This window comes from Neolamprologus brichardi, chromosome 9 (genome assembly GCF_056152115.1).
Source record: "Neolamprologus brichardi isolate AB-2024 chromosome 9, ASM5615211v1, whole genome shotgun sequence".
Lineage (NCBI taxonomy): Eukaryota > Metazoa > Chordata > Actinopteri > Cichliformes > Cichlidae > Neolamprologus > Neolamprologus brichardi.
In genome coordinates, this window is record NC_142112.1 from 33,604,533 (window position 1) to 33,671,931 (window position 67,399).

The 67,399-nt window shown below is 41.7% G+C and overlaps 5 protein-coding genes across 5 annotated transcripts; 2 read left to right on the plus strand and 3 right to left on the minus strand.

Moving 5' to 3' along the window:
* The first annotated feature begins 300 nt into the window (after nt 1–300).
* Nucleotides 301–16,288, plus strand: irf9 (interferon regulatory factor 9). The gene is made up of 10 exons (XM_087846323.1): nt 301–365; nt 807–882; nt 2,407–2,529; nt 2,619–2,799; nt 9,476–9,606; nt 9,902–9,968; nt 11,030–11,089; nt 11,230–11,619; nt 12,844–12,959; nt 13,626–16,288. The coding sequence occupies exons 2-10, from the start codon at nt 826–828 to the stop codon at nt 13,791–13,793; spliced, it is 1,293 nt and encodes a 430-aa protein (XP_087702449.1). The 5' UTR covers nt 301–365; nt 807–825; the 3' UTR covers nt 13,794–16,288.
* On the minus strand, nt 15,101–18,352 carry emc9 (ER membrane protein complex subunit 9). Its single transcript, XM_087846324.1, has 6 exons — nt 18,182–18,352; nt 17,744–17,946; nt 17,433–17,509; nt 16,914–16,983; nt 16,657–16,751; nt 15,101–16,533 (listed from the first exon to the last, which is right to left on the minus strand). Exons 2-6 carry the CDS (start codon nt 17,936–17,938, stop codon nt 16,353–16,355), a joined length of 618 nt encoding a protein of 205 aa, XP_087702450.1. The 5' UTR covers nt 17,939–17,946; nt 18,182–18,352; the 3' UTR covers nt 15,101–16,352.
* Nucleotides 18,353–31,286: 12,934 nt separating this feature from the next.
* LOC148101496 (uncharacterized) lies at nt 31,287–32,699 on the minus strand. Its single transcript, XM_087845517.1, has 4 exons — nt 32,686–32,699; nt 32,278–32,327; nt 32,106–32,188; nt 31,287–32,020 (listed from the first exon to the last, which is right to left on the minus strand). Exons 1-4 carry the CDS (start codon nt 32,697–32,699, stop codon nt 31,508–31,510), a joined length of 660 nt encoding a protein of 219 aa, XP_087701643.1. The 3' UTR covers nt 31,287–31,507.
* A 2,198-nt stretch (nt 32,700–34,897) lies between these two features.
* LOC148101497 (uncharacterized) lies at nt 34,898–35,919 on the minus strand. The gene is made up of 2 exons (XM_087845668.1): nt 35,862–35,919; nt 34,898–35,790 (listed from the first exon to the last, which is right to left on the minus strand). Exons 1-2 carry the CDS (start codon nt 35,914–35,916, stop codon nt 34,898–34,900), a joined length of 948 nt encoding a protein of 315 aa, XP_087701794.1. The 5' UTR covers nt 35,917–35,919.
* Nucleotides 35,920–37,212: 1,293 nt separating this feature from the next.
* LOC102778073 (neutral cholesterol ester hydrolase 1-like) lies at nt 37,213–47,865 on the plus strand. Its single transcript, XM_087846325.1, has 5 exons — nt 37,213–37,396; nt 39,845–40,067; nt 40,645–40,714; nt 42,493–42,664; nt 43,447–47,865. Exons 1-5 carry the CDS (start codon nt 37,262–37,264, stop codon nt 44,065–44,067), a joined length of 1,221 nt encoding a protein of 406 aa, XP_087702451.1. The 5' UTR covers nt 37,213–37,261; the 3' UTR covers nt 44,068–47,865.
* The last annotated feature ends 19,534 nt before the right edge of the window (nt 47,866–67,399 follow it).

A 67,399-nucleotide genomic window follows, 5' to 3' on the forward strand; every position in this document is an offset into this window, starting at 1 on the left:
TATCATGCAGCAATGAGGAACAAGGCCTTACCTGGCCATGAATCTGCTTCGTACTTATCGTCCAATTATTTTAGAGCCTTTGAATGTCATTCCTAAACAGGTAATGGAATATTTATTCCAATCCCCTTGAATGAAAGGTGAAAGTCTGCACTTCGGTCACATCTCCACTCTCCACTGTGCACATACTCATGGACCTGACTGTGTCTCTGTGTGTGCTCACTTTCGCCCCCTGGTGTCAGGCTAGCAGAGCTTTTCTCTAAAACCACGTGACTTCGGGGAAAAGGAGCGCCTTCATAGACTGAGCCGCAGAACTGAGGAGGAGAAGACAGTCAGTCCGCAGGCACCGCGGAGGAAACACAACCGAGGTAAACGAAACTCAAATCAACTTCCTTAATTTAACACCTTAGCGTCTATATTTGATTTTTTATAAATATAACATGCGGCGGTGGGAGGATGTTTGCAGCTGCTTTGTTGTTTCCAGACCAGACTCCATTTAAAAAAGACCTAATTTTAGAAAGTCATTGTCTTTCTTTTCTTTTTTAATGTGTGTCGGCTCTGTTTAAAGACCCGGCTTGAACACGAGGCTTGAACTTGGCTTTTTACGCGAAAGCAAATCGACGTTTATTCATATTTTTACACATTTCTTATGTCTAATATTGGATGTTTTTGATGTGCCCAGAGTGAAGCTGTGCTATTATTAAAAAATGTGAGTCGGGGTGGGTGTAAGAGGGCATGTCGGGGCAGTTGATCGAAGTTGTTTGTGTTGATGTTTTGCCGCTGGCCCTGAAACTTTGCGGTGTTTACAGCATTTTTAAAGAAGCAGCGATGGCAGCTGGGAGAATGCGCTCCACCCGCAGACTGCGCTCCTGGATCGTCGAGCAGGTGTGTGTGGCTGTGTATGTGTGTGTGTGCATGAGTGTGAGAGGGAGACAGGGAGAGGGTAAGGACAAATGAAAGAGTGGGGTGGGAGGAAAGGGAAACAGGAAGAGGAAAAGGGTGATTGGGAGGTCACTAACAAACATATATTCATAACTATGGGGCTGAAAATGACACCAGCAAAAGTTTAACTTTTCTCTTGTTAGAAAATCAGCTGCAGTTGCATAATCTGCTTAAGCAAATTGTAGGTCAGCTGTGGAAAAATGCACTTTTCTGTTTCTACTATCATATAAATGTGTTATAGGTGCTTATTGCTACTTTTTATTTTTATAAAACAGTTTAAACCCTTAAAAATGAACTAAAGTCATAAACTGAATATCAGGAAATAGCTGATTTTGACTTTAGGCCACAAAATTCTGTGTATTGTTTAGAAGTGATATCAGCTGAAGTTGAGCTCAGCTGCACTTTCATCAAGTTTATATTTTTTAGATTAGTTGGTTAAGAAATAAACAGATATTGCTCCGATTATGTGAATGTGTTCTGCTTTTTCTTGTTTTCTGACATATATAAGTGAAATCAGTGCAAGTGCAAACTTCACTGTAGCTTTAAACACTCAGCTTCAGGCAGTTCCTTCCACTCTTGGAGCTTTATGAGGTCACAGAGAGCAAATCAGAAGAGAGTTAGCCTGGAGAGAGCTAAAATGGCTAGTTACAGATAGGATGAATTAATGGGGCGCATCAAGGCCCGATATGAGATATGGATTATTCTGAACTGTTAATGCAAAGCTACTTTAGTAGAGTCCACTAATAAAAATGCTCAGTTCAATTTTATTTTTATATATATATATATATATATATATATATATATATATATATATATATATATATATACGTATATATATATATATATATATACGTATATATATATATATATATATATATATATATATATATATATATATATATATATATACGTATATATATATATATATATATATATATATATATATATATATATATATATATATATATATATATATATAGATAGATAGATATATAGTGCCAAATCACAACATCAGTCGCCTCATGTTGGTTTATATTGTAAACAATAATACAGAGACAACCACAACAAACAAATGACCCCCTTTGAGCAAGCACTTGGCAACAGTGGGAAGAAAAAACTCCCTTTTAACAGGAAGAACACCCCCATCAGAACCAGGAGAGACAGGTCAAATTCCCCCAAAGTAAAGATATAAATAATTTACGGTGACACAAAAAAATAAAAAAAACAACACAATTGTCAGATTTGATCATTTCAGAACACTAAAGTTTGCATATTTTTGCTTTAAAGGTGGATGATGTTGTGTTTTCTGCAGTATTAGTGAATCTAAAAGTGTTTTTTCTACAAAGACATGCAGAAGAGGTGGCTGGTTAGCAGCCCTGATTTATGTCTGCAGTTATTCAGCTTTAGGTGAAATTCAGGAAAACTATAAGCTTCTCTAACTTTGCTGTGTTTTTTGGTTTGTTTCAGGTCAGCAGTGGCAAATATCCGGGGCTGGTGTGGGATGACGAGGCCAAAACCATGTTCCGCATCCCCTGGAAGCACGCGGGGAAACAGGACTTCCGCAAAGACGAAGACGCCGCGATCTTCAAGGTAGCTCTTGAAATTCTCAAGATTTGCTTTAAATGCCACAAATCCTGTGTGCTTTAAATCTCTGAGATCGCCATCGTTGTCCTCCCCAGGCGTGGGCAGAGTTCAAGGGGAAGCTGACAGACGGGGGCCAGGACAACCCGGCCGCTTGGAAGACCCGTCTGCGCTGCGCCCTCAACAAGAGTCCTGAGTTTAAGGAAGTGATGGACCGAGCCCAGCTGGACATCTCAGAACCGTACAAGGTGTACCGCCTGGTCCCCATCAGCGAGCAAGGTGAGGCTTGACGTACCTACTCGGCATGCTCTGGCTAGGTCGTAGTACGACTTAGTTATACCTCAGCAGCAAAGCATTTGACTTACCTCAGACCTGATAACCTCAATGACAAAATCAGTCTCGTGGTCACACGAAGTGGTTAAGTCAACCCAAAACTTCCCAGTGGGTCACATGAGGGCACAGGAGGCAGGAAGATCATGTGAAGATCAGGCGAGGCCCGAATATGCAGTGTAAAGACGCTGAATTCATTAATGTAACCATGATATCTTCTGCCAGGGTAGAAATGGGATGTTTTTCCGTAAGAGCTCTGATAGTTGGTGTTCACACTTCACTGGCTCGGATGTCTTCCATCTCAGACATCTGTATTTCATTAAAAATAACTGCTGTTTAAGATTTATTAGCTCACAGTCGAACACGAACAGCCCGGTTTCAGTCCTGATGGCACAAGGACCTGTTGTGGCGGGAATTCAAAGCAGCACCCCTGCCTTGTTTTACGAAACCAAGGACAAAGTACAATATTTGAAAACTCTCAGTAGGTTTAAGACACAATACAGCCCGAAAGCAATGAGGCAGGCTGGGAGTGTGTGTGAGAGAAAGAGTGTAGTGTTAAAAAGTCTTGTATATGTGCTTTAAAAGGTCAGTAAGACTGGAAAAGCTGGCAAAAATGTTGAATGTCAAAGTTCTTGGTATCCCTGCTCAATGATGAAGAATAGATCTAAACCAGCGGTCCCCAACCCCCGGGTCTCGGACCGGTACGGGTCCGTGAGTCGTTTGGTACCGGGCCGCGAGAGTTGAGGCTCAGGTGTGAAATGTATAGTTTTCAGGGTTTTTATCGGTTTTCAGGGTTATTTTGTTATCGTTTTTATCGTTTTTATCGTTTACTCGGTTTTCCTGGGTCTTTTCACGTGTGTTATGAATACATTTTCTTTTTTTCTGTACCGGTACTAGTTTGATTTTGTTGTATGTATCCGCGACACCTTAAAGGCCGGTCCATGAAAATATTGTCGGGCATAAACCGGTCCGTGGCGCAAAAAAGGTTGATCTAAACTACTCCTAAATCAATGTGAAGGTTTGGTGAAGGTATTTCTGTAGAGCATGTAAGATAGTTTTATAGTTTTTTCAGAATTGTTGAAAATTTTATACAAGATCAGCTAGCATGCAGCTCAGGCTCCCTGATTTAGTATAAACTTTGCGTATTTGATATAATCTCTGAGCCATCAGAGTCTTAAGAGGGTCTCTAAGACTACAGACTCTCTACCTACACACAGGAAGTGCTGACCCCTTTTTCGGAGAATTGTTAGGTCACTAAGTGGTGGGCGTTGATCTCTTATGTGGAGCAGGTGTGGTTTGCAGCATATGTTAGCATGGCACTGTGGCCCGGTGATGCTGGAGTCCCACAAATAAGAAGGTTGCAGTGAGATTGCAGATATGCAGATGTGCAATCTCACTGCTTTGAAGTATCTGCAACCACTTGAGTCAGTGGGTGATGAAGTCAGTCTGCAATCAGTTTACAACTGAATGGGGTCAAGTTGGCATTTACACACAATATCTGTGTTATTGTGTGCAATCATTTCCTCTCTTGCAAAGAGTCATGTAACAAATAATTTGCCCTCATTGGTCCAGACTGACTCAGTCTGATTGCAGCACGTTGGCAGTCTGTCTGTGGTTATACATTAATACGGTGATCACATGGAAAACTGTTTGTTTGACTGTTTGTTTGGAGACAGGTTGCCTCCCACCAGGTGATCTGTGCAATCGCCTTGTTATTACAGTTATTAAAATCCCAGAGGTTAAGCTTATTGGAACCTCTGGTGAGCAGATGCAAAAAAATTCAGTGCAATCGCCTGGCAACCACCGATTTTTCCCACCCACGATGTTCATGTCCTATTTTCACTTAATGTAACTGAGCCAGAAAGACGTGACCCACCCTTATAAGAATGTACATCCAGGGTTAAACACAAAGTTAGCACGATAAGCCTCAAATCCTGCTGCATAGTACCAGCCTGTGATGATCGTGGCAGGTAAACTGATATGTCAGTTGTAATGTAGGGCAGACCTGCACTCACTCACACAGTCACATGGTCAGCTTCCCTCCTCCAGGTTGGATTTTTATCTCAAGATAATGAGCCACAGTCTTTGCGTCACTTTAAAAGCCAAAAAATAAACTGACTTAATCCTGACCTCTCTGAGTCAGACTGGTGAACTCATTTACAGCAGGTGGTATGGGAATACTTGTAGCTCCTCGGGGTTCGTATTTAGTCATGATGGGGGTGAACCTACAAACCCATTCTGTTTGCAATACACTTTCACAACAGTCGTGGATGTTTGTCTGGCTGCCACTTAAACCTGTTCCAGTTATCGATTCAGAAGCAAAAACAGTTCACGTGCTTTGCCACGCCTGTGCATGCTCATTAAAGTGTAGGGTGAGATGAGCAACCGCAGGCCGGCGATGTCTCAAAATGCAGCAGCTCTTTTTCTAAGAAACAGAAACCTCAGGAAGCACGTGACGACTGCGTCTGTCTCTTCAGGCTGCAGGCGCACAGATCCAGCGCGTCGATTGGTTGGTTACATCTCAGAGATCGTGTGAAGATTAAGGAAAGATGAACTAAAACTAGTTTCCTCTCACTTTTAGTAAATGCAGTTAGTCAGTTTCTTCTGCTCTTAATGTGGAGGAGCTTTGTAGCTTTTATTCTGAAAGCTACAGTAACCAAGCACTTGACTAACAGCTCTGCCATCAGTTCTGCTTTTACAAAGACTTATTTTTTTCAGCTTTTCTTTATCATCATGACACCTCATAAATACTATCATACATGAACCGGTCAGAATATTAGGAACACCCAGAAGCCCACCATCACTAACTACAAACTCCATAATTAACGTGAACGAACTGAAAAATTGGATCTAAAAGTTTCCCACGGCTGATGGTAACGTGTTTACAGTTTTGCCCGCCTGTTAGCAGGGCTGGCATCGCCGCTGCTGAAAGCTGATGCCGGGTTTATAGCTTAATAGCTCCTCTGTTTGAGAGAGTTGAATATTTAATCTGTCAGCAGGACGTCACAGACCATCAGAAATACTCTGATAAGTTTATCAGCGGCACCCAGCGAACTTAATGTTAAATGTGCTGCAAAAACAGCCTTTAGTTTTCAGCTGGTTTTAGTTGCTCGTCCCTGCAAGACTTTTTAAAACTAGCAGAAAATTTTTAATATAATATAATTTGAAATGTCAGAATGAGTGACGCCGAAGCAAACCTAAGCAAGAACTGAAGGAAGGTAATCAAATGTTCAGATTTGAGGTTTTCTTTGTTGTTGTGGTCGACATTGTTCTCCATTTTTAAAGGTTTGATTCACTAAAATAATTAGAGTAACCTTTATTTACATCATGTAAACATATTACATATAAACGTGTGTGTTCATCTGCTGTGGGTGCTGGCCACTCACAGGATTTCTGTTTGATTTCAGATTAACAGTAGATGAGAAAATGGAGGTTTAGCTGCGTTGGGTGTTGCAAAGTAAATGTTGCACAATGTGCCTGCAGAAACTGCTGAACTTTCATCTCTATTAGCGCACGGTTAGTCTGATCACCACTTCCACCTTTTCTGCAGCGTTAAGCCCTCTCGCTGTTTATTTCTCTCACACCTTTTTTTTTAAGTGGCCGTGCTTTTGGACCCGCTGACTCTTGACCTATTTTCTGCTGCTTTGCTGGTTTAATGTCATAAAAGTGCCAAACAAATATGTTAAATGTAGGTCGAAGGGTATTTAAAGCTGTGCTGTGCCCTCTGCTCTCATTGTGTTGCTGATATTTGTCTGTTTCCAGGGAGAAATACCTGGATTCTTTTCTTCTGATAATCTCCTGCACTTTGGTCTTTGCGTGAACTTTATCTGTTTTTAAGTTACTTTTTTTCAACTTTTCTTTATTTTGGATTTTATTTTAATCACTGGAAAGTCTTAAAAAGTAAACAAGACATGCAACACAATCAGTCACATGTTAAAACAGAGAAACAGACATTATTAAACACACGTTCATAAAAGCCTATAAATCATGACAGAGATGGAGATGGATGGAGAAGGAAAATACTTAGAAAGAAGTTCCTCTTTTAATCATTGGGTCTGTGAAGGTTCTCAGTCATCCAGGTCATCGTAGTCCATCTGCATCTAAAGGTCAAAGGTCACTCTTTCGAGGATGCCAATGTTCACATTTTGGACAGAGAGGACAGATGGTTTGAAACAGGAGTGAAAGAAGCATCTATGTCCACTGTGAGCGACCATCTTTGAACAGAGGCGGTGGTTTACGACACCAACTCTCTGCCATCTATAATCCAGTTTGAGTTCCCTCCCCAGACGCCTTAACGCCCACTCACATCCTGGGCCATCTGACCTCAGGAATTCGCATGATAAGGTGGGGCCAGGTTTCACAATGAACTCACCTGAAACCCTGGCTGATTGGGACCCACACCCAGTTCCACACCTTGGCTCAGGCGATTAGAGGATCATCAGGGGGTCCTTTTGTCCCTCTGTGGGGGGAAACTCCCACCAGGTTTAAATCTGGGACTCCCCACCATTTGACCTTAGAACTGAAGAAGCTTCTCGGATGAGACGTGAAACGTCTTCAAGTAACTTAAAGAAGTCCAGACGCTTTTCTTTGCAAGCTCCTTTGACTCTTTTAATCATTGTGTGTAGTTCTGCTGTGTCTTATCGTTTCTTTAAAAAAATTATAATCAAAAATAAATATATTTTAAAACATCTGCTTTTGATTTTAAGCCAAAAAAAATTATCAGTAACTTTCTTTCCAGATGTCTGACTTCTTTTATAAAATTCACACTTGACCTTAAAGTTATTAGTTGTATATTTTAACTGTTTAAACAGTTCCTCTGCTGCTTAACCAGGTTCAGATTATTTTTACTTTCTTTAACCTTCATTTAATCAGCAAGTTAAAACACTTTGAATTTACATCTGTTTTGTAAAATTGCTTCAGGTCACGATAAGGTGCATTAACTTTGCATATTTCATTTTGATAGCAGGAGAAACTGGAGCGTCGCTGTCAGAAACATGCAAATTCTGCCCAGTATCCGGCCACCGCGCTGCTAAATACTGATTTAGTTACTGCTATCAGAGCTGCTGCTCACAGATGTTTTTCGATAAACGCTCAGTTTGTCAGTCGATAAACTGGTCGGTCCCCGAAATTCACAAAAAGAGACACGAGCAGCTGGGGCTCAGCAGGCACAGTGGGTATCTCTGTTATTTGGGCGGTCTGCAATGTGATGCCTGGGTCTTCCAGGCTGCATGTTAAAGTCATCTGGGGTGATACACTGACACTTGATTCCTGAATTAGGCTTCAGCGGGCAATCTACGCGTAACCTGATGCACACTTTGATAGGAATGTACCCACGTGTCGGGTCGATGCAGCGAAAGATTAAGAGGCGTCTGAGGCATCAAAAAAAACACTTGTGTGAAACGATGTAGTAGAAAGTTCTTCAGGCAGAACGGCACCAATCAGTATACCGCACAGTCCTCAGGAAATATGTGAGATTCACAAAATAAAAGCCCCCAGTTATTTATAGAGATTTATCATCATGCTTTAGGGCTGAGGTGTCAAACTCCAGCCCTCGAGAGCTACTGTCCTGCAGCTTTTAGATGCATCCCTACTCCAACACAGCTGAATCAATTGGCTGGATTACCATCTTATCAAGGCCTGATAACAAGCCATTCGTTTGATTGTGTCGGAACAAGGATGTGTCTGAAAGCTGCAGGACAGTAGCTCTCAAGGGCTGGAGTTGGTGACCCCTGCTGTAGGGTGCCAACCACATGTGGCAGCGCTCTCACATAAAGTATCAATCACAGCCTTGCAGGATTTAGGCTAAATAACATTTTATGTTAAATGTGCATCCTGGCATTTAAGGAGGTGTACATTTTTTCTTCGTTTTCATCTACAGAGCTACTAAAATAAGGCTTCTCCCCTGAATTGGCTCTTCCTGCAGCCTGTTGTAGCCACAGTTATGTACATGCTCATGCATGCAATGACCGGAGCCAGTGATTCATCACTTAAGAGTAATCATGTGATCGTTACACTTTTTCACTTATAAAATCTCTAAATATTCACTTCATGGCACTAGGACCAGTGGAAAAACAAAGCCTGACATTTGGGAAGCTCAAACCATCGAATGCTTCCCCATCAATTAAGGCGGCACTCTGGTGAGATAGCATGGGGAAGTACTGACAAAAACACATGTAACTGATTTAAATGTCAGTAAATCCATCTGTTCTGTGTCTTTTCTTCATTTTCTCAGCATGAGACTTTGTAAAACTAATTTCGTGGTGCGCTTAAAGGGCTGCAGAAGAACAGTGCGACTCACTTTGCATTATTGTCGTATTTTAAAGCTGCTATAAAAATAAACTGTCTGTGCATCACCATTCAGAGGTCAAAGTACAAACATGACGGAGCCTGACGGAGTTAATCTTTGGCTATTGTTTTGGTAATTACATGGAAAATAAAATAAACATATGCAGAGCTGTTTGTTTGCTAGTTCCTGTGAGGACGTTTAATCAAAGACTTTTTATTTTGCCAAATGAGTAAAATTCTCGTGGAAGCAATGAGACCGAAGAGCTTTAAAACGACTCAAAAGTAAAAACAGCCGATTGTTTTCAGCTGCTTGACGAGTGTTTCCTCTGTGTGCGTTTAGGTGTGGTGGTGCCTGTAAAGAAGAGCAGAGAAAAAGCCTCCAGGAGGTCGAAAAGGAGGAGAAGCGATTCAGACAGCGACGACGCCAGTGATGACAAACAGATAAAGAGGGAAGAAGCCACGTCTCAGCTGGTGGGTTTACAGGCTGTGGGGCGTATGCCGAGTCATTTTAGCCTCAATGTTTGCTCCGAGAGCATCTGATAGCATCTCGAAGTCCTGCAGTATCAAACGCTGTTTGCCATTTCTGTGTAGTTTGAATTATAGATGTTGGTGTAATGATTCCTTCCTGCCTGCTGGAGCTCAGCTAATCTGAGCATCTGAGAGGCAAATTAACAGTGACTTAAAAGCTGCGCAGCATAAACAGTATAATTGAAGTGAACCGAACTGAAGTTCATAAATACTGATTAAATTTTTGTCTGATTCTCAGTCTGTCGACGAAAGCCCCGTCCAGACGGAGGAGCCCACTCAGTGCCCCACCTTCATTCAGACGGACTGTGAGTTTAACTTTGTAATCTGATTACTTCTTCGTAATCGGGAGTTTTTCTTATGTGTAGAGTTAGCGATGCGAGGAGTATCTTATGATTTCCCCTCACATTTGTTCTCTTTTCCATCTAAAAGAAGATGAATCGTGATCTCCAGCTTCCTCAAATGTAAACAATGAGTTAATTCTCCACTTCACACAGTTGAAGACTTCGCCTCTTGCCCACACTTTTAAAATATTATCTCAGAAACTTGTTTACACCACTGGAAAAAAGGTATTTTTTTGTCATTCGTAAATCAAAATTTCAGGTTATTGAGTCCACGCAATAACCTGAAATTTTGATTTACGAATTTCAAGTTCTTACCTCAGTTTCAAGTAATTTCATCAGTAGTTTGAGAGACATAACAACGTGAAACTTTGACTTACGAACGACAAAAATTGGTTTAAAGTTTTTTTTTCACTGGTGGAAATAAGTTTGCATATTTCACACTTTAAGAAAACTTTGCTTTGAGTTTGGCGGAGGATCTAAAAGTCCTGTGATCCTGTGAGGCTGCAGTCACAGTCTTTGCTTTGTAAAAATCATATTTGCACTTCGAGGACGAGCAGGTCTGTCGCTGCCTCTGAAATCAGGTCATGTCCGAGGAGAAATCGAATCGCTGACCTTGGGTCGGGTGATTTTATTTATACGCCACATGTCATAGCACGTATACAGGTGTCAGTGTGCTTGAAACTAAAAACATAACCCTCTCAGGCTCAAACGAACTCTTTTGTTGCTAATGCACAACCAAGTCCTGCAGTGGTACTTCTGAGTAAAAACACTCAGGTAATCAGGTTGTTAGTTTTTAACTGTTGCAAATCGGCAACGCCTGCCTCGAGACGGTTAAGGCAGTAAAAACTAAACAAACTTCACAAAGAAGTAACATACAAGCCTACACACACACATTGTGAAGCAAATGGATCACTGCAGTGTAACCTTGTGTTCTTGTTTCATCATGTGTTTACATTTCAACTAACAAATCAAACTCACAGGCGACCAAAAGAATCCGCTGATGTAACTGTTTTCTGTCCCTTCAGCGGTCGATGAGATCAGGTTGGACGTGCGGATTGAGGAGAGTGTGACCGCTCCTGTAGGAGGTAATAAAGCATTTACAGCTGAGCAGGCTGTGATATGCTGGGTTCAGAGTCATGAACCCAGTCACGACCTGCTGTGAAAACACCGAGTGTGTTTTTGTTGGCTCGAGAAGATAACGACTGCTCTGTCTCCATCTCTACAGCCCAGGACTCCTTCGATGTGGCCGTTTACTATTTAGGACAGGAGGTGCTCAAACGTCAGATTCAGGGCACCGATGTGCGGATAACGTACCTGCCCTCCTCGCCTATTCCCCCCACGCCACTCGTCCTGAAAGCCAGGTTCCCACGCATCCCGCTACCCGAGCCGCCCTCCACGTTGCCGGCCGGTCCGGAGCTGCAGGCCCTCTTCACCCTGCTCCCCTTCATGGAGAAAGGGGTGGTGCTAACCTCCACTCAGCAGGGAGTTTACGGCAAGAGGTTCTGCCAGGGGCGGGTCTTCTGGACGGGGCCGCACACGACCATGCCGGACCTGCACAAGATGGAGAGGAACACAGAGCCGGTGCTCCTTTTCAATAAAGAAATCTTCAAGCAACGTGAGTCAGAAATGAGCGTGCTGACATTTGTTAACAGCCCTGCCAGATGCTGCAGAACAAATTATCACACAGATGTTATCACAGCAAGAGCTTGAATGCTAATATGTACTCTGCAGGAAAAAAGGAACTCACCAGGACTTTAATCAAAATATGTCTTTAGTTTTTTGAATTAGTGTTTATTAACGGAAGTATCACAGACTCATTGCCATCACTGTTTTATGAACTGAGTGTGTTTTTGCCACCAAAACATGGTTTGGCGCCAGTCTGCAGCTGTGATTGGATAATTGACGGGACATCCAGGATCATTTTGCTCTAATGCACTGCTAACATGGTTAGCTCACGATAGATAATAACACTGCTATCAAATTGCCTTATGTCTTGTTATTGGATAAAACCGTTGCCTGGTGCTCGTCTGGGCAGCAGTCTAACCAGAGATGCCCACGTCTTCCTGTCCAGCTCTCCTTTGAGGAAATGCAGAAGCCTTTCAAACACAGCAGATGCACATAATCTCTGCAGCATGTCATCCTCCCATTTGGACACATGCCATACCCAGCAGCAGCTTTAGTCTGACTCCAGGAGAACGCCGTTTACGTGTCTCCAACACAGCTTTGTTCTTAAACTAAGGGTGTTCAGGATCTTTTATTTTGAAAAGCTGCTAATTCAGTTCTGTGTTTGACTTGTCGCGATCCTTACCTGCTCTGTGCAGCTTGACCTGACTACAGGAAAAAATAAAAACATTTACAAATAGTGCAGTTTTCAGCAACGTGAAGTGGAGGGCTGCTCCTGAACGGTGTTACAGGCTGGTACGTCACTGGGAATACGCGTCTCCCAAATAACTCGTAGCAATAGGTGAGGGTAGGAATGCAGGTCGAGCAGTAAATCAGCTGCGTTCCCTTCATTCTCAGCTCTTCCTTTACCGTAGCAGGCAATCAATCCTCCCACACTTGGAAACACAATACGCATGGTCATTATACATCTGGCAGCGCTGTTTAAGACTGAAAAATCAATGTTAAGTGCATGTTATTTTTTAATTGTAGAGAGTTTTTGTGATAATAAGGTCCAATCTTCAAAAAACTTTAGTTTTCGGTTGGAATTGTCAATCTGGAATCTTGATTTTAAATGTCATGAGCAAAGATTCACTGCAGGGCTGTTTGTTGCCCTGAGCTGATAACTTATATGAAGTGCTAATAAACACCCGCCCCCCCTTCCCTCCTCAATCATCAGAGTTGGACCACTTCCGTACAAATGGCGGCGAGCCTCCCCAGTTTGGCTTCACCCTGTGTTTCGGAGAAGAGCTGAGTGACTCAGAGGACCCTTCCAAAAAGCTGATCATTGTTCAGGTAAACCACACACACTCAGCAGTATGTTTGTTCTGTGGTGGGGATTTTCCAGGGAATTTCAGGTAAACCACACACTGGATTATTGAAAACTGTAACTAGAGAAAAGTTTCCTTTCTTTGTCCTTTAATTGTCACCAATATTCATTTTTCCTTTAAATCATCCTTCAGCTGCTGCGATTGTTACTCACATGTGATTTTAGTGACACCTAACTTATTTATTCTTCTGTAACAACCTGTGCTTAACTGGTGCCCTCTTCCCTGCAAGTGGACTTGCACACTCCTCATCCAAAAGCTCAGGGTTAACACTGCTCTGAATGCCCCATTTTTGGCTCTTTGTGATGTCAGAGAGGGGCTAGCCCTCATAACTGGTTATATCAGGCATAGAAACCCCCCCAACATGCTGTTCAAACCTTCTGCTTGTGAGGGGAAGCCAATCAGCTGAAAGGGAAGCGTTAAAACCAGTTTCCAAATTCATTTTTAGGGACCTTTAAATGTGGAGAAATCCGCAGCTCCAACACAGGAGATCTGAGTAACTAACAAAAACTACCTTCACTACTCTCTCCTCTACAGATTACTTTACGATGGGAACAACGGCAGGTGCAGAACGCTCAGTCCGTCTGATTTCAGTAAATGGTAAAAACTGCCTTTACTGCTCTTTCCTCTGCAGATCACTCTACCGTGGGAAGAACAGCAGGTACAGAACGCTCAGTCCATCTTTGAATCCATCACCATCCTCCAGTCTCTGGCCAGCCAGTCCCCGCTGGGAGAAATAACCCTGAACCTCGTCACGGTGCCTTCGCCAACCAACGAGAGCATCGGCTGCGGGACTTTCTAAGCACTTTGATGGGTGGCATTTGAAAAATAAGACACATTTCCCCCTTATTATAAATCCGACAGCTAGAAGGAGTTTTTTATTTTATTATTCTAATTAAGACAGATTATAATAAGATATCAAAACAGGAACCTGCAGTTATTTTCTGTGGTAATTGGGTTTTTTTTTCATATTGCCCAACACGTTGCACAGAAACGGATGCATAGCATTTAAGAGAAATAGGAAATCAAATGGTGAACTAATATAAAGGGGACCTATTCTGCTTTTCCTTATTTTTGCCACAGTGGTCAAAACCCATATGAAAAAAGTCTACAAGAGTAGATTTACCCAATACTGTCATATTACACACATAGTTTTGACCGTTAGCACAGAAACAGCCCTCACTGAAAACAGGAACCTGCAGTTCCTGTTTCCAGTGAGGGCTGTTTAAGAGGGGCAGCCAATCAGAAAAAAGCTGGCTTGAAGAGGGAGGAGCATTTGGATAAGAGGGTGGAGTGACTGAAACCGTAGCACAAACTTGTGCCTCACAACAGGCTGTATTCTTTATCAGACAATAGCATCAACAATGCTAAAAATGCTAAGAGAACAAAAGATCGCGTTTACAGGAGAAACTTTCCATTCAGACTAAAATACTTTTTGTCTCAGGCTGTTTTTATGCTTCCAGGTGAGCTGAAAATTTTAACACAGGGATTGACTCCCTTTTGTAACCAGCAGCCTCAAGTGGCCATTAAAGAAACTGCACCTTTTGACGCTGCTGCAAGACGTCCTGTAAAACAAATAGGACTTATTTTGAACTGTGAATCATGCAAAGCTCCCGGAGTAAAAACAGAGTTGGAAATAAGCATTAATAGGTCCTCTTTAATATCAGTTTTGGGGTGCACCTTCTTTTTCATTTTAGATATTAGTTAGTGTACTGGTAACACTACATGTAAGCCAACACTTAGAAGCTTTTTATACTCATCGTGCATCTCAGAATGTGATGTAAGCAGCATGCCGATCAGAGCTGACCAATCCTCTTCCTGTAAATTCCTCTCGTTAACTACTGGGTCGTTTTAGATATTATAAGTCTATTGTTTTGGTTAGGGATTGGGGGTGGAGCCATTTAGTACTGTAGACGCTGCTTAAGTTGTGTTCTATCTAGACCACAGGACTAGATAGAAGTTTCACTGTACAATCAAAGGGGAAAAAGCATCATAATAGCCTGCAGTAGTTCAGTAGACTATTTTGTAAAGCACCTTTATCTTTACTATATTGCCGTCAAGTCAACCCTTTATACCATTAGGGTTTTGTAGTTAAAAACACAAGTACACTGTTTTTTTTTTACAAATGTGTCTTAAATGGTCATCATAGACAAAAACTGAAACTGGAGATGAGAAAGGAGGAGCGTGTCACCCTGGAGCAGGTCAGTCAGGAATATCACATTCAGCGCATTTATTTTTTTAACCATTTACAGTGAGAAACACGCCCGATTCACATGACTGTGCGCTGTTAGACAGCTGCACCGTTTGAATCATTTTAAATGCCTGTTAACAGTTAAACTTTCAGCTTTTCTTTGGGGGTTTGTGAAGGAAGAACAAAACACACATTTCAATACAAAAGTTCTGCAGTGAACACAGGGAGGAGAAGCTCTGAATATTTGGCTTATTGAGAGTGTAAGGCAGCCTCAGTTTGACTCATTGTAAGGCAGGTTTCCCGAACTTGCAACACATTGTTCCTCTTTCCTGAAGTTAACATGATTTAGAAGAAATTTCCTCTAGACACACACGTTATTTTTGTAGCACTTGCTGCAGAAGTTTGGCAGGTATTTGCTGAACAGCAAATAACAAGAACAGCTGCAAAAACACACTTTAATTGAGGATTTAAGGTAACAACACAGAATAAAGACACTAAACAGTATAAACTTTGACAGGGAGTTTATTTGAATGGTCAACTGTTATAATTGTAATTTCATTCAAGTTCACGTCTCGATTTAACCCGTTCTTTACAGTATAAGTGCCTGCACGAGGCATTGAAGTCATAACAAACACATCTGTACGGTGTTAAATAAAGGGTGGATGTATCCCCCCCCTCCCCCCCATTTTATTTTAAATATATTACTTTAGGTCTTCCCAAAGTCAAAAACACAAACTTGAGAGTTCCTTTTAAATCAAACCTAATGAAAAACAAATATTTTGAGCTTCATCTAGCTTGGTATTTACTGCAGGATTTTAGTATTGTAAGGCATTTTTGTCCTTTTGTCCATCCTGTTTCATGTTTAGTTTGCTGGAATCATACTAATGCATAAACTAAGGGAAAGAGGGGGAACATATATCTATATGTTGTAGTAGTGTTAGAGGAGGACTTTAAGGTGGAAGTGTCCTTTAAATGAGCAGAGTATTGGGATGGACCACAAGGCACACTCTGGGGTTGGGCGGGAAACTAGTGAGATGTAAATATTGTTATTTATGCATATATGTTCTTGTTCACTCGGAAAAAAATAAACGTCTCCTTAAACTTGGTGTCGAGTGTGCGTTGTTCTGTAAAAATCACATTTGTGCAGAAAAAGTGATGCTACTCTTCAGTCTAGATGTTTCCGTTGGCCGGCGAGGCGAGCTCCTCTATCTTGGTGTTAAGTTTCTGATTGGTCCAGTCTTTTGTGATGTCATCCAGGTGGCTGTCAAAATCCACCAAAAGCGTTTGATCACCTGACTCCATCATCTGGCTCGCTATGGCCCGAGTCTCCTCCCACTGTCTCAGCATTATCCTGAACAGGACAGAGGAAAAAAGGAACAGGTGAGTGTGGTTTTCAGGCAAAATTCAGGCGCAAAATGTGCGCCAAACTGCATAAATGTGCAATTTGCTGGGATCTGGTCATTCATGCTCTTACGTGTGTTTGTCTTTGAGTATCCATCTTGAGTCTTTGCGCTCGTACAACACAATGGGAGGAACCCGATAGTCTGGAGACATCTTACTGCCATCGAGCTGTAAGAAGAAAAAAATCATCCTGAACTACTTTATTAAACAGACAGCACAGCTAAGCTTAACTTATTTCTGAAAGCCTGCTTACCAGCAATAAAAACTATGTCCAGGTTAAACCAGCAGGTAAGAGACAGCCGATAAAACAATTTTACTTGTTTTTCTTACCATTAATAAAACTGCATTGTCAAACTGCTCTGCAATCTTATCGGCGACCTTCAGCGCACACGGTGTCGGGCTGCCGAGTAGAAAACATAAAAACATGTTAAACAGAAACTCCTGAGACCACACACCTCTGCCAAAGCCACAAAGTTACAGAAGGACGCCATATTTTTCTTGAGAATATCATTTTGATATGTATGAGGATCCAGTTTATTCATTCCAAAACTAACTTTAGTGCTTGAAAACTGACAAAAGGTAGCCCCTTAATCTCTTTTCTGAACTGAGGTTTCTGTATGATTTCAGATTTTTTTTAAAATTGTAACTAAAATGTCTTTTTACATCTTGTTTTATTTTTTATTTAATAACCTTTTCCTGCTGGTTTTCCCATCTAGACAGATGTGCTGAGCTGTAAAGTGTTACTGCATGAGGTACGAAAGGCTAAATGTGCAGCTTTGCCACATCTCAAAACAAAAAACAGGGTTCAAATGAAAACCTCTTCAGTGACACGAAGCTCTGGAAACCCACTTGTTATCAGACACGCAGGCGTTGGCTTGGTAATATCCCACTATCCTCTGCTGAGTCTGTGAACACCAAACATCCACCTGGAAGGAGGAGAGCACCCACCGCCACTTTTAAACTTCATTTAATGCTGATGCAGGTTATAAATTCTTAATAACTTGGTAGGTTGGTCCAGAATATCTGACTGCAGGGTTTTATGCCTTCACAATAAACAATCACGAGGAGCCTTTAAGGTCTTTTTGCTTCTCCAGGATCAGAGCTCCAGACTGTGGTGCTATTAAACAAAATCGTGAGGGCAGAAAAACACCTGTGAGCACCTGTGTAAGGGCCAGCTGGGTGATAGGAGCCAGGGGCAGGTGGGAGTGGAGCAGCGGGACACAGTCAGTCACGCAAACAGCGCCACCTGTCGGGCTGGACGACAACAGCAGGCCATTGATGCTACAGCGCGGAAAGAGGCAGGCGTGCAGGTACATCTTCACGTAAGCGCGACAGGACAGCTCCACCTCACCCATGGTGTCCGCTGCGGGGAGATAAGAGCACAGAAGCACTGAAAATTTGCCTCAGAGGACCGAGGCTAGCGGGAGAAGCACTGATGAGACACATAATAAAAGGCTGCCGCTAATAATGTCGCTGAATTTATCGCAAATCAGAAGGAAAAACGTCCGCAAGTGGCAGCAATGAGCTGCCAACCGGCCACACTGTGAATGAGCATTAGCATCCAAGCTAACCAAGCAGAGAATTTAATTCCGCCTTACCTGAGTGGGAAGATCAGTAAACACCAAAATCTACAGCTTCAAACTGGAAATATCAAATTAAGCTTTGCACGCAACTGTTGACACGGGCTTAAAAAACAGACCCAATTCACTTGACATACATGAAGAGCGTCTGAACGGCTGCTTTTGGTCCCGCCTACATGTCTTAAATGTAATTACTTGATTGGCTAAGAGATAAAGGCTTTGTAATGCGGTTCGAGATAAAAGATGCCAATCATTTCGTCAGGAGTTCAACGTAAACACGACTATGTATATGCTTTACGGTAGTGCGCCCTCTACTGAAGAGGATGACCGAGGGTGTGTGTGTGTGTAAAGAAAAGTAAAACTATATCAAGTACAATAGAATAAAATATACATGACTTAATTTGTGTGACTGACTTCTTTTGCACTGACAGAACTGCACCTCTATTTAGTCTAATAAAACTACTTTGTTATTGTAGTTTCATTGCTACAATGACAGATTCTGGTTCTGAGAAAACAAAACAAACCCACTCTGAAAACTCAAATTTGAAATAAATATTTTAAATAAATGTTACATTCATAACCCAGCCTTTCCCTGTCAACAAAATGGTAAATGGCCTGCATTTGTATAGCGCTTTACTCAGTCCCTAAGGACCCCAAAGCGCTTTACACTACATTCAGTCATTCACACACTGGCAATGGCAAGCTACATTGTAGCCACAGCTGCCCTGGGGCGCACTGACAGAGGCGAGGCTGCCGGACACTGGCGCCACCGGGCCCTTTGACCACCACCAGTAGGCAAACATGGGGTTAGTATCTTGCCCAAGGATATTTGGCATGCAGCCAGGAGGCAGCCTGGGATTGAACCACCGACCTTCTGATTAGTGGCTGACCTGCTCTGCCACCTGAGCTACAGAACCCAACAATGGCTTCTTGACAGATGCTCTTCCACTGAGACTATTTGTAATAAGGTTTTATTGAACAGTGGATCAAGTGAAAGGTCAGATGCTGGCTAGTAGCTAGTAGGCTAGTAGCCCTTTAGGAATCACCTTCACTTGTCAAACTGTTTTGAACAAAAATATAAACAAGTTGTGTTTTGCAAAGGATGCTGGTAAAGTATCTAAAGATGAATGTAAAGTGGGTTCTTTGCCAAACTACCAGTGTCCAAAAACAAAAAAAACCCCCAAAAAACCAAACCATTGCTCAGTGTGTGTGTATATTTGTGTATTTTCAAGTGGCTTCAGATTTTCTCATGATTGTATGGCTAGATAAAATGCAAGACAGAAAGTCCTTAGATACAAATTTCAGCATATCTCCCAGAAGTGCAGAGTGTGAGAATCCATTTTCTTCAGCCTCTTATCCAACTAATAGAAATCCTAACTTACAAGATGTAACTTATATTCGTTTGTCCTTTCTAAAGTAATTAACTCAATAGGAATTCAAGTTACGTTTAAACAGCCTGAATCCCTGGGTGTCAATACATTTAGGTAGAAACCTCACAGCAAGTTCACTGCAGTGCAGCTAGCATGCATGTTATTTCTAAAAAACAAAAACAAAAAGTGGCAGGATGGCAGAAAGTACGTTTTATATTAATTTAATGTGACAAGTTCAGATGACAGTGGTTCAAATGCCAAAAACTAAGCATCTTCGGTGTTACAGTGAGAATACAGGGATTAAAAATAATCTGCAAATTTTAATCACACACACCCATCTTTGTCCAGTGCTCTTTCAGATTTGGTTAGTATTTAAGCTGTACCTGGAAAGCAGACACCAGCAGCTTTGCAGCTTGAGCAACAATTGGGAGATTGCAGTAGCTTCTTGGGCACATGCTGCCTCCCTATAGTTACATTTTAAATGTTTGGCTGCTTCATGGGGAAATTTGGCACCTGGTCCCACCTACCCCACCAAGCTTATACTAAACAAGTGCACTAATTTAAGACCTTTATACATTTAAATAAGTTCTAAGAATCATTAACCACAATCATAAAATAGAGAAAATCTTAAAGAGACTGGATGTGGGTACCATGAATCCCCATGTGTCACAACAGTTAAGACGCAACATTAATTTCTCAAAGAATGCAGAGACTTGTTTGGTATCAGCTTTTCACCATTTACAAAAGAATTTCTACAAGTCTGGGAAAAGCACTGGCGTGTTGGTTGATGTGGATTATTTTTTGCACAGGCTTAACAAAAAAAACAACAAAAACAAAACGAATGAGCTAAACCAGACCTCAAGACTCATGTTTAAAACATTCAAAGGTGCTCAGAAACTTGGCATCAAACGGATCAGCACATACAAAACATTTAGTAGTCAAGAGTATAAAACACAAACTAAATGTTCATTTGAAAGGTCAGTCCAGTAGTCCAGCAGGTTCCACACTGCAGTTCCTAAAATAAAAGGCATAGATTTAATGTAGTGTCTGAAACTTAGATTGCCTTATTGTTTTTATACATACCCTGCTCCCCCTCAACAAGGATGATGTGCCTGAAAGAAACCCACAATAAATTAATTGATTTTGCCCATTTCGTTTTCTGATGTGCCAGTGTGGGTGGCTTACCGACATGAAGCTATGAAATCATTAAGGTTGGTATCTGATCTGCAGGGGGTGCTGAAGCTTCTTGGCCTGGTACAGTGGCACCTCGGGACTGTAGCTTGGCAATCGGGATTGGTAGTGTGACATGAAAGGCTGGTAGCGTGGCTGCTTGGCCTGGAGCTGGTAGAGTGGCCGTTTGGGCCATTGGGCTTCCAGAAGCTGCTTGAATTGGTAATATGTCTGCTGAGGCATGGGCTGAGGCTGAGGGTACAGGGGCAGAACGGCAGCCTGCTGGGGCACCTGCGGATGGAGGTACAGGGGTGGGAAGACTGCCTGCTGGTGCACCTGTGAATGGGGGTGCAGGGATGGAAAGACAGCTTGCTGGGGAACCTGTGGATGGGGGTGCTGGGGCAGAAAGGCAGGGCCCTGTGGTGGCTGAGGATGCAGGGGTGGGAAACCCTTCTGCTGCGTTGCCAGAGGCAGAGAGTGTGAATGCAAACCAGTCTGCTGGAGAACCTGTGGATGGGGGTGCTGGGGCAGAAAGACAGGGCCCTGTGGTGGCTGAGGATGCAGGGGTGGGAAACCCTTCTGCTGCGTTGCCAGAGGCAGAGAGTGTGAATGCAAACCAGTCTGCTTGGGAACCTGTGGATGGGGGTGCTGGGGCAGAAAGGCAGCCTGCTGGGGAACCTGTGGATGAGGGTGCTGGGGTAGAAAGACAGGGCCTTGTGGTGGCTGAGGATGCAGGGGTGGGAAACCCTTCTGCTGCGTTGCCAGAGGCAGAGAGTGTGAATGCAAACCAGTCTGCTGGGGAACCTGTGGATGGGGGTGCTGGGGCAGAAAGACAGGGCCTTGTGGTGGCTGAGGATGCAGGGGTGGGAAACCCTTCTGCTGTGTTGCCAGAGGCAGAGAGTGTGAATGCAAACCAGTCTGCTGGGGTACCTGAAGTTGAAAGTGTAGATGTAAACCAGTCTGCTGCTTCGACGGAGGGAGACTTGGTAGATGGTGTGGAGGCAAATGAGACTGCTTGGTCACCTGAGGTACAATGGTTGGATGCAAAAGAGTCTGGTTGCTCTTCTTAGGCACACTGGGTGGATGCAAAACAGTCTGGTTGCTCTTCTTAGGCACACTGGGTGGATGCAAAACAGTCTGGTTGCTCTTCTTAGGCACACTGGGTGGATGCAAAACAGTCTGGTTGCGCTCCTTAGGCACACTGGGTGGATGCAAAACAGTCTGGTTGCTAACCTGAGGCACAATGGTTGGATGCAAAACAGTCTGCTTGCTCTTCTTAGGCACACTGGGTGGATGCAAAACAGTCTGCTGGCTCTCCTGAGGCACACTGGGTGGATGCAAAACAGTCTGCTTGCTCTTCTTAGGCACACTGGGTGGATGCAAAACAGTCTGCTGGCTCACCTGAGGCACACTGGGTGGATGCAAAACAGTCTGCTGGCTCACCTGAGGCACACTGGGTGGATGCAAAACAGTCTGCTTGCTCTTCTTAGGCACACTGGGTGGATGCAAAACAGTCTGCTGGCTCTCCTGAGGCACACTGGGTGGATGCAAAACAGTCTGCTTGCTCTTCTTAGGCACAAGGGGTGGATGCAAAACAGTCTGCTGGCTCACCTGAGGCACACTGGGTGGATGCAAAACAGTCTGGTTGCTCACCTGAGGCACACTGGGTGGATGCAAAACAGTCTGCTGGCTCACCTGAGGCACACTGGGTGGATGCAAAACAGTCTGCTTGCTCTTCTTAGGCACACTGGGTGGATGCAAAACAGTCTGCTGGCTCTCCTGAGGCACACTGGGTGGATGCAAAACAGTCTGCTTGCTCTTCTTAGGCACACTGGGTGGATGCAAAACAGTCTGCTGGCTCTCCTGAGGCACACTGGGTGGATGCAAAACAGTCTGGTTGCTCTTCTTAGGCACACTGGGTGGATGCAAAACAGTCTGGTTGCTCTTCTTAGGCACACTGGTTGGATGCAAAACAGTCTGGTTGCTCTTCTTAGGCACACTGGTTGGATGCAAAACAGTCTGGTTGCTCTTCTTAGGCACACTGGGTGGATGCAAAACAGTCTGGTTGCTCTCCTGAGGCACACTGGGTGGATGCAAAACAGTCTGCTGGCTCTTCTTAGGCACACTGGTTGGATGCAAAACAGTCTGCTTGCTCTTCTTCGGCACACTGGTTGGATGCAAAACAGTCTGGTTGCTCTTCTTAGGCACACTGGTTGGATGCAAAACAGTCTGGTTGCTCTTCTTAGGCACACTGGGTGGATGCAAAACAGTCTGCTGGCTCTCCTGAGGCACACTGGTTGGATGCAAAACAGTCTGCTTGCTCTTCTTCGGCACACTGGGTGGATGCAAAACAGTCTGGTTGCTCTCCTGAGGCACACTGGGTGGATGCAAAACAGTCTGCTGGCTCTTCTTAGGCACACTGGTTGGATGCAAAACAGTCTGCTTGCTCTTCTTCGGCACACTGGTTGGATGCAAAACAGTCTGGTTGCTCTCCTGAGGCACACTGGGTGGATGCAAAACAGTCTGCTTGCTCTTCTTAGGCACACTGGGTGGATGCAAAACAGTCTGGTTGCTCTCCTGAGGCACACTGGGTGGATGCAAAACAGTCTGCTGGCTCTTCTTAGGCACACTGGTTGGATGCAAAACAGTCTGCTTGCTCTTCTTCGGCACACTGGTTGGATGCAAAACAGTCTGGTTGCTCTTCTTAGGCACACTGGTTGGATGCAAAACAGTCTGGTTGCTCTTCTTAGGCACACTGGGTGGATGCAAAACAGTCTGCTGGCTCTCCTGAGGCACACTGGTTGGATGCAAAACAGTCTGCTTGCTCTTCTTCGGCACACTGGGTGGATGCAAAACAGTCTGGTTGCTCTCCTGAGGCACACTGGGTGGATGCAAAACAGTCTGCTGGCTCTTCTTAGGCACACTGGTTGGATGCAAAACAGTCTGCTTGCTCTTCTTCGGCACACTGGGTGGATGCAAAACAGTCTGCTGGCTCTCCTGAGGCACACTGGGTGGATGCAAAACAGTCTGCTTGCTCTTCTTAGGCACACTGGGTGGATGCAAAACAGTCTGGTTGCTCTCCTGAGGCACACTGGGTGGATGCAAAACAGTCTGCTGGCTCTTCTTAGGCACACTGGTTGGATGCAAAACAGTCTGCTTGCTCTTCTTCGGCACACTGGTTGGATGCAAAACAGTCTGGTTGCTCTTCTTAGGCACACTGGTTGGATGCAAAACAGTCTGGTTGCTCTTCTTAGGCACACTGGGTGGATGCAAAACAGTCTGCTGGCTCTCCTGAGGCACACTGGTTGGATGCAAAACAGTCTGCTTGCTCTTCTTCGGCACACTGGGTGGATGCAAAAAAGTCTGGTTGCTCTTCTTAGGCACACTGGTTGGATGCAAAACAGTCTGCTTGCTCTTCTTAGGCACACTGGGTGGATGCAAAACAGTCTGCTGGCTCTTCTTAGGCACACTGGTTGGATGCAAAACAGTCTGCTGGCTCTTCTTAGGCACACTGGTTGGATGCAAAACAGTCTGCTTGCTCTTCTTAGGCACACTGGTTGGATGCAAAACAGTCTGGTTGCTCTTCTTAGGCACACTGGTTGGATGCAAAACAGTCTGCTTGCTCTTCTTAGGCACACTGGTTGGATGCAAAACAGTCTGGTTGCTCTTCTTAGGCACACTGGGTGGATGCAAAACAGTCTGCTGGCTCTCCTGAGGCACACTGGGTGGATGCAAAACAGTCTGCTTGCTCTTCTTAGGCACACTGGGTGGATGCAAAACAGTCTGCTTGCTCTTCTTCGGCACACTGGGTGGATGCAAAACAGTCTGCTGGCTCTCCTGAGGCACACTGGTTGGATGCAAAACAGTCTGGTTGCTCTTCTTAGGCACACTGGGTGGATGCAAAACAGTCTGGTTGCTCTTCTTAGGCACACTGGGTGGATGCAAAACAGTCTGCTGGCTCACCTGAGGCACACTGGGTGGATGCAAAACAGTCTGGTTGCTCTTCTTAGGCACACTGGGTGGATGCAAAACAGTCTGCTGGCTCACCTGAGGCACACTGGGTGGATGCAAAACAGTCTGGTTGCTCTTCTTAGGCACACTGGGTGGATGCAAAACAGTCTGGTTGCTCTTCTTAGGCACACTGGGTGGATGCAAAACAGTCTGCTGGCTCACCTTAGGCACACTGGGTGGATGCAAAACAGTCTGCTGGCTCACCTGAGGCACACTGGGTGGATGCAAAACAGTCTGCTTGCTCACCTGAGGCACACTGGGTGGATGCAAAACAGTCTGCTTGCTCACCTGAGGCACACTGGGTGGATGCAAAACAGTCTGCTTGCTCTTCTTAGGCACACTGGGTGGATGCAAAACAGTCTGGTTGCGCTCCTTAGGCACACTGGGTGGATGCAAAACTGTCTGCTTGCTCTTCTTAGGCACACTGGGTGGATGCAAAACAGTCTGCTGGCTCTCCTGAGGCACACTGGTTGGATGCAAAACAGTCTGGTTGCGCTCCTTAGGCACACTGGGTGGATGCAAAACTGTCTGCTTGCTCTTCTTAGGCACACTGGGTGGATGCAAAACAGTCTGCTGGCTCTCCTGAGGCACACTGGTTGGATGCAAAACAGTCTGGTTGCGCTCCTTAGGCACACTGGGTGGATGCAAAACTGTCTGCTTGCTCTTCTTAGGCACACTGGGTGGATGCAAAACAGTCTGCTGGCTCTCCTGAGGCACACTGGGTGGATGCAAAACAGTCTGCTTGCTCTTCTTCGGCACACTGGGTGGATGCAAAACAGTCTGCTGGCTCTCCTGAGGCACACTGGGTGGATGCAAAACAGTCTGCTGGCTCTCCTGAGGCACACTGGTTGGATGCAAAACAGTCTGGTTGCTCTTCTTAGGCACACTGGGTGGATGCAAAACAGTCTGGTTGCTCTTCTTAGGCACACTGGGTGGATGCAAAACAGTCTGCTGGCTCTCCTGAGGCACACTGGTTGGATGCAAAACAGTCTGCTTGCTCTTCTTAGGCACACTGGTTGGATGCAAAACAGTCTGCTGGCTCTTCTTAGGCACACTGGTTGGATGCAAAACAGTCTGGTTGCTCTTCTTAGGCACACTGGTTGGATGCAAAACAGTCTGCTGGCTCTCCTGAGGCACACTGGGTGGATGCAAAACAGTCTGCTGGCTCTCCTGAGGCACACTGGGTGGATGCAAAACAGTCTGCTTGCTCTTCTTAGGCACACTGGGTGGATGCAAAACAGTCTGCTGGCTCTCCTGAGGCACACTGGGTGGATGCAAAACAGTCTGCTTGCTCTTCTTAGGCACACTGGGTGGATGCAAAACAGTCTGGTTGCTCTTCTTAGGCACACTGGGTGGATGCAAAACAGTCTGCTTGCTCTTCTTAGGCACACTGGGTGGATGCAAAACAGTCTGCTTGCTCTTCTTAGGCACACTGGGTGGATGCAAAACAGTCTGGTTGCTCTTCTTAGGCACACTGGTTGGATGCAAAACAGTCTGGTTGCTCTTCTTAGGCACACTGGTTGGATGCAAAACAGTCTGCTTGCTCTTCTTAGGCACACTGGTTGGATGCAAAACAGTCTGGTTGCTCTTCTTAGGCACACTGGTTGGATGCAAAACAGTCTGCTTGCTCTTCTTAGGCACACTGGTTGGATGCAAAACAGTCTGGTTGCTCTTCTTAGGCACACTGGTTGGATGCAAAACAGTCTGCTTGCTCTTCTTAGGCACACTGGGTGGATGCAAAACAGTCTGCTGGCTCTCCTGAGGCACACTGGTTGGATGCAAAACAGTCTGCTTGCTCTTCTTCGGCACACTGGGTGGATGCAAAACAGTCTGCTGGCTCTCCTGAGGCACACTGGGTGGATGCAAAACAGTCTGTTGGCTCTCCTGAGGCACACTGGTTGGATGCAAAACAGTCTGCTTGCTCTTCTTAGGCACACTGGGTGGATGCAAAACAGTCTGGTTGCTCTTCTTAGGCACACTGGGTGGATGCAAAACAGTCTGCTGGCTCACCTGAGGCACACTGGGTGGATGCAAAACAGTCTGGTTGCTCTTCTTAGGCACACTGGGTGGATGCAAAACAGTCTGCTGGCTCACCTGAGGCACACTGGGTGGATGCAAAACAGTCTGGTTGCTCTTCTTAGGCACACTGGGTGGATGCAAAACAGTCTGGTTGCTCTTCTTAGGCACACTGGGTGGATGCAAAACAGTCTGCTGGCTCTCCTTAGGCACACTGGGTGGATGCAAAACAGTCTGCTGGCTCACCTGAGGCACACTGGGTGGATGCAAAACAGTCTGGTTGCTCTTCTTAGGCACACTGGGTGGATGCAAAACAGTCTGCTTGCTCACCTGAGGCACACTGGGTGGATGCAAAACAGTCTGCTTGCTCTTCTTAGGCACACTGGGTGGATGCAAAACAGTCTGCTTGCTCACCTGAGGCACACTGGGTGGATGCAAAACTGTCTGCTTGCTCTTCTTAGGCACACTGGGTGGATGCAAAACAGTCTGGTTGCTCTTCTTAGGCACACTGGGTGGATGCAAAACAGTCTGCTGGCTCTCCTGAGGCACACTGGTTGGATGCAAAACAGTCTGGTTGCGCTCCTTAGGCACACTGGGTGGATGCAAAACTGTCTGCTTGCTCTTCTTAGGCACACTGGGTGGATGCAAAACAGTCTGCTGGCTCTCCTGAGGCACACTGGGTGGATGCAAAACAGTCTGCTTGCTCTTCTTCGGCACACTGGGTGGATGCAAAACAGTCTGCTGGCTCTCCTGAGGCACACTGGGTGGATGCAAAACAGTCTGCTGGCTCTCCTGAGGCACACTGGGTGGATGCAAAACAGTCTGTTGGCTCTCCTGAGGCACACTGGTTGGATGCAAAACAGTCTGGTTGCTCTTCTTAGGCACACTGGGTGGATGCAAAACAGTCTGGTTGCTCTTCTTAGGCACACTGGGTGGATGCAAAACAGTCTGGTTGCTCTTCTTAGGCACACTGGGTGGATGCAAAACAGTCTGCTGGCTCTCCTGAGGCACATTGGGTGGATGCACCTGAGGCTGATGCAGTCCTGGCTTACCAACATGCTCTGACAACTCTGGCTTTTGGGGCTGCTTTACCTGGCAGCTCAGGGTTGGGCAAGGCCGGCAGGCAGACTGCTCCTTGTGCGGGCAGGGCCGGCAGCTAGGCCCCTGGGGTGGACAGGGTCGGCATGAAGGCTGCTTCTTGGGTAGGCAGGAAGCTTTTAGTTGCTGGGGCACCTGTGACTGCTTGGGTTTGCACTGACGTGGTTGAGATGCCCGTAGATTTGGTAGGGGCTGAACATCAGGCTTTGGTTCTTTGGACACAGAGCCATTCTGTTTTAGGGTTTCAGATTCAGGGTGATACTGGTTAGAGGAGGACATAGTTGTGTTGTGGCTTTTTGCATTCAAGGGCGAGGTATGATTTCCAAACGTCTCACTACCATGCGAAGTGTCATTCCCAGAGTTAAGACTACTTAAAACCAATTGATCATCTGCAACAGGCACCTTCTGATCTGCAGGTTTTTCAAAAGGGACAGTGTTATAGGCTTTTAAGCAAAAATTTAAGTCTACAAAATGCAATGGTGTGTTTGCTTACCATTTGCTTGAGCTCCTCCCACAACTAACAAGAACAGCATCCACCATCTAGACAAAATACCAAAATGACTAAGCTTTAATAACACAACTTAAGAGATGGTTGGATACAGATATTAGTAAAAACAGTTTTAAAAGCTTACCTTAATAGAAAACTCATGGTCTCAGCTGCAGGAAGCAGCAAACTCTGCCACTTCTGTCAGCTGCTACCAAATCAAGAAGCTGAAAAACACAGCAAGGCCAGTGCAGCCCTTTTAAAAATTTTTCCTCTCTGTCATGGGTGGTTAATTGGACTCAGGTGTGATTGTTTGTATGCAGGTGTAGCTAATTAGGAAACCAGAAAAGGATTTTGGGGAAACAGGCTGTATCCCAATTCAGGGTCTGCAGCCTTAAAGGCTGCACTTTATAGCTGATTACGTCACAGCGACGGCAAAGGCTGTCCCAATTCGAAGGCTGCTCGAAATGCAAATATAATATGGCCAATATTATAGTTATTATATTAATCATTATTAGTCATTACAGCAGTGAGTTTGAACTCTGTGTCAAATACCGAGCTTCAGTAAAGATTCAAGTTGCTGTGACAGTGTATATATAGATGTATTATATATGAGACAAATATTGTTCGTTTAATTTGTTGCCATTACTAAATTTGGCTCAATGCTTACATATATGTGTAAAAAGAAAATGTACCACCTGTGTAAACTGTTTCTGATAGAATGAAGAGTAGACTGATATATTGAATATTCCTTTATTGGGTGAGAAAATCAGACCATGTCATAACTGCTTTAAGTCATACAGAATAGATATCAGAGCCTTAAACAGGCTGACTTCTGCTAAATGGGTCAAACTGGGCAGAAAGTACACAAACACATAACATATAAATAATATAATTATAACTAAATTATTCTGTTTATTTATAGTCAATTACTAGTTTTTGGTCACTATTATTCTGGTATTTATTGTTATAAACTGTGTTTTAACTAGTTCTTGTTGTTTGGGGGCCCTTAAAAATGAATTATTTCTCAAGAGCTTTAAGAGGATAAAACATATTCATCAAAGTATCATACATACAAGGATGTATGCAGAAACCCAAAGACCCCTTTCCCACAGCACTGCTCAGAGAAGTCCTTCCATTAATTAATGCCTCAATCTTTAATATGTCAGCCTATCTCTACTAATAGGCCACTAGTACCATAGGTCTTCAAGCTTGCAGTTGTTAAACCTTTAAGTAAAAAGACATATCTTGACCTATCTGAATCAGCTGTCTTAGAAACAATTCTGTTTACCTTATATGTGCTTGCTTTAGGCAGTATTATTAGGAGGCATAGTATACATTTTCACTGCTCTGCAGATGACACCCAACTTTATCTATCCACGAAGCCAAATAACACAAACCATTTAGATAAGCTGTAAGAATGTCTTAAAGACAAAGACGTCAATCACGTCTAACTTTCTGCTTCTTAATTCAGATAAAACTGAGGTTATTGTATTCTGTCCTGAAAATCTTAGAAACATGGTATCTAACCAGATTCTTACTCTGGATGGCATTACCTTGGCCTCCAGTAACACTGTGAGGAATCTTGGAGTGAAGTGTGACCAGGACATGTCCTTCAATGCACATATTAAACAATTATGACTGCTTTCTTCCATTTGCACAACATCTCTAAAATTAAAACTGTCCCATCTCAGAGTGACACTGAAAAACTAGTTCATGCATTTATTACTTCTGGGGTGGACTACTGAAATTTATTATTATCAGGATGTAAGAAAAAAAAAAAAACCTCCCTTAAAAGCCTTCAGTTTATCCAAAACCCACAGCAAGAGCACTGATACGGTCTAGAGAGATCAGTTTTTTCTCTTCTCTTCCTTGCCTCGCTGTTAATCGAATTTAAAATCCTGCTCCTCACATACAAGGTCTTGAATAATCAGCCCCCCCCCCATCTTATCTTAAAGACCTTATAGTACTGCAGCACCGATAGAGCACGTGTGCTCTATCGGTGCTCACTGATAGTGGGAAACCTGCAAGTAAGTCAGTGGTCTCAGAGACAAGTACTGCACTCTGAGACCACTGACTTACTTGCAGGTTTCCCCACTATCAGTGAACTTCTATCCTCAGGCCAAGTGCTAGGACCTTTTGTCCCATTCCACAACTTTCACTGTCATATCTGATTGGTTATATCACACGCTGCTACACCGTTTATGTTTATATTACCCTGGTCGCTGTTGTACATTACACTGGTTACTCTACTTGCACTGCTCTGTCAATAAATTGCCATGCTAATAAGGCAGAAAGCACTTTAACATTCCATTTGCACAATGTACATTTCCAGAGTTTAAACTTATTTATTGTTTAAGTCTTGATCAAAGGAGCAGTTCAGAACATTTCATTGTTGTACTTGTATGACAATGTATTTGACAAAGAATCTTGCGGTTCCTGGAGTATTCAGAAGTAGGACAGGAGGCAGAGTCTTCAGCTGTCAGGCGCATCTTCTGTGGAACCACCTTCAAATTTGGATTTAGGAGACAGACCCCATCTCTACTTTTAAAAATAGGCTTAAAACATTTGTTATAGCATATAGTTGGGGCTGGATCAGGTGAACCAAAAACCTCCCTTTGTTATGCTGCAATAGTTTCTGGGGGATTCCCATGATACACCAAGTATTTTTAGTCACCTTTCACACTTTGTTTATAAACCACTCTGTATTTAATCCTTAGTAATTATCTTTGGGGAGAGCTCTTCCACAGCATCTCTTATCTGCAGTGTAAAATTTCAATCTGCTTTGTATACAAGTTTCTACAAATTGTAACTCTTAACAGAAGGAAAGCATTGTGTTGGCATCATACACACATCTTGTCAAACTTTATTACCAAATCATTCAATAAATGCTTACAGAGTCAAGATGAAAGTTATTTTAATTGGAAAGGTCTGTACAGTGATTCAGAAGGCTCAACATTGCTGTGCCTAAGAGAAAACATTCATGAATAAAGGCCATTGAAAACCAGTTATCTCAATAATCGTTTCCATCACTATGCCCATTGGTCCCTTTGTGTGGCTATTACATTAGCACCACGTTCTGTGCCTTAAAGAAATAAATCACACTTAAAATTCACTCCTGTTACTCAGCCAGTAAGAAGAGCTCACCCACATGAAGGTTGAGCAGAAATTGGACTTTTTAAAAAGTTTAACTTTCTAGAAGTAACTCACCTGGTGGGGATACTGGAGTTGCTTGCTGGGTAGACCAATAACTTTGCCCCTGTAGATGGGCAACACAGTCATGTAGTGTGGATGCTTGGACCGGTAGTAAGGCTGGTAGTGTGGCCATTTTGCATGGTACTGAGGCATCTGGAGTGAGTATAGTGGCCACTTGGCCTGATAGTGAGGTCTCTGACGCTGGTAAAGTGGACAGTCAGGCCACTGGGGCAGGAAACCAGGCAGCCTGAGTGGAGAACCAAGCTGGTGGGACACCCGAGGCTCCTTGGATCGGCAGAAGTGCTTGGGCTGGCAGGAAGGCGTCCAGTTTGGCTGAGTTCCCCAAGATAGGGAGTCAACCTGCTGTCGGGGACACTGTGGTGCACTGGTGAACTGCTGGGCCTTCTGGGGAAGGCATAAACCCTTTGAGCTGTGCCGGCATACACGCTGAATGGGTGCCTGAGGTTGATGCTGCTGCTGGGGGACCCGTGACTGCAAACCAGACTTTGCTACCTGTGACATTTGAGGGTGTGCATAAAACTAGTTATCAGGCAGAGACTTGGACGGTTAGATTCACTGTTGTGCCAGGATCACTTGCCTTTGCATTCAGGGTTAAAATATGAACAGCATTTGACTCGCTGCGCCATGAAGCATTCCCTCTGGGGTAACGACTGCCTGAATCTGGTTGGTATCCAGCAAAAAGCAGTTTGTTAACCTTTAAGAATATTTAATCTATGCAATTAACCAGTGATGCAATTTAACTTGCTTACCGTTTGCTTGATGACTTCCAACAGTGAGAAGTAGCAACAACAACAGCCATCTAAAGAAAACAAGTGTCTGTGAGCTCTAACTGAAAACTTTTAGCTTCATAGAAACCGATTTAGTACTTGCCTTAATGAAAACTTCATGGCTTCAGCAGCTACTGCTGTCAGCTGCTACCAAACCAGGAGACCAGCAAAAGAACCTGAGCTCTCGAAAATCTTTAAAAGGTTTACCCCTTATCTTGTTGATTAAGTGACCACAGGTGTTCCTACTTCAGAGCAGATTAAGCTCACTATGACACCAGTGCTGTGTCCCAATTCAGGGTCTGCACGCTTGAAGTACGCATTTCAAGTGCGATTACGTCACCGCCACGCGACGACGGCTGTCCCAATTCGAAGTGTACTTCAAATGCATACTTCAAATGCGCCATCGATTTCCCCAAATATCAAGCGTGGTCCGGTGCACGCTTCGTGGTCCTATATATCCCACAATTCATAGCGCGGCGGTGGGTGTGGATAATTTTGCCGCAAAATACGGCAGAAGGGAGCGGCCAAGAGTGAACTGTCAAAAGTAAGTACTGAACATGACGTCACTTAATTATGTGCGAATGTTTAATAACGAAGAACATTAAAACATTGCTGTTGGCCACATGTTGGCAAAGTTGTGTGACATTAGTGATGTTTGTACTTACAGCGTTAACTTGGTTTTAAAGCCTCTATATATATATATATATATATATATATATATATATATATATATATATATATATATATATATATATATATATATATATATATATATATATATATATATCATAATAATCTGACAATAATATAATATTGGCCATATTATATTTACATTACCACAGTGAGATGATTTTAGTCTCATGAACAACATTAGCTAATTATTATTTACTAACTAATCTTAAATGACTGTTCAGTACAGAAATGAAGCTCAACAATCATGTTTTACAGTCCTGTGGTCTCAGCCTCAGATACTCAACTAATCAAAGTGATGTCATGACAAAACATTTTTCTCCTTCATTTCTGTCAAACAAAGCTGTATGTAACGTTTCTCGCGGTTAGTATCATGGTTGCTAGGCAACCTGAACAGCGCAACGAAGGGCTAGACCGTCCCATTTCACAAGCCTCTCACTTCCGCACTTCTGGTACTTATAGTACGCGCCATACGTAGTACGCGTAGTGTGCGTACTTCAATTCTGTAGTACTTCGTACTACTTTAATTCTGCTAAAAGAATACATGTGCAGCTGACAGAAGTATTCCGCCACTGGCTTTATGTCTATATCAACATGATTTCTATCAATAAAATCATTGCAAAGTTTGGAAATTCCTTTGCTACAAACATTAAAAAGTAGGTTTAGCTTAACAAACATAAACAACACATTAAATAAGTGTACTAGTCTAAAAATCTCCTTTATTTCATTTATTGCAAAAGTTTAAGAATATCATATAGCTTAGAAAAGAAAGCCTGCTGACCCCCCAACACTGAGAAGTGGTATACATTTTGTTTTACATCTTTGACCAAATCATAACTTCCAAAGAGAAGGTGGATTCTTACTATTCGTACAAATGTGAAGCCTTTCTTCTTGTTTTGATTGCTCCCTTTACAGGTTACTACAGCTGATCATCTGCCTCGATTTCACCCTACCCTTACTATTCCCTTCTGTCCCACCAATGATGCCCTTCACTACATCTATGAACCATAGATGCATAATTAGAAGTAGGAATATAATGTTCTAAATGTTCTTCATGCAAATTAAATTGGTACCACTGAAATGTGAATCAGATGTCTTATATTATATTTAACCAACGTTTGTGGAGTAGCGCTTCCTCTAGTTGAGGGGATTGTAAAAACTGCATTATTAGAGTTACAATAAAGTTTACTGAAGCAGAAAGCACCAACGTCTAAGAAAAAAACCCTGTGAACTTTGCACACTCCTAGATAACACATTGAAACACAATAAAGGTCTGCCAGGTGAACAGTATCTACTTTGATCCAATGTTTTAAAGGCAACAGGTCATGTCCTGTTAGAAGCAGTTCTTAGACTTCTGAGTGTAATGGAGTAGATGTGCTGTGAAATGGAATTTTTAAGATATGTTCAATCGAAATGTTGCAAAACCCCTTTTGGGGCACACATAATGCTGGCAGCCTTTGTCAAAGATGGTGTAACAATATAGGGGATAATATAGGGATTTAGTTTAGCTTAACGCTAAACTAGATATTGAGCTTTTCAACAAATAAATAGACACATAGCAAAATAATTATAGCAGCAGCTGTATTTTACTTTGAAAGGTCAGAACAGTGTTTCAATGTTGCAGTGCCTAAAACAGAAATCGTGAGTTCAGGAAAGTAACATCTGAACTCTTGGATGATCTTAGAGGTGTCACTAGATAACCTTCCCCATTGTTGTTCTTAGTGTTGCTGCCACATGCTTATTAGCTGCTGTGCCGGAAAGAAATTCATATTAAACACAAAAGTCCCCCGATGTTGCCCCGCCCACTTTTATGACATCCCAGCGGAGACAGTTTGATTACAAAATTTGAGGGGAGAGAAAAAAAAAAAAATTTGGATCATATTTTTATTAGGCTGCTTGAAAAACCAATTTGCTAACGTGTATATCTGATCTGCTGGGGGTGTCGAAGATGCTTGATCCGAAAGAGCGGAGTCTTGGGTCGGTGTCCTAGCAGCCTTTCCTGGTAACGGGATATCATGGGCCGGTAATGTGAGTACTTGGCCTGGTAGCGAGGGATCAGGAGCTGGTAGGGTGGCCGTTGGGGCCACTGGGCCATTTGCAGCTGCTGGAGCCGGATACTTGGCCGGGGTACCTGCTGCCACTTTAGGGCCGAACCAGGCTGCTGGGGTGCCTGAGCCACCTGCGCCCATTTGAGTTCAGCTCTAGGCTGCTGGCGCACCTCTGCAAATTGTAGCTGTTGGAGAGGGGATTCATGCATTTGGATTAAATCCAGCCGCTGGTGTGATGAACCAGGCTCCTCTGGCACCCACAGCTGTTCAGATGGAGAGTAGAACTCTGGGGATACCTGGGACACCTTAGGCACCAGCAGCCGGTTGAGTGGAGAACGGGGCTTCTGTGGTACCTCCAGCTGCCAAAGTGGAGGACTACGCGGCATTGGCACCTGCAAGAGCACCTGTGATGGGCAGGTAGTCTCACTGGGTGGGAAGGTAGGTGGCGGCACCTGGGGCTCCTGTGACTGCCTGGATGAGAAGTTACGCTGCTGTTGGAGCACCTGTACCTGCAAACCAGACTCCGCTTCTTTTAGTGGAGGTTCAGTATGATTAAATGAATACTGGAGATCTGGCAAAGACCTGTTTTGTGCCAGTGTTTCGGCTTCAGGCTGATAATCCACTGTTACTGTTGTGTTGTAGTTACTCTCATTCAAGGTTGAATTATAGTTATCAAGTTTCCCACTGGTCCCTAATGTCTCATTTTTAAAGTAAACGCTTAAATCCAGTTGATCATCCGTATGGGGTAATTCTTGATCTGTGAGAGAACATTGGAATATGTTAGACAAAAATGTTGGTGCATAAAATTATCAAATTTTATTTGCTTACCATTTTCTTGATGACTTTTGACAGCTAGCAAGAACAACAGCAACCATCTAGACATAAAATAGATTATAAGCTTTAATAGTGACATTAAAAATATGTTTGATTTATCTTTTAAAAAAAAAAAAACTTCTTTAAGGCTTGCCTTAATATAAACATCATAGCTTCAGCTACAGGAAGCAGCAAAGACAGACACTTCTGTCAGCTGCTACCAAACTATGGACCTAGAAACTAATGAACAGACAGTGAGTCAGCAAAACTCTTTGCAAAACTTTATTTTCTTACCTTCTTGCTTAATTGGTCAGCTGTGTGACTACTTGAAGCCAGGTGAAGCTAATTAAGAAACCAGTGAAGAACAATGAGGCACTGCAGGCAGATTTAAGCAACACTCTGCCAACCTTTAGTTCAGCTTTCTTCAAATGTTTTATCAGGGTTGTTTGAAATGAAGCAGACCTGCGTAGTGTTCAGATTTTTTAATATTTATATTTAATATATTTTTTTTATATCTAATATCTGTTTGTTTTTAAAATCAGTATTTTAATAAATTGACATTTAATTTTAATGCATATTTATTTTTAATTTAATTTAATTTGATATTTTAAATATTTTATTTACCATTGTGAACAAATAAAAACACAACATCAACAACATTTAAATTTCGGTATTTAGAGTCATCACTTAATTATTAAAACAAACTTTGAATGTTTACAGTAATATTTTTATATTTACATTATTTTTAATACAAACATGTTAAATTTAAAATATGCATTTAATATTTACATTTAACTATAAAAAATTATATTTGTAAAATGCAGAGATTACTTTCAAATTGTGATTTAAAATTTATACTTTATATTTAAGAATTCAAATTGTTTATTTATATTAAGCGTATATGACTTTTATTTACACGTCACAATTTTTGTTAGTTCTTTAAATTTCCTACATATTTTACATAAATATTTATAATGTCATATTTGGATTTACTATTTTAATTTATATTCATACTTAATAAATTGACATTTCTATTTAACGTTTAGATTAAAATGTTTGCAAATATAGCTATAAATCTGATCAAAACTGACACGAAAAGAAAATATTTGAATTTAAATTTGTCAAAATGTCGCAGTTTTATTTCAGCATTTTATTTCGGTTTACCGTCAAACGGACTACATTTCCCAAATGCAACAATGTTACGAAATTCTTAAGCTACTTCCTTAGGAAGCATTTCAAAATAAGATGTATGTTTCCAGCGTAACGTCCTATCTTTGTGAAAAGATCCATGCTCTCTGCATAGAGCTTTAATTTTGAAGCCGGGGTCATTCCTCCCATTCTCGTCGATCTCTGGCGTAGGCAGCAACCTCTCCGGACCGTGTGGGAGGGTTAATCTCGTTTCAACCGTGGACGCGATGAGGCTCGGTTTGGCCGGAGCCGTGCTGCTGTCAGCGGCCGCCTACTACGTCTACCTGCCGCTACCGAGCGGAGTTAGCGAGCCGTGGAAACTGATGTTGCTGGACGCGCTTTTCCGGAGCTTCATGCAGGCGGTGAGAGCTGACTGATGACTGACAGGAGGGCAGAAAAGGGCAGGTTGATGTGAGGAAAGACAGGGCTGTCAGGATCACCACACCTGAAGCACGAAACCGTGCAGGTGAACGGGTGGTATGAGAATCAGGGTTTATTTTATAGCAGATCCGAGGTAGTGCAGAGACAAGGAAGTTACTGGTTAAAATGAAAGCCTGGTATGGCGAATGAGCCAAAATAAAAATGTCTGTAAAATCCAAATCTAAACAAGAATAAAAATATGGTTTTAGTCTCAGCCAGTATCTATTCTCACCTTCTAAAATCTCGCCTTTGACGAATGTCTACTATAATCTAATGATTAAAACGATCTAACTCTACACTGAAATTGATAACGTCAAGTCAAAATCACAACAACAACAACCACAAAAAACAAAACAAAATACAGAAATGGGAAGAGAAATAAAAGGTAACTAGAAAATATACAACTAACTTAAGTCTGTTCATAGGTTCAACAGGTTAATTGAGAGGATAAACCCAGAAGTTTTAGAAAGTCTTGGGGTTAATTTAAAGCTTACTTTCATCACTAAGCTGGCCTTTCTGTCTTCTTGTTTATGCATTCATTCATTGTTCTTTCATTAACTGGCTCCTACAGAATCCTTGTATATGACACTTAAAATAGATTTGCTCTCTCTGTCCTGATTGCAGTCTTAAATCTGAACGGGATCCAGAGAGAAAAACTCTTTTTTTGCAATTTATGTTCCCGGACTTTGGAAAATCCCAGCAGGTGGCTGGACTTGACTGCAGCCATTATTAAAACAAAATATTGATTTTTGTGCTGCATTTTTTTTCAAACTATCCTCGTTTTGCCTTTCATCCCTTTCACTCATATTTAAATACGCTCCTTATGTATTTGTTTAGTCATTACTAATTTAGTTTACTATTTGTTTACTATATTGGCCAGAATAATTATAATGAGCATTAGTGCAATAATGCACAGCAACAACTTCGGGGTTTGTTTTGCTTTTTGTTTTGCTCTTTACACAGAACAAGGAGTTTGTTGGTTTAATTTTTGATTAAACGGTGTGAAAATTGTGAAAATTCATATTTGTTATTATTATTATTATTATTATTATTATTGTTATTATTATTATTATTGTTATTTAATTATAAGTGGTTTGAAATCGGAAATTTTTGGAATTTGAGATTCCAACTAACCACAGCATTTTTTCAAGGCTGGTGACTCACTGACACGGAGCAATAACACCTCCTCAGGCTGGTTGTCGTCACCATTTCAACACATTGGCAAAGACTAAATCTGAAGACTTTCATCTCACCTCATCTGGGAAACTTTGTCCTACACTTGAGTAAACCAGAACTTTCACAGTAGAATCAGAACTAGGGTTGTTGATAAATCTGCATATTGGATTTGGCAGATTTTAACCTGATCCTGACAGTTTTTCCAGGGAAATTAATTATAAACTATATTATATATATTAGAGTTTTTCCCCCATACAGAAAATATTGGCACTGACCAAACAGGTTTTGGCTTTCCATCAATGGAAAATTGCAAATCTGCCCCAACCACCACCCAAAAAAGGTGGAAATAATGGTGTGGATATTGGAGAATTAAACTGAATGCACATGGGCGGGTAAATGGGGGGCTCTACTTTAACTGTAAAATCAGTAGCAGCCACAGTCCTTCAATCTGTATTCAGGGAATAACATAAAAAGGACCTTTAACTAGGCAGGCCACATCCCACAGAGCTGTAGCTCACCTGAAATGCTTCACATTTAATTAAACACCACACAGTTTACACGCCCACATCTTGAGTGACGAGTTTCCATGCGTGTTCCCCACATTGAACAGGTTTTCACGCCCTGCCTGTTTCTTACCTTCAGGTCTCGTCACTTTGAGCACAAAGAGACAAATGGGTCACTGCAACACCAAACCTGTGGCATTCCAGTTCAAACTGAACCAGTTCCCTTAGAAAACTGTGATATTATTACAAAAATGCATTATTAAATCTCTTTGCAACCGCACAAAAAGTCCAGATTAAAATTTTCTGGATGTGTAGCTTGAGGACAATCGTTGTGCCTGATGGTGGGAATGATTATCGGGTCACACTGTAAACTGATTTCAGGGAATAGGCGGATGGTGCCACACAAGCTTAACTAATGATCTGCTCTGCTTCAGAGCAGAGCTGTAGCTAAACCTAAAAAATCTTTTAAGACTGGTGAAAGTGTCAGATGAGGTCGTGTAGGCAAACCCCATCTAAAGCCAAAATCTTGGTTCTGTAACCAGCTTTGAGCATCAGTATTATGGGATTTATCATAGTTTCAACTGCAAACCTGCAATATTTCAATGTTTCAATGGAGACCAACAGAATCCACAGAAGAGAACTGCAAAAAGTACTTAAAAAAATTTCCTTAAGCACAAAATATAAAAGTTATTTCTTTTCTAAAATTTCCAGAGTGATTTAGCTCATGCGATGGGCGTGTGCCACCGCGTCCACGTGTTGAACCGGGTGGTGTCCTGGGTGGAGGTGATCGAGGCTCGCTCCAGCCCCGCCGTGAACGTCACGGACTCCGCGCTGGGAGGCGTGCCCACCCGGGTGTTTCATCCCATTGGAGGGGAGAAGCTGAAAAGAGGAGTTATTTATTTCCACGGTGGCGGCTGGGCCCTCTGCAGCGGACGTGAGTGCGGTGCATAAGAAGCTTTAGACAACCGTAAAGCTGCTGACGTGACGTGAGCTTGTTAAACACAGTCTTATATGAAGGGTGAACTTTTTTCTCACATTAGGAGCAAACACTTCTTTTCTTTTTGGGCTAAAGTTCATTTTTGTATGAAGATGCTGTCATCTTCATACCCGTGTCATCATCACTGAGCCTCATTTATTCGGCGTGTGGTGCTTTCATTGCCTAAAGACTTGCTGTATTGAGTTTCTGAGCATATTGTAGCTTCTACCTCCAGTATTTTACAGAAATAACTTACGTTTTTATTCGTTATGAGTCGAAACAAACGACTGAATCCATAAAGTCATAAAGTCACAGGTCAAATGATCTGAAAGTCATATTCCCAAAGACTTTACTACTACAGGAAGTTATACGAGCAGCCGTATGAGTCATCCTCTGCTGCCCAGGAATGCTGAGACTTCTAAATCTCTTGGTATCGAGTATAATGTAATACCAACTAAGCCTAAAATGAATTTGCAATATATTACTGTAGCCTTACTGTAACTTGAGCATCGGTCACTGTTTATGTGCTTCACAGGAATGCGCTCCTATGACCATCTTTGCCGGAAGATGGCGGAGGACCTGGATGCTGTCATTATGTCAGTTGAGTAAGTTTGGGGCGTCGATCACGTGACTCTAGAAGGAACAAACGTCACATTGAAGCTGCAGGTGGTGGATTTTTATGTAAAAGGTTTGAAGACAACAAGTTATGCTTTTCTCTTGTTTTTTAGCCAATCGTAGCAAAGACAGCTGATTGTTTCATTTTGATCTGAAAGTCAGTTATTGATGTTTTCAGACAGCATGTTTCAAACTCTTCCCAAAGGAGGAAAACTGGGTGAAAGTTTTCAAGAGTTTTGTTTTTTTTCATGTTTAGCATCACGGTCTGTTTGTGAAGCAGTCTGCAGCAGTCTGCCGCACAGACTCGGGTCTGTTCATTTATCATGGACGTGGTTTAGCTGAAGGCCATGTGATGAGGCTGAATGTGCTCAAAACATCAGTGAAACTTGTGATGAGATTACGGTCAGAGATGTACCAATTGTGCCATTCTAGGCTGATGTCAGTATTTGAAGGACCCATTTACTCACAGATATTTTTGTGTGTGTGTGTAAATTTACTTTTCTGTTATTTTAGTTTACCCTTTTGGTAAAAATCCCCCTGAAATTTCTGTCCTGTCTTGACATGAGAAAGATTACTCTTTCAATCAGTTTGCCCCCGCTGCTGACTCTCTCCTCTTAATGGAGAGTTTCTGGACTTGGATTCTTCCTTTTGTTTTTCTTCTTTATCCAAATCCATCTTCATATGCTCTCCTCTTCAGCACTGCCAGAAGGCTGCTTACTGCAGAGCCCCTGGCCTAGTCCAGCTCTGCCTTTAAACCCGTCTACATCCCTGCCACAGCCTTTAACCAGGCCCAGCTCAGCCTGTTTGACTCTGCAGTAAGCACCTACTGAAATCACTGTTCACCCCAGCTGCTAGCTCAGGAGTATCGTCACAGATGAAGGATTTAAAACTTTAATATTCTGTGAAATAATTCAATTCAATTCAATTTTATTTATATAGCGCCAAATCACAACAAAAGTCGCCTCAAGGCGCTTCATAGATACAGAGAAAAACCCAACAATCATATGAGCCCCTATGAGCAAGCACTTTGGCGACAGTGGGAAGGAAAAACTCCCTTTTAACAGGAAGAAACCTCCGGCAGAACCAGGCTCAGGGAGGGGCGGGGCCATCTGCTGCGACTGGTTGGGGTGAGAGAAGGAAGACAGGATAAAGACATGCTGTGGAAGAGAGACAGAGATTAATAACAGATATGATTCAATGCAGAGAGGTCTGTTAACACATAGTGAGTGAGAAAGGTGACTGGAAAGGAAAAACTCAATGCATCATGGGAATCCCCCGGCAGCCTACATCTATTGCAGCATAACTAAGGGAGGATTCAGGGTCACCTGGTCCAGCCCTAACTATATGCTTTAGCAAAAAGGAAAGTTTTAAGCCTAATCTTAAAAGTAGAGATAGTGTCTGTCTCCCGAATCCAAACTGGAAGCTGGTTCCACAGAAGAGGGGCCTGAAAACTGAAGGCTCTCCCTCCCATTCTACTTTTAAATACTCTAGGAAAAACAAGTAGGCCTGCAGAGCGAGAGCGAAGTGCTCTAATAGGGTGATATGGTACTACAAGGTCATTAAGATAAGATGGGGCCTGTTTATTTAAGAGCTTGTATGTGAGGAGCAGGATTTACAGAGAAAGTCAACATTTAATATTACAGATGTCCATTTTTACCTCCAGTTTTAGCTTTTTCTGTCTATTTTTCACTTAAACTGATTTTAATTATCGTCATTATAACACATGAGTATAATATTGCTGTCATGTTAAATTGTCCGTTTGCTGTAGCTACCGTCTTGCTCCAGAGGCCGTGTTCCCAGATCAGTACCATGATGCAATAGCGGCGTCGCGGGCCTTCCTGTCCACTGAGGTTTTAGAGCACTACAGCATCGATCCAGAGAGGGTGTGTGTGTCGGGAGACAGCGCTGGAGGAAACCTGGCTGCCGCTGTGGCGCAAAAGGTAGAAAAACAAATGCATACATAGAAGGAGAAGCAGTTTTGGGGTAGTGTGCTACTGTTTCTACTTTCTGTTTACTCAGAATACACATGTTTCTGTTTGTTTATCTCTTGAAATGATTACCTGGTGTTAGCGACCCTGTATGTAAAGTGCAGAAATGGGCACATCTTCGTGTTCTTCTATTTATGGCTGCTCCCTTGAGTGGGTGCCACAGTGGGTCGTCCGCCTCTATCACATCCAGATCTGTCCCACCAACCCTCTGCATGTCCTCCTTCACTCCTTGACATCATTACAGCCTGGTTTAACCAGCCTATCACAGCGGAGACAGTGGAAACTGTCAGAAGACACCAGCTGTGTTCAAACACTGGTCAGAAACGAACCTCATCAGTTTGAGTTATTACACAGGTGACACAAGGCAGCATGTGGACAGTTTTAATCAGGTTTGTCCTAAAGTGCCCTTCCCCTGCTAAAAGAAGAGCATTTACAGTGTGCAGGGTCGTGAAGAGCGCAAGCGAGTAAACTGCGACTGTAGAACAGCTTTATTTTAAACGTGCATGATCACATTATCTTAGAACGCATAGAAATCAATGTTAATGTTTCCTATTTCTGAAAGGAGAAAAAAACATTGGCCTATATTGTTGTCAAATGTTGATATTGGTGTCAGTCAAAAAAAGAAAATTGGTCGGGCTTTAAATATCAAGCAAAAAGCTGCCACCGAATATTTTATGTAAGGACTGAAATCTGGTGTTTCTGAGCTAAAATCTAAAGCTTGCGTGTGTCCACAGCTCAGCTCAGATGACACCCTGAAGGTGAAGTTCAAGGTCCAGGCGCTGATCTACCCCGTGCTGCAGGCGCTCGACTTCCACACCCCATCCTACCAGCAGAACCAGGCCGTGCCCATCCTCTACAGGCCCGTCATGGCTCGCTTCTGGCTGCAGTACCTGGGCGGCGACACCTCCCTGGAGCCTCTCCTGCTCGCCAACAACCACAGCTCTCTGGACGAGTCGGGCATCAGCGCCGAGACTCGCTCGAAGCTGAACTGGACCGCTTTGCTGCCGACTGAGCGCAGGAAGCACTACCGGCCGGTGCTTAAAGAAACCGGGTCACCTGGCGTGGTGGGCGAGGTGCCGGGGCTCACGGACGTGAGGGCGTCGCCGCTGCTGGCGGAGCAGGGCGTTCTGGGCAGGACGCCTAAGGCGTACGTGATGACTTGTGAGTTTGACGTGCTCAGGGATGACGGCTTAATGTACGCCAGACGTTTGCAGGACGCTGGCGTCACGGTGACCAGTGACCACTATGAGGACGGCTTTCACGGCTGCATGGTGTTTGCGTATCTGCCGATGATGTCGAGCGTGGGATGGAGGAGCATGAACAACTACATCCGCTGGCTGGACCAAAACCTGTAGGAAAAAAATCATAGTTTCCACTTTGTATGAAAGATGAACTGGGGCAGAAATCTGGGATGACTAGAGAAAAAACATGATCATAGCTGTTAAAACATCCCAGCTTGAGCCAAGAAGGTCAAAGGTTGGATCCACTGTGTCGATGCGGAGGCGTCTGTTTAGCACATTAAAGTTTAAAACCACTGGACCTATAAATCTACAATCAAACACGCCACCGCACATCCTCAGTGTGTCCTGACACCAAAACGTCTCCAAGCAACTGTGACCAAAGAAAGTTTTTATATAGAAATATCTATATAATCAATGGCAAACTTATAAAGACAGGTTTTATACTTATTACCTTTATTTATTAGTTTTAAAATGGAAACAAGTAGAAAACTACAAATATAATCATATAAGAACAATAATAGTTGCTGAAAACCCCTAAAGCTTAAAACATTGTGCCATAGCAGCATAAAACAGTCTTGTGATTCGCTGGCAGGTGATTCATTAAAACAAATGGCTAACGCTGCAGCAGTTTTGGCCCACAGTATAATTACTGCTGTCAGTTAGTGGGTCAGTGCAACAACAGGAAAACTAAGAGCGGCTCTTGTTTTACTCAGCAGTAAATCAAATGATCATAATTCGCCATCATCACTGCCAGATGCACAGCTACACGGCGGTATTTTTGCTCCACAGCTCTGCCCGTAAAAGTCAAAAGTCAAACCTGGTTTAAATTGGGCTGATCTAACCCTTCAAGGTCGCCTCCTCAGGCAGCGATTAGTCAGATTGCTCCCCAGGAGTCCAATTCTGACCATTTGGACTTTTCTGGATCTACTCCACTGTGTAAAAATGGGGACCCTAGAACTTGAATGGTGGTGAGTAGAGTGGCTGATGATTAAAAACCACCAAACCATGTGGCTACTAAAAACCGCTTTTAAATGCTTTGAGTCAGCACAGTTGTAACCCTCAGATACCTCAGGAGATTATCGTAGAGTTTGCATGACTACAGTCTGCCACGGGGGAGAGATTCATGGTGTATAACCCCGTGAGTGTCGTAAAAAATGACAAGCTTGCTCCTGTGTGTGGTTTCAACTTCCACTAAAACCGTTTAATTTCTGAGTCGTAACTTAAAACCTTGTCGTACGCCACTTTGTAGCTGACGGTCGGTGATTAGGGGATATTTCAGGCTTAATTTATCCCTCTAATGTCAGCTGCAGTCAGCTGTAACATTAGTAGCCACTCAATCAAACTAAAGACACATTTAAATCTAGACCTGCTAATGTGCAAACTTGTGAATTTCACTGACATTTTCTCATGTCTGGTCACCGCATCCCTGCTAGTTCACATCTTAATATCTGATCTCAGTGATACGCCTCGCTAAGAAGTACAAATCGGTTAAATGTGACTCAAAGGGTTGATATTTATCAAAGTCAGGTATGCTTTTTGATTTTTATTAGCAAAGTTCCTCTGAAAACTATTTTTTCTGTGTTTATCAGGGAATATAAAATATACATATTAACACTCAGAATTGAGAAAACACTGGATACTAAATATTGAATTATTATTATTTTTTTAAACACAGCTGAGGTGGTGAAAAAACGTTTTTTTTAGTTTAAGAAGAAGTGCAAGAAGAAACGACACAGCCACAGTTTAACCGTGCTGAAGGATCTGTGGCTTGTTTCCAACATTTCCTGCCATCAGTTGCATTTTCTCTGGGTCGTTTTAACCCTCAGAGGCCTAAATGTTCCAGCTGCCCTGCTCCCAATCAAAAGCCTGTAATTTACAGGATAAACAAACAGGACTTCTGTGACAAGAAATGAAACAGTTCTTCTTTAACGTTGGACCGTTTAGTGCGTTTTTTTTTTTACTTGATTGCTGTGAGTTAGGCTTTTTTAAAAGCGAAAAATCACACGTTCTGATGGCTGATAACTTAAACCTCGCAAGTTTGATAACAAAGTGACGTCATTTGCTGCAAATTGGGGGGTTTTTTTGCAGCAGGAAGTTTGACTTTTGGGTGACATTCAGGACTGAAATGACTGAAAACATTCGATTTCATTTTCAGCATTTTCAACATTCATTTTCAGCATAATTATGAAGAGAAATGACAACAGGCCCAGCTGGCCTGTAGTATGGCTCGAAATTCCTCAGATATGATGTTTTATGATGTAACGAGACACTGAAGACACACACACACAAAGCCAGACAGTCGGGCTTAGTGTGTGTGTGTGTTGTAAAAGTATGTCAGAGTTCACAGCTGTGTATACTCACTGGGTTGTGCAATAATGTATGTCTCAAACTGTCTCTCAATCTCTGTGACTTCACTCTCAGATGACCACTGGACCACGGGGCCAATGCAATGATGAACGCTGTGAATGATTATTTTTTAAACAAGAGTAAAATTGCTCTATCGCCACGAGAGAATCGGTCCCAAGCGGAATATCACGTTTCCCGCTCGCCCGGTGCTGCTGGCTCAAAACAAATATAATGAACTGACGGCGGTGAATGACTCGCTGTTGGCGTTCAGCCAGACTGGAGCGGGAACGCCGAGCTGAGGGTGGTCGAATTATTCCACAAAAATGTAATTTTCTTTCTCTCCTTTAAAGGAAATGATTCCAGACGTCTTATTTCTAACATGTGGCTTTTATTCACGTACATGTATAATGGTATAACTCATCTATAAATTAGACACGCGAGCTTGCGGTAAAGTAAGTCTGAGTGCTGTCGTTTTAATTCTGTATGTGAAATTATGCGTTTAATGGGTTCACATTGTATAAATAAAGTTTTAATACGAGGCGGGTTATGCAACAGGTTGTTTCAGGCGAGCCGATATGGAAAACCGGGCCCAGATGTGCTCCTGCAGTGCTGGTAAATCTCGTAAAGGAGCTGTTTTATTGGCTGCTGTCACAACTGTGCAGGGAGGATGAAGAGGTTTCCTTTTATGTTATCTAGGTTTTTATTTCCATTCTGCGCTGTATGTTTGTTGTAATCTGGGTTTGAATTTTCTGTGCGTGCACGTGTCAGTGCGGGAGACCCGTGACACTCCTGGATACGTTTTTAAGCTGTGATTACAAGAACAAAGGAACTGCAGGCGGTGCTCAGCAGCACCGGGTAGAAGAGCAACATAATGGTTTGTTATCTACATCTGCTGTTATTCAAAAAAGCCAAGATCCAGATCCATAAATCATTTATAACTTTACCGGTGTTGATATGACTGCAGCTGAAATGAGGTTCAGCTTTTGGTAACACTGTGCTTTAATTAACCGTCCTGCTGAGCATGTAAAAGCAGCATAGAAATGATATCAGACACAGTGAGGTACTACTGTCAGAGTGCTTTTTAAACTGTTTTTTTTGGCATATCCCTCTTCAAGTCACAACCCATATGTTTTTTTGACCATTAAAGGTACTGTACTGGGCAAAAGTCTCAAGCCATTTCTTTGTAGTTTGCTCAGAAAAAAAGTGGAAAAATGTGCAGTGATTTATTGAAAAATGTGGCGCAAACATATGTTGCAGTACATCAGGCAAAAACCGAGTTTATACAATTCGATATCTTGGTGTGACCGCCTTTATTCTTCAACACTTGAACTTTCTGAGCAGCCTGACCGCCTCCGCACACGCTGACGATGATTCCAATCAAAATGTAAAATTTGGATTCCCTCCATTAGATCTGTTGCCCTGATTTTCAGTCCAGTTCTTGTGTAATTTGACTTACCACAGCCTTTTCTCCTGTTTCCCCTCCTTAAGAATGGCTTCTTGACAGCCACCCTTCCACTGAGACCATTTCTGATGAAGCTTGTGTGATTGAAGGGCCAGATGCCGATCTCAGGTCCTGTGTCTGGTTTTTCCTTCTCCTTAAGGACACGACTTCCACACACTGTTCATCTGCTGTAGATAATTTATTAAGCCTGCTTTAAGTGCTTCTTTTGTTCTGTCACTAAGTTTTCAGCTAATAGCTCTCTGGGATGTAAAATTGCATTTCTTTTGCCTGCCAAACTGTTTTATCTGTGACATTTTTGTAGACTAGGCTGAAAAATTTGGAACAACTCCTGTGCTTTTGTGACCATAAAGATACAGTTCAAAATTAATTCTTTGCCAAGTTATCTGCTGTGTGCAGACACCACTGATTCATCCCTTGAGTTGGGTATCTTTGTTTTGCTTAAGTGATAAGGAGCAGAACAAACAGTTCAAGTACAGGCACTGGACTGAAGGTGTGGGAAAAAGCAGTCAGTGTCCAGAGAAAAAATTTGAAAGACTACCAGAAAGTGTGGAGAACTACAACTCAAGACCACTTTAAAAATTTCAAGAATGTCTGACACCTTGGAAGGAAATATAAAGAAACAAGGGGAAGCTTGACACATTTGCACAGCACTTCAGTCATAGAATTCTTTTATTTTAAATCTCCTGCAACATTCACCTAAACTATTATCAGAATGTGAAACAATAACTGCTGTGACTTTGTCAAAAAAAATCTATCGATCTGAAGAAATGTCAAGTCACGCTGAACTTGGGCTGCAGTTTACTTTTGTGTAATACCAGTTTTTACCACAAGATGGAGCAGTGAGTCAGTGTAACCTTTTTTTAACCAAGTAATTAAAAACATGTTCTTATTTACCATGGCAGGAAAAGAAGAAACATCAAGACCAAAAACTTGACACTTCAGAAAACATGCCACGCACCTGTTGGTTAAATACTGCCACCTGGTGGTCACAGTAACAGTTAAAAGTTCTGTAGACGGTGTTGGCAAAAACACAAACGCAACACTTCAATTCCTCGGTGCTGGTGCCGCTCCTGCCTTTCTCCGATCCTGCTTTTCATTACCATCGACTGGTTGAGGCGTCAAACAACATGCGACCGTCCACGATGCGTCCAACGGAGGATGTTTGCACAAATGGAAGATCTTAACGGCACAGATGATCTGGCAGTAAAAACAATATACTCGTCTCCAAGTGAAGATTGACAGACTCTTCGACTCGCTAAGAAAACAGAAGAATGAAGTGATGTTAATTTTCTTTTTCAAACTGCTTTATTTTCATTACTAAACTTACAACAAAATAAGACAAGCAGAAAAATGCAAAACTAAACAATTTGTCTAAGACCATCATCATTATCCTATTCTAATTCTCATCATCATCATTTCAACAGCAAGTCATCATCACATTGTCTTTATTATTATACATACAGGTAATTATATAACGAAGTCATAATATATGCAGTTATAGTATATAATTTATATAATCGTAAACTACAGTTTATAGATCTATAAGGATAATAATAATAAGGAAAAAAGAACAAACGGTCCAGTCAAAGGTCAGATTTCCTCAGTTTTAAAGTCACTATTACTTTGCTGTTACTTATTATTACTCACAGTTGCACAGCTCTGAGTCACCTCTAGACCTGATCGGAGGGGCCAGCACAGCGCCCACATACACCAAAAACAAAAACAGACCCCACACGGCTTCATGGAGGGAGCCTGTTACTGAGTAGTCACCAGTGTTGGGAATGACACCGAGGAAGGCTTTGGACCTGCAGCTTTAACTATGGGGTACAAATACACAGACACAACACAAACGCATGCAGTAAGAGAGGGGGGTGGGCAACGAACTGCTCCCAAGGTGTGAAATGATGATGAAGTATGATTAAAAAAACAACTACCCAACAGTTTTTTTTTTTAATAAACAACAAAAATTTTTTTTAAAATATATAAAAAAATATTAGAAATAAACATACTGGATAAGTTAATGTTATAATATTCTTATGTTTTTATTTTCTTATTATAAACAAATTAATTAACATTTGTTATATGTTAATTAATATTTATCAATATTACTAAATAATGTTAAGTATAAATATAATTATATATTAATATGTATTTTATATAATGTCATTACCTGTATTATTTATAATTAGATTTTATCATTATATGAATAGTTATTAGTTAGTTATTCTAGTCTAGTTAGTTATACTAGTTAGTTATTCTAGTATACAACAACTTAAGTACTCTTACACATAATATAAATGCAATATATACATATATATTTATTGATCTCACATGATGTTAGAAGATAGATGCTTTAGATACTCTTACTGTGTGAAACCTTGGAACTTTCTACAATTAAATTTATCATAAAGGTAACACGAGTGATAAAACAGGAACGACAGCTGTAGCTCACAATAGACGTTTTTTTACATAAGCACAATAATAACATGGACTGAACCACCTCTTACAACCACTGGCACTTATCAATATATCTCACTGATCTCAACTGCAGTTCTGTAAATTCTATATAGACAAGCATACAATACAATAATTATAGTTTTAAAACTGTTTACAACTGTTTATTAATACTCACAGTTGTATATCTACAATCTGTATAGTTTTTATATTTTTAACCACATATATAACATGGTCATACCCTGTACGTAGCTTGTACACTCACTACAGCTATAGCCTGTACATACTTATAGTTATAGTATATTCATAATATACCTTCATATACATTATAATCGATCCATATTCTGTAATCTATCTATCTATCTATCTATCTATCTATCTATCTATATATGTTATTGTTAAAGCACTTTCTGTATGGATGCAAACAGCATTTCTTTGCCTCGTACTTGTGACATGTGCAGTGACAATAAAGTTGAATTCTAAATTCTGAATTCTATTTGGGGTCAGTTTTTGTGAAATAAATAAAGATATTCTATAATCTTGTCATATATACATATTATGTTACGTTGTTATATTTATATGATGTTTTATGTTTGAACCTACAATGGTTTCTGGCTTTGTGTAACAAAAGAATGAAAGAGTATACTTAAAAGCAGAATACAAAAAGATCCAGCTCAGTATTTATTGGGGCTGCCAACTCTGAACAAATTTCATATAAAAACAAATATAAACTACCAAATTATTGTAAATTATTGTTCTTGCCAATTATTTACTATCTACCATACTGTATTAGTATTATTTGTCTCAGACTGCTTTTTGTGTTGTTGTTTTGTTCTGTTTTTTTTTTTTTGTTGTTGGGTTTTTTCTTTGTATAAAAAAAAAATCCAAATAAAGAGATATTTAAAAAAAGAAAAAGAAAAAAAGAACCTACAATGGAGCAATTCAATTCAATTCAATTCAATTTTATTTATATAGCGCCAAATCACAACAAAAGTCGCCTCAAGGTGCTTTATATTGTACAGTAGCTCGCACAAGAATAGGCTCAGAGGATGGGCTCATTCTTTTAAATAAGGTAGAGAGGAGTTTGAAAGTATGGATGATTCTTTACAAATAATTTGACTTTTCACACGTAAAAAAATATTATAATTTTTTAATAACTTTAAAAAAAAAATCTGTTTTTATCTTTTCAGTGCATTTTAATCCCGAGTGTAAAAAAGGAAACTGTACAGATAAATTATAAATTAATGTAAGTATATAAATAAATGTATCTATTTAGATTTAAAACAACTGACATGTTTGTAATAACTAACATACACACACACATATTTTTTGACATCTTGCATCTCCAAGAGAAAAAAAAGTGCGTTTGGTTGTTTTGAAACTCATTTTCAAAGTCAACAGATTTCAGGGCTCTAAATTTGTCGCGGTCTGGTTGGCAGACTGTGGGGATGTGAGGAAAAGGAGGACCCAGGAGCAGAGCTCTGTGTGCTTAGCAGTGCGTTTATTTACAGTGGTGAGGAAAATAACAGTAAATCCTCAGTGCAATCCCGACTCCCGTGACGTGTCCTCTTCCCAGTGTCAGTGTCCCTTCTCCCCGCTCCTTGGTGTCTGAGCACCCCGAGCTCGCTGTCCTCTCGTCTCCCTGCTTCTCGTGAAGCCACGCAATGATCCCGCGTCGGAGAGAGCTCCACCACACTCTCAAGTAGCTCCTCCGACTTGGCCTGATCAGCTGCAGGTGTGTCACGGACTTCAGGTGTGGCCAATTTCCTGCCAGGGCCACACACACACACACACACACCTACATACACACATATCTACAAGCAGGGAGAACGAGGGACAGCAATAACAAAATACACATAATAATAATAATATAATTCATAACTGCTCAGGGACCCTGGGTCGCTCCGACAAAATTAAATTCTGCTGTTTTGCTATTATTATTCTTTTACACTCCATGTAAATCAAAGTTATATGACAATCATGAGAATATTGTGTGATGAACCATATTTTCCCATCCTGTTCATCCTCATGATGTTTTATTTACGTCTGCTGAACATGCTGTCATACAACATAAAACCTGCTGTGAATGTGACTCATTCATATCTCCAGCTGTGCACCAAAACAGCCCCACATGTAGCTATTTGACATCACATCTGCAGCAGCTGATTATATTATAATTGTGATATGTCAGCAGGTCGGGGGGACCTTTAGAACGTTAATTCATGATAAATTCTCTATAATTTCTCTACGATGGTCATTGTAGATAAATGAAATAAAAAGATTTAAATAAAGATTTGCTTTTTCCCAAAGGTGCTGGATTATGGTCTGGCGACTGTGGAGGTCATTTGGGTACTGTGAGCTCATTGTCATGGTCAAGAAACCAGTTTGAGAGGATTTGAGTTTTGCAACATGGAGCATTAACCCGAATCATCCATCAGAGGATGGCCAATTCCAGAAAGCCAATTTTGGAAACTATTTCTCACTTGAGGGAAGTGGAATCTAGTGTGGTCTTCTGCTGCGAATGCAGTGGTTCCCAAACTTTTTTTGCAGGGCCCCCCTTTGTTTTACATGAAAAATGTTCGCGCACCCCCCCCCCCCCCTTATCGCGTGTGCGCGCACGCACATGCACAAACACATCCTCCAACCGCACACACCCATATTTTGCTCCATTGCGGTTTCTTTCACACCTCAAACATTTAGTAAACAATTAAGCAAATACAAGTAATCTGCAATAAATTACTGGTAGTAAGAAAATAAACAACACGTTCTCACTCCCAAAGCGTAACATTTTACGCTAGGTGACAAATCGTCAACATATTACGTTTTCGGCTACCCACCACGTTCCTGAATGACGACCTCGGAAAAACGAGGAAATATGAGAACCGTATGGACTCAATCTACACATGTTCGCTCTTTTTCTTCAAATCACTTAGAAACACACTATTTAACATCATTAAAGTCCTGGTTAACCTCAGGAAAAAGGTTATGGTTAGAGCTAGGGATAAGGTTAGGTTTAGGGCTGGAATACAGGGCTGGAACGTCTATTACCGCGGGAGCGTCATTGCACTGGATTTCGCCCATAACCCGCCGCGTACCATAAGAACGTCACAAAACGTCGGCATGTTACGCCTCGGGAGTGAGAACGGGCTGAAATAAACTACAAACTCTTTTATGCTACGTCCACACCTACACGGGTATTTTTGAAAACGCAGCTGTTTCGTCCACACGTAAACGGCGTTTCGAATCACCGAAAATGGAGGTTTTTTAAAACTCATTTTATTCAGTTTAGGTGTGGACGAGGAATACAGAGTTCGTCATGCTACGTCAAAGGTATGTGCCTTTTTTCACGTCACGCTGTGCGCCACGTTTATATGAGATGAATTGCAGAATGGCAGATAGAGACCAAATACTGTTAATCTGACTATCCTCAGGTTTTACACACAGTTACTGTCCCTCCATTTAGAAAGGCAGAGGCCTCACGGTGTGATTATTTTTGCTGTAGTTGTTTTTTTCATGTGTAATAATATTCAACATGCATTTTTCAAAAAATGCCTCTCTGTGCAAAATGGGTTTTAAAACATAAACAACTGTGGGATACTGTTTGTCCTGATTTGAAGAGCCCAGAGCTGCTCCCGACACAGGGAAAACCAATTCTGCAGGGAGACCTACCTCGGCACTTGTGCAGGTGAAACCAAAGGGAAGATATGCTTCGCCATATTTTCTAGTATTTGGATTAGAATGAAGTTGGTTTGGAAACATATTCAGCGATGCTTCATCTCCTGCTTTGCGTTTCTGGGGCGGCCCGTGCTAGCAGTGTCCAAGCGTTTTGCCCCCCCATCCCCTTTCATACCGCGCCCCTTTGTAATGGCTCTGCGCCCCCCCTAGGGGGCGGGCCCCACACTTTGGGAAGGTCTGTGCTAATGCTCATCTGCCTCACAGTTCAATGCGTTGTCTGTTTAGAGATGCTCTTTTGCATAAATTCATGTAACAAAGGGTTACTTGAGTTGCTTTTGTGTTCCCGTGTATTGATGGGATAGACTTCAGTGTGGAAAGCCCTTCCCAGTTTGATAGGCAGCTTTTCTAAGATCATTGCTGATGTCTTTTCTCTGTGTCATACCTGAATGGTCCTCACCAGCAAAACTGCCCAAACTGCTGCTTTTATAGATGTTTTCACATTTGCTGGTGATCAGATAATCAGGTGGAATTAATTAGCAGGACCCAGCTTCTACTTACCTTACTACTTTTTATGCAAACAGTGAGGGTGTACTTCATTTTTCACATCTGTATGTGTGTTGCTTTTACCCTTAAATGTCCATCATGAGCCAACAGTAAGTCTGATATTCACATTTAATTATTGTTATTAGATTACACTCATTAGTGATATTAAAAATGAAATAATTATTTATTATGATTGGAATATTTGAAATAACAAAACAAATATTCCGTAGTGATTTAATTCGACTTAATTATTTATTCAAATTATAGTCATTAAATTAGCATTTATTATAATTGCCTATAATGTACTCACTATTTTATTCTTCATCCCACTGCTGTCATTTCTAAGTAAGCGTGTATGTCTATTACACGTATTCTAAATCTTTCAAATATACAGCATGCACGTGCTAGCACTTATTTTTTTAGCAGCGTTTAATGAACTGGTATTGAATTTCACAATAAAAGTCCACTACAGGAGATGGCGCCAAATCCTCCAGTGCACACAAACCTTCAGCCAGTAAATCCACCTTTACGCATATGGGTTGATGTTATTTATCACTACCATATTTCTAGAAACGATGTAAAACCAAACTGTTCTGTTGTGAATGTGATAGATTTGCACTTCAATATTTTTTTAATTCCTCGACTTAGTTTTTAAGACGGTTTTTGATCAGTGTCTCTTATTTGACATTTTGGAGAGTAAAAACATGTGCAAAGCGAGAGACTTGTGCCAGACTTTCTCCATCTGTCATCCGGGTGAAAAACTGGCTTCAGTCTGAGATCTCACACTGGATATCAAAGAAATCGGTTGGCTTCCCATCCCAAGGCTTCCTTGTTCGTTTTTTTTTTTTTTTTTTTTTGTTCTTCAAGTCAAAGCTTGCAAGGAACCGGAAATTCATCAGGTGCTTGCGTGACATTAAACAACATGCCTGCCTGGTCATGTGATCAAGAAATGGCAAAAATATGCTTCTCCCTGACAAACAGGTCTTTCTGTCTTTGCATGCTATGAACAACCAAACCTGCATCATCAAGCCTGCAATGAGCACAGCTGAGGAGGGATTCAGGAGATCCCCACTGATGAAATGCATGAAGGAATCAGAGGGGAAAAGATTATATAACATTACACTGCAAGGCAGCAATGTCTCTAACACGGGTGGGTCTTTTTTCTTTGAAGACTTATCATATTTCACTGCCAAAATGTGAATTATGACTCATGCCTGTTGTCTTTTCTAAACACGTTTTAATTTCAGTTAGCTGCTATTCAATTCAATTCAGTTTTATTTATCTAGCGCCAAATCAGAACAACTATTATCCCAAAGGTGCTTTATATTGTAAGGTACAGACCCTCCTGCTGCACAGCATCTTGTGTAAAACCATGAACACGTGTATGTTCACAACTACGGAGAGCTAGAAAAGAGAAAAGTTTAAAAAGATAGCGAGCTGCTCTGTCTTAAGTGTAGATGTGGTCGGTTTCCTTCAAGTGACCCAGCGGTGTAATTTATGATACCAGCTATATTTTTATATGTATCATTGTGATATTCCCACACAGTCTCACAGCAGGTAGTTACAACCTTTAATTAATAGATTTGAATTTTACAGTTTTTCCTGTCACTGAATATGATTTTTGTTCTGCCAACTGACATTAACATAAAATAAATCATTTCATTGCTCACACCAGGGACCCGAGATTGAGCCACACATCATTTTTTATTATTTTTAATAAATTATCCATTGAATCCATTACTCGGTTTGGTTTAGATATCAAAAGTGCCTCAGTTAGGCTTAAAAAAGATCTTTGCTTGTGTTAAAATGCGATGCTTGCCGCTTCTTCTAAACTTTGGTTTTCTTAGTGGCGCGTCCCCGCTTTGTCTGGACCACATATGTGCTGCAGATATGAAATATACTTCCTTTTGAAAATCCGTGAGATTCAAAATCTTGCTGATCGTCACACAACAGTTTATGAGAGTTTGTGCTCATGAATACAAATGGATAAATTAAGTTTCATTTCACATTTTGCCATCTGACTAGGATGGGTATTTTATTTTAATAATAAATACATTTCTCATCATTAATCTGCCTCTACTGCGTTTCAGGGTTCACAGGAATTGGCACATTGGTGCGAGAAGGATAATAACTTGATGAGAACCTCAACTCTAACCACATGTCTTGGAAAAATGTAAATATATTTGATACATATCAGGGTAGTTATTTCTTTTTGTCTCCGAGTTGCCAAAAAATGTAAAAACAGTAATACATGTTCTGATAGTGTAGAGTTAATGTCATCATATGATGACTTAGCTCTCACAGGGTTAAGATTATATGCTTTGATTTGATTGCAATCTTTCACTTCTAATAACTACATTTTAATAGGAAACATACTGAACATGGAGACACGAAGACTCAAACTAAACCTGAAGACGAAGAAGAGGGAAAAGTGTAGGAGAAGGAGGAATGAACTTAAACTTCCACGACACAAACCAAAAATTATTGATGCAACACTGAAACTCATCACTGGAGTGACCAACATGAATCAAATATTCAAAGATATCACAGGAAATAAAGCTGTTAAAATAAAAGAGCAAAGAAAACAGTAATTGTAACAGGCACCCAACTCAAACTTGATTTGTTTTGCTCACACTAGAATAAAAACAGGACTGAAGCCTCTTTAAGACTAAGAATTATTGGTTTTTGCAACCTGCTTGTTTGTTTTTTTCACCTTTAGTGATTCACTGGAAATAGTAGCAGTGACCAACTACGTGTTCAAAAGTTTAGCACATAACAGCCTCAACCTCTGGGTGAGCACTTTCAACTTAAAGGTGACTGCACAGCAGGGGTGGAGCTAGAGCAATCTTTTTAGGGTGGCACTGGAATCAAACAGGGTGGCAAAATCAAAGCCATTTCTTTACCCTTGTCCAGGTTTTACATTCTGTAATATGTATTATATTACAGAATGTATTATATACAGTGTTGGGGAGTAACGGAGTACATGTACCGCCGTTACGTATTTAAAATACAAAATATGAGTAACTGTATTCCGTTACAGTTACCGTTTAAAAAGGTGGTATTTAGAATACAGTTACTTTGTTGAAATAAATGGATTACACGGCGGTACTTCCCTGTTTCATATTGTGGCGGGTCAGGACTGTTTGGGTTTTGTTTGACAGCTACGTTCTGTTGTTCCAGGCGGCAGCGTTACGGTTGCCATGGTTACAGGGTGACGCTCTCTCTCTCTCTCTGCGTGTTTCCTGGGTGATAGAGGCCTTCTTGTTGTTGTTGTGCTAAGCTAATAGGCAGAATGCTACAGGTATAGCTCTAAAGAATGTAGCATCATAGGCAGTGTAGTCCGTGCTGCAGGGAGAATGGACTGCCATACCCGTTATGTGTCTGTGAGCGAGGGAGGGAGAAAAAGGAAAAGTACGAGCTGTCATCGAGCAGAAACGGGAGCTGGAAGCATGTAAATATAATAATAACCACTGCAGCCAAGAAGAGAGCCTGACGAGCCCAGTTGTAAGTAAGCTATTAAGACTCGACTGTACACCGTGTTCGTGTTTTCCTCTGAAACAATAAGTTCCGTTGGAGCAGCCTTTCAACGCCTCTCTCTGTCTCTGCTAGCAAAGTTGACCCAGACAACCGACACAGAACCCGAGGTATTAGCCAGAGGTCCCTTTACTACGGTTCGGAGCCGCGAACCTTCAGTAATAGTAATAAATCACATTCACGTAGTTGTAAACAGCATGATAATATATTAAGTAATCCAAAGTATTCAGAATACGTTACTCTCATTGAGTAACGTAACGGAATACGTTACAGAATACATTTTGGGGCATGTATTCTGTAATCTGTAATGGAATACATTTTAAAAGTAACCTTCCCAACACTGATTATATATGGTTAAAATACATCAAATGCAGTAAGTATACACCTTTCATATAAACATAGTCTGTAACTGTCTTATTGGCTTTAGCCCAAATATCTACAGTTATATTTTTGATTTTATGTACTGTATAGCCTATATAATAAACCAGCATGTAGCCCAAAATTATAAAACCCAGAAGGCTACAGAACATGAGGTGGATCTAATTTTGTTTCACACTCTTTTTATTAGAAATAATCAAAATGTTCGATGCTTAAATTTACAAAACATTTCAAAAATCTGGAGAATTTTTTTCATGATTTATTGGGTTAATAACTTTCACCGTCATTCCATTTCCAAAGTTTAGGAATCAAACACCTTTGTTGAAATTTGAAATGCCCATGGTGTTGATTCAAAATGTGCTCTGGTGAAATCATAGGCTTTGGTTGCTACTGGCAACAAGAAATAAAGCTGTTTCGATGCTATTGGCTGAACGATTTTTAGGGTGGCACACGCCACCCCATGCCACCACAGTAGATCCGCCCCTGTTGCACAGATCATCTAGTGAGGGCAACCTGTCCCCAAACAGTCAGTCTGACTTGGACTGACTGCAGTCACTATTATTCATTATTGTAGGCAGACAACTCACAGTTGTTCACAGTATTTTTGGCCATGTTTGCATATAAAAGCAATGTCATGGAGAAACTACGTCACTTAAACACAGTTTAAACTGCTGTCCTGCAGCATCACTCGCTGTGGCTCGGGCTGGACTCTGAATGTAGTCATTAATGTGAATTCCTGCGTATGTAGACAGCAACAGCATTGCAGTATTTGCTGATGTATCACTGTTAATTGCTGTAGTACCCCAAGCTGACTTCATATACTATAAGCAAAACAAAAAAGCCAACAAAATGACGCTTTCCCATATTATATTTTATTATATCGGAGTGTTTTTTCCAGCATTTTTTAATCACACATTGAATTTGACTATTTGCCATTTATGTAAACTTGTGTAAAAACAGGCAATTTATTACAGTGTTACACAGCCTGTTTTCAAAGGCAATGAGACGGCAAGTTCAGTTGTAGTAATTTTGCATGTCCTGTGGTCTCCAACCACTATTTTCTGTAGTGTAGCATGAAATAGCATGGTTACTTGAGTGTTCAGATGATCTTGCCTATCCTCTTTGCATTGAGTCAGTCTCTGTAGCATACCTGTGATTACTAAAAATCTTCCTCGTCAAAAACACAGGCGTGCAAGAGAAGAGTAACTTACGCCTACATCTGTGCTGACTCAGAAGAGTAAATGTTAAATGGGAAAATATGAGAATAATATTTGCAATTAACAGCACTTGATTTTTCTTGTGTTTTCCTTCACATAAAATAAAGACACACGAAGTGTTGATGCAAAAGTAAAAATAGAGTAAAAAAAAAAATCACCAGGATGCACAAACTGAAGAGTCTGATCCTGAATATTTCCCAGGGGATTACTTCTTAATGCACACTCCCCCACATGTTCCAAGGAAACCTATTCTCTTGGCCACGGGGCATGCTCAGTGTTTGATTGCACACTTGATTAGCGTGTGATTGCCCATAAGGACTTCATTACCCCACACTCTTTTTCTGAGCGAGTGGGTGGTGGGTCAGTGACACAGCTGCAGCCTGACGCCAAACAAGCCACACGACTGAGTGCAAGTACTGCATGAATATTCTCTCAGCTATTGTTTTTCCACAACCACCTAATCCCATTTATAGCCACTGCAGAGCCAAGAGCTTATCCCAGCATGCATTCTGTTTGCAGATCAGAGGCTGGATCCTTCAAAGTCTGCAATTCAACAGGGAATAAATCACAGGCTCCCGAGAACTGCCACATGTCAAAGACTCTGGGAAATGTAGAAACAATCTATACACTAATCCCCAAATGTAACCCTGTGAAGTCTAAGTAATCAGCAATGATGACAAGTACATTAACCTTTAACCTTTAGCTGTGCACTATCAGATATGTGATTTTTTTGGCTTTTGTAAACTGGCTTTTTTGTAAACTTTATGTAATCAGAGAACAAAAATAAACATTCTAACAAAGGGTGTTGTGATCTATTTATATTGCCACAACCCTTGCTATTTAAAAATTACATATCTATATTATGTTTATAATACCCAAGTGGTAATCCCAAAATAACTGTGCAGTTGTTCTTCTTGTATAATTATGCACAAGCAACACAGATGAGATTCAGAGTAAAATTATTATATTTCTACAGATATTCTGATAGTGTTGTTATTGTCACGTACTGCGTTATAAAAATTAGGGAGTGAAAAATCAATATATCTGCCTTAATTTGAACAAACACACCATTCATCTATTTTCTCATCTAGCTTAGGGTGTTGACTCGACAGACAGGCTGCAGATTTCATGGGTTCAACAAATTTAACAACAGGACTTTAGTCTGATGATTCTTGATTTCTGCTGCAGCATTCAGTTGGTCGGAAACTGGAGCAAACAGCATGAAAACACAGATCCATCCTGCACTGACGATTCAGTGTAGTGCCAGCTGAGCATCGTTTAAACACCACAGCCTTTGTCCGTCCCTTTATCACCACAGTGTATCCATCTTCTGAGGATCATGTCACTATCTCAGTGCAGGAGGATTGCATCATCGATGCAATGTGGCAATGTGGACCAAGTCTCCAAGTTTCCAGCATCTTGTTGAAGCTATTCTATGAAGAATTAAGGCAGCTCTAGAAAGAAAAGGGGTCCAGTAGGGCAAGGTGTACCTGATGAAGTGGTAAGTGTAAATTTTCAGTTAATAATTTGAATACAGGGCAAATGTAATTCTATTTAATGTCTTTTTACGCAAAAGTTACTCAGAACATACAAAATGGACATTTGTGTTACATTAAACCAGACTTGAAACTATCATTTAATAACATAAACTCATTGAAAGAGTGTTTACAGAGGTCACAGATAAAGGCAGCAGTGTGATCATTCTCCCCAAGATTTTTAAAGGTTTTCTTTTAGAGCCGCCCTCGCTGTTCATTAGAAAGAAACCAATCCTGATTTTGGCTGAAATTTCACTTTAACCTTAAGACTTTGAAAATTAAGAATATTGTGATCATTTACAGGAAGAAGGTGTAGAATCATATAAGTTTACACTTCTTAATTCCTTTCAAACATACATTTTGAATTATTTGTACAACGGCAATTAATATGTTGTGATGTTATTTCTTTGAATGTCCATATGTGTCAATTACTTAATTCTTGTAAATGTTCAAAATAAACTTGTTTATCTTAAGCAGGGTTACATCTTTAGGAAAGTCCTGTGTTATTACCACATTTTCCAAAGAAGCTCCAAGTCGAAATCATCTGCTGCCATATAAACATTACTCCGTACAGGTGTCCTGACTGACGTAAGAGACGCTCCAGACAAAACATAATAATGTAGCCGTGTGTCGTCAGCTGTATCTACTGTAGTTAGCTGTTACTTAAAAGTGACAGAATAGGTTGAACTGTGGTTTTAATGGGGGGTTCCCAGCAGCTCAAATTGTGCTCCAGGGACCCAGTTTGGCTTAAGTCATCCCTGCCTCTGGGTCTCATTTGCAAACATTTCCATTCGCCCCACATGGAGATTTAAAAACATGCAGCTTATACCGTTCACACCACTTTGAAAACCTCCCACTGCATTTATGAGTGGGACATATGTGAGAAGATAAGAACACAGATGAGACACTCTATACCATGGAAGTATAGTCAGCGCCTGTGCCATTTGCCTGTGTGACCCTGCAGAGGCCCGACTTGCTCCCTGCCCCCTCGTGCTGCTCGTTAATCACCGGGTGCCTGGATGATCATTTCTTAGGAAAACAGAGCTGCCAGGAGCGAAAACAAACTGGTGAGAATGTGAAATGAAAGCCGGAGCAGTTGGAAATTCATGAGGGAGAATGTTATCGCTGCGACTAAAGGTCATATTGTTCACTTCTTCCTGACCGGCAAAGAGAGAAAAGGGAGTGTAAGGCAATTTGAAAAGAGGTGGAGGGAGGGTGAAACTGCAGAAAGAGAGGGAGAGAAAGGCAGAGGGAGGACAGAGAAAGATTGGTAGGGAGGAACAGAAAACCACAATGTGGGCCTCAGACTGCACAAGGACACGTCTGACATGCAAACACGCATACAAACGTAGCCAAAAGTATGCGGGCACCATAAAATCTCAACCTTGAGCCTGAGCTGGAGAAAAGGTTTGCGGAATTATTTCTGCACTGATTACTCATGAATACATCAATCTTAGTTACAGACAAAAACAATTTGACCAAACTAATCACACACACACACAAATAAATGCAGTTTTCATGCCTCAAAACAAGCTGAGTAATAACTTACAGTTAAGACTGGAAAAACTAAGTGGACCTCTGTGCTCATGACTTTTCCAAAAACTACACAGAGTCAAGTATTTAATTACAAGGGGTGAGATTCAAAACTTGGGTTGCAAAAGTGCCCATTCCTACAAATAAAGACATACGAAGGCTATCTGAAGAAATATTGGCTGGTTTAAATCCTGTCATGACATTTATAAGAAGCATAAAACATCACCAAACCCTGGAAAGGCCATAAAAGCTTATCAAATGTCTTGGGAGTTCATTAATCCACAATGGGGCAAACTATTTTTAAATGGAGGAAATTTAGTACCAACCATTCCTGAAAGAGGTAAAAAACAAACAAAAGGGGGAACAACAAAACACCTGCAAACCCAAACATGTCTACAATGTGCTAAAATCTGTTTCCATTTGTCCGCTATAAAAACATGAGCAAACAGAGACAGCAGACCTCCAGTTAGCGTGAACATTTCCTCTGCACCATGCATGCATCGAGGCCCAGGGTATGATCAAGACAAAGTCTCCCACGTATTTTAATCTGATGTGTATTTATGAAGATTTGACATGAAATATCCAGTTTTAAACTTTCTCAAAACTCGTAAAGAAACAAATTCTGGATCCAGCTCTGGATGTCATAAATGGAATGATTTCTAAGTTGACCCACATAAAATGTGAATCCCCCTTAACTTTTTTGATAATCCTACTTACAAACAGATGATCTCCCTTGGTGATTGTAAATACAGTATAATGGATAAGAACAGTTTATATGGAAGCACATGGCTTTTCCACAGTACTTCTAGAGCAGGGGTGTTGAACTCCAGGCCTTGAGGGCCGGTGTCCTGCAGGTTTTAGATCTCACCCTGGGTCAACACACCTGAATCAAGTGATCAGTTCATTACCAGGCCTCTGGAGAACTTCAGGACATGTTGAGGAGGTGATTTAGCCATTTAAATCAGCTGTGTTGGATCAAGGAAACATCTAAAACCTGCAGGACACCGGCCCTCGAGGCCTGGAGTTCGACACCTCTGTTCTAGAGCAATGTTGTGTGTACACACGAGACAAAAAAAACTGCCTTTCTGGTAAAATACACAATGCTACATTTAGTGGAAAAAATAATACTGCAAACCAGCATCAAAACCTGGATGGCTTAGCACTGTCAGCACTGTGGTTTGACACTGACATGATCCTTTTCTGTGGAGTTGGAATTTTCTCTGATGTTTGTGTGGGTTTTCTTTTGTAACTATTGTTTCCCTCTTCAAAAACATGCAAATAATTCTGTTTATCAAGGCCAAGAAAAAATCTTGCAAAAGAGATTTAAAATTTGAAGAGTTTTACTTCTTAATTAAAGACGTGTTTAAAAGAAATACCTCATTCCTGCTGTAAAGCATGGTGGAGGTATCATGACTGGCTGCTACGCTATCCCAGTGACAGAAGGGTTTGCAACCACTGAAGTAACAATGAATTCAAAGTTCCTTTAAAGAAATGTTGCAGGGTGGCTCTGCATGACCTGAAGCTTGAAACTTGAAACCCGACAGGTTTAGCTAATCAAACAAACAACAATCCAAAGCAAAAAGAACGCTAACACAGGAGGAGACGAATATTCATGTTTTGTAAAAGTCGCCCTGAAATCCTGACATTAAGCACAGTGAGATGCAGTGGCATGAACCTAACACAGCTGTGCAGTCAAGACATGCTGGAAATCCTGAACTGTCTGGTAATGAGTTCATCCTAGAAGTGGTAATCATGTGCTTTCCATGCGGGACTAGTGATGTGAACTGATAGGAATTTAGCAATCCGATTCCATTACTGATATCACTTATTAATTCAATTCGTTATTGATTCTCTTAAAATAAAATAAATCACTTTTATTGTCAAATCACATGTGCTGGTACACTGGTGCAGCACATGCGAGTGAAATTCTTGTGTGCAAGCTTCACAAGCAACAGAGTTGTGCAAAATACAACTAACTTCTGGGTTCTCATTGGCTCTGTTTTGAGAGTCACCACTGCTAAGGAGCAATAAAGAAATTATATTCATGCAAATTAGTTGCATGCTGTGGATTAAATGTTTGTGCATGTTTGTTGAGGTATTGTTGTGATCAGTGTCAGAGTCGTTATGGGATTGATAGGCAGAATAATAATTTCAAGGAATTGGACTACTGGGAACCAGGTTATTCCTTCTATCCGACTATAATCACAGTACTTGCTATCCACACTCTGTGCCAAAAGTATGCAGACATTATGGAAGGCCCACATACTGACATCTACAACTGATGAAGCCAAAACACACATACACTGAGAGAGACAAGGATGTCTTTACAGTAACCTTAACCATAACTTGCTCCTGCTTAACCCTGTGTCTAAATGCACAATTTGCTTTACTGTTAAAATACTTAAAATCTAATAATTAGCATTTATGGAACCTGCTTTTTGCACCTGCCATGAAATCATATTACTATAATGTGTCTTATGACACGCATGAAACCATGCTCTGTAACCTGTGTAGTAACCGCATGTCACACCAGAGCATCTAAGGATGGTGACTGCCCCATTTGGTATTGTTGATTCCTCCTACTTCTTCTTTATTTCTCTGGAGGAGAATAACATAGAAAGAGAGATCAACTCCACCATCAACTAACGTTTCCCCAATTTAAACGGACCAGTACTTTTTTCTATACCCAAGCACCTTGTCTAACATTTGTAGATGCACTCCAACGAATGTATCGGGCAACTCAGGGTATAGGTAGGTAATAGGTATTATCTTGACCAAAACTGGAGGAGCTGAGAGCGAATCGCCAACATGCTGAATGGTGTGGCTCAGTACTTCCCGAGCCCTGTGCTTGCATTACTGTATAACAGTGTTGGCCACTCAACTAGGCTACAAATAACAACCGTTAGGTCTCCACAATGAGTTTCATCACACGCACATTTAACTCAACTCTAACCTGCATCTAATTCTAACCTTAATCTTAGAACTTAGAGTCATAATTCTCAGCGACTCTGCGATTGTGCCATAATGTGCTCACTTTTCCAAAATGTCCTAAATCTGATTGTGAAGAAGTCAGACTGATCCTCACACTGATAGTTGTACAAGTGCACACAAACACACTCAAACCTCGAGAAAAACGGCACAGGTTTAAAAACTACTTACAGGCGCAGGCATGTTTCCATCAGGACACTGACTTAAATTCATTCAGAGACTCGCTTTAACTATAACGATGGCTTCCCTAAACCTTACCTTGAACTGAGACTGCATACTAAAATGTAAACATTTACATTATAAATGTCCCCACAGCATCAGTAAGTACACACATTGTTGTTAATTGTATTTTGTGTGTGTGTGTGTGTGGAGGGAGGGAGGGGGGTTTCTCTCTCTCTCTCTGGGGAGTAGTGGACTCCTCGATTGCCCGCTCTGAACTCCTGATTCCTGAAATGAAACGAAGCACGGAGCCAGCAGCAGTGACGTTAGAGCCTTTACACACATGGCAAAGTGGAGCCTACACACACACACATGCGCACACGCGTACAAACACGTACATACAAGTAAGGGAGTAGGAGTTAGGGCCTGTTACATGCAGAACAGTCCACACAGCAACATAAAAATATCTGACAAATACAAGTGGAGACAGAAACTTTGGAAAGTCCCCAAAAGTTTCCTGTTTGCTCATTGGTCAGATCTCAGCTTTCCGGTGTGCCTATTGGCAGCCTCGATTGTCCCACCTCTCTTTTTCCGAGGTGTGCATGTGCATGTGCATGTGGCAGATATCAGTGATATTGTTCAGCTCTGGGTCCTGTTCTTCCCACTGGCATGGCTAAAACGAATACAGTGTGTGAGTGTTTGTGGTAGGAGGGTGTTTTCTTTGGCAAGCACTCAATACAAGAAAGAGAGAAAGGGGGAGAGAGGGAGTGATTGTTTTCCTTTTCTAATAATGTGTATGTTTATAATAACAGGCTTTAGGCTTTAATAGGCTTCCAAAAGCTTTAGAATTAGGTTCACACTCGCTTGCTTTAATTACACTCATTTCCCACAGACATAAACTTGTCAACGCAAATCAAAACCTTAATTTTAAATCCTCAAATTAATGGTTGTTGTGTGAACAGCTCTTTGCTCCCCTAATGTGATTATCTGAATGGATTTCTACTCCTGAAAATAATATATCGATCTGAACTGACTGCCTGGGGTAAGCACAGCTGATCTGAATCACGGGAAGAATTCTGAATTGAGTATATAATGCCAGCACGTCATTAAACATTACAGTGACAAACAGCAGAGAGCACCAGCATCTGGCATGGAAACTTAGTCAGTTCAAAACAATCAAAGTCCATCCTGTTGCACTCTGTGAGCTGCCTACACAACACCATTTTCTTGTTCTGTGCCTCCAAGATTGGATGGTTTTATCTTTACACTGTGTGTCAGACAAGCTTATAGTCTTGTTTGTTTCATGCAGACAGTCACACCTGGACATTTAAACAAGGCCATTTTGAAACAATGAGGTCAGTGCATGTGAAGGAAATGCGAGGGAGAAGTTGGTATTCTTTGACTGGTTTGCAGATGATTCCTGGAGGTGAAATTGGCTGCAAAAAGGGCGCTGCACCAAAACCTCCTTTTGACTGATTTGTTCCCTCTTGCACTGCAGCGGTCACCTGTAGTTTTCAGTGAAGATGCTAACATGTCTGCAAAAACTTGCTGACCAATATCTGTGCTGGAGTAAAATTAAAGTACAAAGTGCAAAACAAAGTGGAAAAGGGAGAATGTTCACC

Excerpts from the sequence above, each read along its gene's own strand:
- emc9 (XM_087846324.1), bottom strand. The coding sequence starts at position 17,938 with ATGGGTGAGGTGGAGCTGTCCTGTCGCGCTTACGTGAAGATGTACCTG. Across the intron at positions 17,510-17,743 it reads CCCAGCTGGCCCTTACACAG|GTGGATGTTTGGTGTTCACA; the intron begins GTGCTCACAGGT and ends TCCTCCTTCCAG. Across the intron at positions 16,752-16,913 it reads ACAATGCAGTTTTATTAATG|CTCGATGGCAGTAAGATGTC; the intron begins GTAAGAAAAACA and ends TTCTTCTTACAG.
- LOC102778073 (XM_087846325.1), top strand. The coding sequence starts at position 37,262 with ATGAGGCTCGGTTTGGCCGGAGCCGTGCTGCTGTCAGCGGCCGCCTAC. Across the intron at positions 40,068-40,644 it reads CTGGGCCCTCTGCAGCGGAC|GAATGCGCTCCTATGACCAT; the intron begins GTGAGTGCGGTG and ends TGTGCTTCACAG. Across the intron at positions 42,665-43,446 it reads CTGCCGCTGTGGCGCAAAAG|CTCAGCTCAGATGACACCCT; the intron begins GTAGAAAAACAA and ends GTGTGTCCACAG.
- LOC148101497 (XM_087845668.1), bottom strand. The coding sequence starts at position 35,916 with ATGTCTAGATGGTTGCTGTTGTTCTTGCTAGCTGTCAAAAGTCATCAA. Across the intron at positions 35,791-35,861 it reads CAAAAGTCATCAAGAAAATG|ATCAAGAATTACCCCATACG; the intron begins GTAAGCAAATAA and ends GTTCTCTCACAG.
- irf9 (XM_087846323.1), top strand. The coding sequence starts at position 826 with ATGGCAGCTGGGAGAATGCGCTCCACCCGCAGACTGCGCTCCTGGATC. Across the intron at positions 9,607-9,901 it reads AAGAAGCCACGTCTCAGCTG|TCTGTCGACGAAAGCCCCGT; the intron begins GTGGGTTTACAG and ends TCTGATTCTCAG. Across the intron at positions 11,620-12,843 it reads TAAAGAAATCTTCAAGCAAC|AGTTGGACCACTTCCGTACA; the intron begins GTGAGTCAGAAA and ends CTCAATCATCAG.
- LOC148101496 (XM_087845517.1), bottom strand. Across the intron at positions 32,189-32,277 it reads TGGAAGTCATCAAGCAAACG|ATTCAGGCAGTCGTTACCCC; the intron begins GTAAGCAAGTTA and ends GATACCAACCAG. Across the intron at positions 32,021-32,105 it reads TTTTAACCCTGAATGCAAAG|GTAGCAAAGTCTGGTTTGCA; the intron begins GCAAGTGATCCT and ends CAAATGTCACAG.